Here is a 72,089-nt window from a genome sequence, read left to right as displayed (position 1 = left end):
CCATTAAAATGATAGAAAAAAATGCAAAATTAAAAATAAATCAATAGTAACACTGGAACATGGACAAGAACCATTAGCAGAACAAAAATTTGAGGCATTTATGGAAGATTTAACTCAAATGGAATGTAAAACCCGAAAAAGCTAAGAAATGTGCAATCTGTAGAGGTTAAAGAGGTCAGTACTTAAGACCTACAAAAATGTTTTAAAATTGCCAAAAAAACTGGATTAAAATGCAAAAAGTGCAAAGCTTTCATGGAAATACTTGCTTAAATGTCCTCTGAACTTAAAATTGTAAAAATTGTCTTAATTATTATACACAGCATATATAAAAATTCTATTTGCTAATGGAGTTAGATATTCTTACTTGGCAAGAATTTCTAAATATGATGATGATCACTGAGAAACCAGAGCCAATCCTATTGTGTTAGTTACATTAGGCCAAATAATTTTTTTTTAACTAATGCGTTCATGTTTTTGCATTGCAAAGTATGTACATTATTGTTGATGTGGGAACATTTCGATGTGTTTGATATTTGGGTTGATACCTCCAACAAAAGATTTGAGAATAGTGAATTATCTCGGTGGAGCTTCAGGATAGCCCCGATAGCTCAGGTAGCAGGGTTGGAAGTAAAGCCAGCCCCTAGGTTTGATAGGTGGACAACCGGATTAAGGAGCTGATTAGCTGAAAGGGTCCAGCCAGACTAAATCTTTAACTACAGCTTGCTAAACAAAGTGGGCAGTCCCACAGGAGACTCACAAAGCAGGTGAGAGTGCTGGCAGAGGACGCTTGGTGGATGCCTTAGGAAGCATCTGTATCCATGCTCATAGAAGAGACTCATTTTCAGAACACAAGTGTTCATAGTCCTAGAAAAGTAAGCCAACCCTGGACCTAAGTTTCCCAGCAGCCTTATCTAATTAATTATACAGATTTTCAAGAATGCTGAGTTAAGACTGTCCATCAACAGTTTTGGTCAATCAAGATCCTCATTTACATGTATAAATGAACTGCCCACGTGTTTGAGAAAAAGCATTGGCAGGAAAGACTGTAAACACAAAAAGCAACCCCAAGAAACAGATCTAAGCGAGAAATGAGAAGAAATCACTAAGAAAAATAAATGAATAATTTATTTCTTCAGTGGATTTCAAGATGCCATCATACAGCTAATTCTAAAAGGTCCTGTTATTTAAAACACAGAACCCAAAAAGCCCCCAAATTTTTGGAAATTAAAAACATGGTTTCTAAAAATTTTTTAAAAGGGAAAAAAGAACGAAAGAAAAGGAAATTCAACAGAAGTAGAAAATTGCCCAATGGCAAAAGATCGAATCAGTGTATTCAAGGCACAGGAAGGGATTCTTCCCGCTCACAGGATACAGAGCACTAATATACCCTCGCTCCCCCACACTCATAGACAGTGTGAAATCTTCAAAAACCAAAACCCTACAAGCCGCCAAAAGGAAGAAAGAAGATACATATGAAGAAGCAGGAACAAAAATCATTTGTAACAAGAAATCCTAATCAAACAAAAACGCAAACTACCAGTACAACCCTATGTAAAAAGTGCTAAGGTAAGAATATTTTGAACCCAAAATCTATGCCCACCTCTCCTCAAAATATACGAAACAGAAATTTCTATGTGTATAAATATGGTGCTCAGAAAAATTATCACCCATGGAATTTTAAGAAAGAAATATAATATGAGCAAGCAAATTAAAAAATGAATTAAAGAAAAATGAAGACAATATATAAGATATAAAAATGAGCAGGCAAAACTGCTAAGGATAGTGATAATTTATTTGCTAATAATATAATTTTCATGTAAATATTCATAAACAAAAATGCATAATGCCATAAAAATAGATAATAAAAATGACTGACAAAAAGCAGTTCTTTGGAAACTAACTTCATGCAAAATGTTTAAAAAGACTAAAAGTAAAGATTGTTTAGAAATGAATCTGGAAACTGATTACAGTGTAAAGTGGCTCTTATGGAGATTTAGGGAGTGGATTGGAGGCAGAGGAGTGGATTGGAGGCAGAAAAGAAAATTCCCATTCTTTACATATGTCTTTATTGTTTGAATTGTTCACAATACGCATATACTACTATATCATTCCGTTTATAAAATTAAATACAGCTGTAGCCATAGGATGGGTCTCCCACATTTATTATTTACCTAACCAAATAATTTATAGAATAAGATACTAGATAATTATTTCCTTGCCAATTACAGGATTCAACTTAAAGCAAATAGGTTTAGTGTCAAGCATTAAACATGGTTCCAACTGATACATTTTATAGTAGCACTTTATCAATTTATTATATCATGAATTAGCATATAAATATTGATAATGGCTAAACAGATTACAAATGTGCATATTGCACTATGAATTTTATTTGTCTGTGCTTCATAATGCATCATACAATGATATAACCCTTTCATATCATTAACAGCTAAGGCAACTGGAAGGAAACTATCTAGGCTTTTCACGTGTTACCCTTATCTTCTTCTCCACCCTCTTGGGCAGCCCTGCAGCTCACTGCCATTCATTTTCAATCTCGTGGTTCATCAGCTTAGCACTTGGTGACTCTCAGTCCCGTTTTTGTCATTTCATCTAGTCTGGCACCCTTGTACCTGCATCTCTTGGTTTAGAAATTTCAGCTGTGAACACTCAACTTTGAATGAACACAAATAGCATTTCTTGTTTGTTTCCAGCAACAATGGCTTTATTACAGAAACCATCTGGCTCCTGGTCTCTGTTTTTACTATTGCAGTACACTCTTTCAGCATTACCTCTTGTAACTGCCCCCATCTCCTGGCTTCCCTATGAAAATTGGCTTGGAATTATTCTCATGCTTTTGATGCCTGAACCACCATGCCAAAGTTCTGGAGAAGTATCCCAAGGCCGCAACTGCTGGCTGGCATCTTGACTCTTGTGTCCACATTCCTGTCAAAAAGGCACCTTTTTCTGTGGAACATTCTATGGGAACATATGATTGTCATCCTTTTGGGGGTAAAGGGTAAGGGAGAGTTTCTCATATTATTAAGAAGGGCTTTATGAGGTTAACTGGTGGATCAATATAAATTTGGGAATACACTTCTTCTTATTTTCAGCACTTGCTACTTATCTAGAAGTACTAGGCTAGTACTTCTAGATTTACAATTTATTTTATAAAATAATTCTTCTAATTTTTCTAGACAAGTGTTTCTCAGCCAGGAGCAAGTTTTCCACCAGGAGACATCTGGCAATGTCTGGAGATATTTTTTGTTGTCACAGCTGGGAGATGCCACTGGCAGTGCATGGGTAGAAGCCAGGAATGTCTCTAAACATTTTGCCATGCATAGGATAACCACCCCCAACCCCCACAGCAAAGACTTATCTAGCTCAAAATAGCATTAGGGCTGAAGTCGATAAACTGTGCTCCCGACTATATACTTAGCAGGTAGTTCCATGATGACAGGAAAATTGTGCTTATTCTTAGCTTTAGTTACATTCTAATACTACGTACACTGGGTTATGGAAGTGTCTCTACAAAAACATTTGACCTTTACTTTTAAAGAGTGATTCCATTATTTTACAAAACTTTGTGGAGTTTTGTTGCTAATTTTTGAGTTTGGATGCCCAATACACAGGCTATACAAATTTGGGCTCTAATTTTGGGTAGTGCACAGGTTTGGAAGTGTCATTTCCACACACACCCCTTCTCTACCCACATACATGTCAGGTGCTGAGAGTTTCTTGTCACTCCTTGTCACAAGCACTGAGAGTTCCTTGTCACTTCCCAGTTTCATGGATAGAGTTATTTAACTACCTTTTCTATGAAGGGGGCTATCCCCATATGGTCCTGGCTTCATTCAGGAGCCTCTATTTCTATCGATTGCTTTCTACACATTGGTGGGTAACAAACCCAGGCCCTAGAGTGTAGGATCTGTATCTAATCTGAAATCCTCAAGTTATTTGCCCTGTGTTTCTGGAATGTGAGAATCTCTTTAAGCTCAAATATGTACTCTTCTTAAATTATTGTTGCACTTTCCTATATTTTTTATCTCTATAAACACATATGAAAAAGTTTACTTTAACTCATTCAGTTAGGTTTCATGACAGGGCATCAATTATATCAAGGATACTTTTAATGTCAAAATATATGTCTAAACCTCTCATATGGTAATTGCTAAACATCTAACATTTATGAGTTCAGTAAATATACTAATTGAAGTTGTATTTTATTAATTATATCTACATATATGAAAAATGTAAGCATGTATACATATGACAAATGATGACCAGCCTCATTCTAAAAGAAAACCTTTTATTTATGCATGGATTCCTAAATTCATTACAATAACCAAAAATGTCTTGGGTTAATGTATGAACACGTTAGGCACCAGGAGGCTGTATATCCCCCAAAGTCCTGCTTAACCATTTTGGAGACGCCAAGTTTATGGTCAGATGTATGCCATCTATGCAGGTCCAGTGACACGAGCCTATGCTGTGAGTACTGAAGAGAAACTAAAAATGTGGAGCACTTATTTGAAAATTATTAAGAATTTCAACCAAATGGTAGAACATTAAATCAATCACAGGCCCTTCTGAGCATGGGTCCCTATGTGACTGAACAAGTCACATGCCCATGAAGCAGGCTTTGCTTCTATGTACAAACCTTCTAAGATTCAGTAAACCTAATTAAATCATTTATGTCATTTTTAAATTAATTTTCTATATCCCAAATACTGTGATAGAAAATGAACAATAAAAGATAAAATCGTGTAATGAAATTACTGCATGTTTTGTTTTGCTAATTAAAGTTATCGACTCTGTTGATTTTAAAAACAAAATTCATAAAATTTAAAAATCGCAATACAAATATTGAGTTTCTCTAAGAATTTTCCATTAATGGAAACTTAGAAAATTCTGGATGCTATTGTTACAATTCTATGACTTGTCCTGCAATATAGAATAAGGAATTTTTAAAGTAGTATGGGGTTACTGAGTTATGATGGGCGAACGAACATAAGAAGAGTGAAAGCCAGCAAGGTGTCTCCTGAAAGGACGCAGAGGAAGCAGGAGCAATGCCGCATAAATAGATTTCAAATATGTTGGTAGAAGCTCTTTTTTTCTTTTTCTATTATTTTTAACATTTTTTCAGTTGAACCATAAGGTAAAATATTCTCTGTGCTCCAGCAGTTTTATCAGCAAGGACAAAATATAGATAAGGTTCTAAACACAGCAGTTAGCATGATTAAGACTCTCAACATGGGAAACAGCCAGTGTTATGCTAAATGTTGATGCTCCAGACCTCAAAGCTTGTGGAGTCAGGGTCAGCAAACAGAACTGTCAGAAACCTACAGTACAAATAGGCTCCCAAGCATTGTAAGGATATCAATAAGGAAAGTGACTATAAAATAAGAGTCAATCAGCGTTATTATCAGAGTCACAACATCTTGGGTTCAGAGTCAAGCTGACTTAAGTTTTGAATGCTAGCTGCACCATTAACTATACCTATGACTGAGTAAATTGCTTTAATTTGCTCAGCTTCAGTTTTCTTATACACTTTTGTGAGGACTGAGTGAGAAAACATAGATAAAGTGCTTAGTTCAATGCCAAGTACACAGCAAGTATTCAACATAAGCTGAAGCAGAAAGATTGTTTTGGGAATCCCCAGCCAATTAGAGGTATTTAAAATAATGAAAATTGGCTTAGAAATGAGGAGAGTTTGATTCTTTCCAAGCATTTTCTCTTACTCAGTGTTTCCCAAACTTGTCTGCACACTGGAATTTTTGGGGGGACTTCAGGAATTATTGATGTCTTGTCCCACTCCCTGGAATAATGATTTAATTAGTCTAAGGTATAGACTGTGTTTCGAATATTTAGAATAATCCCTAGTTAGTTCTAATGTGTAGACAAGTTTCAGAACAACTGCTCTCCCTTATTCTGTAAGACAGTAAAACTCATGCACTGTCTGGGGGATGGACATGCGTGAAGCTCTGACTTGGGTGGGGCAAAGGCAATATATGTAACCTAAACGTTTGGACCCACATAATATGCTGAAATTAAAAAAAAAAAAAAACACAACTCATGAAATCTCGCTGAACCTTAGTTTCCCCATCTATAGCATATGCCAGGGTGAGAAGGACATAGAATAAAGATTGTGTATTTGGTTAATAGAGGTGTATTTGAAGCCAGAACTAATCGGGTGTAAGATTTTAGTCAATGACTAGCTCTGAACTTTGAGCAACTTCATTTCTCTGTGCTTCAGTTTTCTTATCTGTAAATACATCACCTAGAATTATAAATCTCAGAGGGTTATTATTAAAAGCAAATGAGATAATCCATGAAAAATACACAAAATTCAGTAACTGGCACATGAAAGCTTCTAAAGAATGTTAGTTATTATATTAGTATTATTATTTTTAATTCATAAGCATTTCACATGCTAATTATTGAACTGATATATTGCACTCACATTTCCAGACTTATTTCTTGACTTAAGCATTGATTTTTCAAATCAAAATTCAAAATGTTAACCTGTTCTTTCAACTTGGGGAACTGTCTACTCCTCAAAATTGCAGAGATATGACTATTAGTGGTATATTAAAAAAATTTTTTTTCAGAGAAAACTAGCATCAAGGAATAACACACTACTGTATAATTCAAGTTCAACTCTTTTTACCTAAAACAAATACATTACAAAGGAAAGCAATAAAAAATAAATAATGCATCATAAATTCCTGAGATTGGCAAATAAACAGTGTGCACATTGTGAAGGCATATTCTAGATCCTATTAGAAATCTATAGTTCTAGAAATAATATTTGTCTTAAGCAAACTCAACATGCTTTACATTAGGTAGTTATGTTTTAAAGGAATGTAAAAGAAATAAAAAATAATAATTGAGAAAGAAAAAAATTCAAGAACATTTAAAATTTGAAAAAACAATTATGTGCAGACAAAGCACCTATTCTTTCAAATAGCATATGCAAAATAGTTACCAGGAGGACAAAGTGATTTTTTTCTTTTTAAGAATTAAGGCCACTAAATTCATTTAGCATGGAAAACAGTTATGGATCACACCATGGCCATCAGGGAAGAGGAAAAGGCCTGAAAATAAAAACAGGAGATCTGGAGAAGGCAAATAAAGAGAACATAAAACTACACCATTCTCTGTACCTTAAAAATAGCATGTTACTCCAGTCTGCTTTTTACAAGTGTTTTCCCCACACACACACTCTGAGGTCTTTTCTTATTTTTATCTTCCCTACCCATGCCTCGTTGAGGGCACAGAATCACAAATCTTCCAATTAATATGGTTGAATTGAAGTAATGATTGCAGAATGAGTAGGGGAAGGAGATTGCAAGGGATAAAACAAAAGTGAGAAGAGGAAGTGGAGTGGCAATTGAGCCTGGGCAGGAACCACCTCAACTCTCATTTACGCTTAGTGCCACCAATTAGCTCAGTCTATTTAGAGTCCATATGCTTTAAACTCAAAGACTGGGACTGAGTAAACATGCTCATAATGTTATTATCATGCACATATCACTTTTACATTAACATTTGAAAGCCCAGCGGCATAGAACACTAAAAGGGATCACACTGAGAAACTAAATCTGATTTCTTCTTTCAAATTAAAGTTTTACATCAAAACTCATCTTCACTGAGAATAAAATGGAGTCATTTTGACAATGTTTCTTCCCTCTGCACATTTAGATAAATTACAAAGCTGATTCGGGCTGAGGGCAAAGAGAGAGAATTTGATCAAAACAAACAAAAAGACATTTTAAATATGGTTTAGCAGCAAAGCAATGCATTTTGTATCAAACTGATGATTCAGTGACTCTCAATAGAAATTAGTTTATTCTATTACAGATTCTAATATACTGCAGGTCAAGTCATGTGAATCCTATATTGTAAAATGTGCAATTTAATAATATTATAGGCAAAGGTTGAAAGTAATAACTTGGAAGAGTGCCCTGTACCTGGCATTGTGCTGTAGAATGAGGCCATGATGTTAGGTTCATTAAGGGACTCTTAGTTTGCAGGGTTCTAAGCACTGTTTGGAATTGATAACAGAGGTGCCTTTCTTAGTTCTAGATGCCTAGATTTTAACAGAGATCTCCTTCTTACAGAGATGCTCTGGCTGTGTTGCCTCTGGTCTGCCATCTTGCTCCTAGTCAGTCCTCCCCGTATTAAAGGGAAGTTTTATTTGTTTGAGTTTCATTGCTGCTTTTTTTCTGAGTTGTAGACTATCCACTAAGAACAAAGCAGTCTCAGGACAACAGGACTTTCAGGGAAAGATAAAAGAAAAATACATGGACCAACAGTTTTGACTGTTGGATAAGAGTAGTCTGGCAGCTGCAGCACAAAGTCACAAAACACTAACTATGGCTGTGATGATTAGTTACCTGCTTGAGCTTGTATACACAGCTGCTCCACAATAATGCTGTCATCATCATCTGCACTTCCCCCAATTTTCCTTCCCCAGATGGCCCATTGCTCAAGATAATTATTAGAACAGACCATGCTGACCAACACATAGCCAACCCCCATGCCTAACTTTCCCCAGGCTCTTTTTCCCCTTTAAAAACTCTCCTATCAGCCAGAAAATTGGAGATGATCTTTAAGACCTTAGTCCACCATCTCCCGTGGCTGCAGACTCTTGAATAAAAACTGCTTGCCTTCCACCATGTCTCCTCTGTCAACTTTGGTGATGGACAGCTAAACCTGGATTCAGTTACAACCATGCTACCACCTTGATTTCAGATTTCTAGTCTCCAAAACTGCGAGAAATAAATTTATATTGTTTATAAGCCCCCCACTCTCTCATACTTTGCTATAGCAGCTCAAACTGACCCCTATACACTGTCATAATTATTGTGAATTGGATCTCAATAAAGGGAATTTACATGGTTAAAAATTATTGACAGAAAATAATTTAAAATGAGGAAGATATAAAGAACTCAATTTGAATTGTAAACATATATATCATGGATTTAAAACATTGTGCAGGCCGGGCGCGGTGGCTCATGCCTGTAATCCTAGCTCTGGGAGGCCGAGGCGGGTGGATCGCTCGAGGTCAGGAGTTCGAGACCAGCCTGAGCAAGAGTGAGACCCCGTCTCTACTAAAAAATAGAAAGAAATTATCTGGCCAACTAAAAATATATATACAAAAAAAATTAGCCGGGCATGGTGGCTCATGCCTGTAGTCCCAGCTACTAGGGAGGCTGAGGCAGTAGGATCGCTTAAGCCCAGGAGTCTGAGGTTGCTGTGAGCTAGGCTGATGCCACGGCACTCACTCTAGCCCGGGCAACAAAGTGACACTCTGTCTCAAAAAAAAAAAAAAAAAAAAAAAACATTGTGCAACAAGAAGAAATAGATGTTGGAGCTATCAAATGATCTCCTAAGTGGCTACATAGGACACAAACGCATACCAATTTTCCTACAAGCACACTGTTTTCAAGAATAATTTTCACAAGTGTTTTAATTCAAGAATAACTCAATAAATATTTAAAAAATAGGTAGCATTAGACATGATAAAAAGCAATAATCAGAGAAACAAAACATCGTACATTTCAAATCTGTCTTTGATATTCTAGGTGAAAGAAATTACATGATAATTGAATAAAAAATATCTAAAAGTCAGCCCAGATATATGTTGAATTTATCCTACAATATAATAGTATTTCAAGATTTAGATGTCAAATACTTTTAAACATATATTTGACAGGAAAATTTACAAAATGGTACCATTTTTTCTTTTTTATATTGTTTTTCATTTACCCAAATGATTTGCACATAAAGTCAGCATTGCAGGTTTATATACTGTTGTCTGAGCAATAAAATCACTGAACATTGAATAGTCTGCTGTTATCCTACATCTGGATATCAGTGAACTGTAAAGTGAACCTAAAATGTTCTGGATGAAGTGTGTTAAATCACTTAGATCATTTAGTTTGATGTCTATTAAGAAAACAATCAGTTTTAATACAACTGGTGTACTAAGGAGAAACAAAACTTTGCAACCTTGTCTCATATGTCTACATAATGCCATTTTAATTATTAGAAGCAGAGCTGGACAGCCTTGTTCAAAAGACATTTTGAATGTTAAGCAAAATGCTGTACTAACCTCAAGCATAATTCCCTTTTCATTAAAGACAGAAATCCAATACTTATCAGTTAAGCCTGAAGCATGACAGAACACACACCAAAAAAAGGTAGCATCTTGAAAACATTTTACAATTAGTTTTAAAAATATATTGTTTGTTCCTAAATACTGTGACATAAGCTCTAAGTGTTTGCTTCAGTGATTGTCTTTGATAAATTGTGGTAACAATAAATACGTAGCAGACATAGAGGAGAGAAGATAAGTGGCCAGAACAGCCTAAATGTAGCATTCTCTCGAACCTCCACCTAATCAAGGAAACCCCTAGAAAACAAGCAATGGGCCACTGATATCTCCAAGGGGAGTTTCTAGAAGGAACAAGTGGTTGTGGTTCATTCTAAGATGCGTAATATAGATTCCAAAGGTATGACTGGTCTGTAAAAAAATGAAGAGGATTCCAGCATCCAAAATGCTATGGATCCTGTTATGAGTTCCAGGAAGCAAAGACATGCAGTTTGCCGGTGGCTTGCAGATAAATGATTGGGGACACAGATGGTACTTTAATCTTTTTGTCCAAGGGAAAAGACATAGTTTAAAAGAGAAAAGCAGAAATGCAAGTGAAGAGTCAAAGAAAGATGTATTTGTTTTGTTGGGCCTTGATGTTTGGGATTAACGTATGTTGCTACCAAGTGGTAGCGAAAGTACCTTCCACAAAGACAAGACATCTTGTCAGGAGTTTTACCTCCACCATGATCATTTAAAACAACATGCATGAAATTCAATGATGTTCAGGAGTTACAGAAAACGATGCAGATAAAATAGCAGAAACTAAATCAATTGAGGACCACAGGTGAAAGGGACAGGATTCATGGGGGAGAAGGCACTCAATTGTTTTCAGGAGTAAACAATAAAGAAGAATATGGGTGATAATCACATTTCCCCATAGCAAAGTTCAGTTAATCAAAGAAATAACTATATTTTACTATTAACTATGATAGCACAGATATCACCAACTTTTGTTCCAATGTGAGTAATCATGGGGATATGTTTTCTATCTATGAAATGAAGTCAATGAGTTGACTGAAATTATCAAACATTCAGGAAAGACAAATTGTGGTAGTAATGGGCTCCCTAAATCACCTGGGGAGACTTTCTAAATTAAGACTAAAATCATGATCTCTGGACCCAAATGGCCTACTTTTGGAATACTCGTTTTGTCACTTACTATCTGCAAGTCCTTGGACTTGTTACCTTGCTTTTATTGGCCTGAGTTGCTTCACCAGTAAAACAAGGAAAATAGTAGCACCTGTTTCACAGAGTTGTTCAAGGCAATTAAATGTTATATCCACATACAACAGTTAGAATGGAGCCTGGAGCAAGGTTAACATTGGCAAATGTTATGATATTGTTGTTGTTATCATTATAGTTATAATCTACAGACTGAAGTAAATTTTATTCTACTAAAAGCAGAGTTCTAAATACATTCTTCATTTGCTTTTCTAACAGCCTACTCAAAAGTCTGGGGAAATTAGCATAATTTGGGGGTTTAAGTCAAATTCTTTTGGATCTAAACAATAAAAATAATTAATATATTGGTATCAAGAATTTCAGATCTTGATAATGAATGATAAAAATTATAGATTTTATGTGCGCTAAGGAGAGAAATATATACCCAAGTTTCTGTAGTTAAGCACATTTTAAAAATGTACACTGCAGTGATGAATATGCTCATTATTGTGTCTGTCACATGAAAAACAGTTATAATAGATATAATCAAGCCTGACCCTATGAATAAAGACTCTAAATTATAATGAAATGATTTTATCTTTCATTTTAACAATGACTTATAATTTATGTAGTGGTCTAGAGAGGTTATGGGCTCTCACAATGCAATGTTAACAAAATAATTGTAAAAGATCCCTATGTAGAACATGTAAAAGACCTGGAAGTGAGAGCATATAGCAAAGCAATAGCAAAAAAGTAGCAAAAAAACCTCTAAGAATGTCCATTTGACTGATGTAAATGATGAATGGAATCTTCTAAAAATACTAATAAAAATAAACATTTTTTTTGGTTATGATCCAAGCAAAAGAAAGAATATGTATAAGCAGTTTCATTCTTAGGGGCAGATGGCATGCTATTCCTAGAAAATGTCAGTTTCCTAAAATCAGGCCTGATAGAATCACACCCCAGTTTTATCATCTCCAGTGGCCTCTTAACTAGTGCATGATAAATTTAGAACTTCTTAGCATGGCATCCAATGCCATTATCTGTCTATCTCCAGCCTATCATTCCAGACAAATTTTTCATCATTCTCTCTTTATTCAAAGTGTAACCTAAATCCTGGTCCCATCAGACTAGAGGGAATTCAAGTCTATTACTTTGAACTATATAAAAGTGTAGGCATTAAGCTATTTTTGACCTACAAAAGGACAATTTCATGTGGTTCAACCCCATACATAATAGGAAAAAGGAGAACCCACAGTTTCATGTTAAATTCACTGCAGATTCAGGCAAATTACACCCCAGGATTCATAGAAAACCTGAATATAGTAATTATTATTGGTTTTAAAAAATAATTTTTATTAGAGGATATTATTTTAGGAACTGAACTTTTGCTGGATATCTTCCATTTGCTTTTGTACCACTCTTCATCCTTCTCCACCCTTTTCTGAGATTGGGAAGCTAATCTACATTGGTGCCTACTATAATGGGCTGGGATCCCTTGTCCTCTGGCCTTTAATTGGATTTATTATTGATTCCCTAGAAGGATATCAGAGGGAGGGAGGAACACAAATGTGGGTATTTGTTCTCCTGCTTCCTCCTTGCAGGTTTGCCTGAGACTGGACATGTGCCACTACAAATGACCATTGCTCTCCTCAAGGTTTCAGTGTGTACCTGACTTTCCCCTTCAGAGCTCCTGAAGTTGCTCTCTCCTGTCATTGCCTAGGCCTGGGGTGAAATCAACTCCACTATTACCTTCATGATTTCCCTACATGCTGCCTACACCTTTGTAAATGTTCCCTTCATTAAACCCTTGGCAAATTACCCTAATTTAAGTGTGTCATCTGTTGTCTGCTGGAATCCTAACTAACACAAGGCTACATTCTTTACATTTGTCATTCACATTTAATTCTCACACCACTTTTTAAGGAAGGTTTGATTATTTAATAGATAAGAGAACTGAAACTCATAGAGTCTAATTAACTTGCCCAAGGTCAAACAAATAATGTTCTGGATATCTAGGGTTGTGATTCCACCAATCTAACTCCAGAGGCTGTGGTCTCGATGGAGGATGGGAAATTGCAATCTCTATTTTCTAAAATGGAGAAAAATTAAATTCCAGAAACCACATGCTGATAAAAAGGAATATTTCTGATCACAACTTTCCAGGATGGATTTTTAAATGTGTAGATCATCTCATATGGTATGTGTCTTGGACATGGTAAAGAATTATGGGAACAAGGTCTTAATTAGATTTTAGGAGACTTGCCATTCAGTATTCCAGACTTTTGTCAACAACTGAAGGAAACACAAAAAAAATAGACATTAAATTTGCTGATGATGCAAAGCTAGGATAGAAGACTAATAGAAGCAGAATTTCAAAAATATTGACAGACTAGAGAAACTAGACAAGGCAAAGGAAATGAAATTGAAAGCTATATATATCACATCATGCTATGTTTTTAATAGTGAAGTTTCTTGCTTTCTAGAGGCAGGAATCCAACTCAAATAGGCTTATGCAGAGGATAGCACTTACTGGTTCAAGTAACTATAGAATCTAAGGGTAGACATTACATGTAAATACATGAAGATGCTCAAATGGTGTCATTAGGTGAGTTTTCCCTCTCTGTAGCTCTCTTCTCTATTTTTCTCTATGTTGGGTTCCTGTCACCATGAGGGCTGATACTTTACCTCTCAGGTTCAGGTCCAATAGAAGAGAAACCCTCTCTAAAAAATCTCTAGAAATGACCCACAGTTGCATATAATTGGCTCTGAAATGGACCAACTTCTCACACTGGACTGTGGCCAGAAATCTGTAGTACTCTGATTGGCCAGGCATAAATCCCATGCCCACCCCAGAGAGGAAGTAAGCACCACACGACCGCAAGGATTACAGGTTAGAGAAATGAAGTAATACAAGGAAAACCAGGCAAAAGTCATTAAAACAAGAATTACGGTTATATCAGGCAAAACCATAGTAAAAACACATATTGACAACAAAACTTAAACCAACAATTTAAAAAATACAGAATGTGGAAAACATAGCTTAACTATAGTATTATTGATATTAAAAAGGCCTTGGAGATTTTTAGATACCATCAAGCTCAATATAAACTCAATATAAATTCAAATATTTATTTGGATACTAAAACAGACTCAGACTGAACTGATGGATATATATTGTTCACAGCAATACAAGCAATATCTATATTGATCTACACTCATCAGATTATACATGGAATATTATTTTAGGTGCTAACCACCACATTTTAAGAGAGATATTGAAGAGCTGGTGTTTACAAAATTGAGACTTATGAATATGCTTAGAAGACAGAAAATTTGAGGAATGGTTGAAGGAACAAGTAGGGATGTTCAGGTGGGAGAACAGACAATTAAATTAGGTTATAATATCTATGTTCCAATTTGACAAATGTTCATGTGGAAAACAGAGTAGATTCCTACAAAGCCATCCTTGGTGACTGAATTAAAACCAGTAAGTACAAACTGTTGCCTGTATTTTAATGCTTTATAGAAGTCAAAAGTGTGTTTAAATAGGAGAAACATGGACATGAACAGCCCTCCCCTCCACCTCTGTTGGTGTTAATTAGAGGTTAGAAACCACTTCTTAGATACACTATCAAAAGGATTATCAGATTGAGTTAAAATGTTGGACTAGAATTGGCTTTAGGTATTTCCAGCTTGAGCATTCTGTAAGGAATCCTACTGCCTGCATCCAAATTCTTCTCCCACTGATGAACAGTTATGAAACTATGGGCAATTAACCTCTAAAACCTCATTTTTCCATCTGTAAAATGAAGATAATATTATATCCCTTTCAGAGCTGCCGTATTAAATTATTAATGCCAACAGAGAACTTAGATAAATATATAGCACGTACTAAGTGCTTAGTGTTAGCCATTCATATTACTATATAGTTGATCATGGATATTATTGTCTATACAGGTGGGTTTCTATATCTAGTTGTGATAAGAGTTTCTTTTTTAAAGGAAGTTTTCTCTTGTGTCACAAAACATATAGTAAGTTGAGGGTCTTAAGTTATTGTTCTGCAGCAAAAGAGACTGTAAGGTGTTCATGTAATCCTTTTACAACAAGCTATTTCCTAGAGTTCATAGTCACTCAGGCCCAATTTTGAACAAGCTATGAAGCCCTGGTGATGTATTTCTCTGCTGGGAAAGCCCCCCAAAATCCAATAGCTTATCTTCCAATATTTCACTACTTTAAAGAATCAAAAGTCTGAATCTTCTCACTAAACACAGAGATTGGCCAGAAGTCAATAAATACTTCCTCAGAAGTTGTTGTGAAGGCCTAACTTAAACAAGAACATCTAGATTTTTATATACCTTCATAGTCAAACAAACTCTCATGTCTGAGTCTTGACTTGTCTGGTTATCTTTGGAAGATCACAAGAATGTGATATTTGTTTCATTCTGTATTACACATGAAGTGCGAACTTTTCAATCACCAAATCAAGGAAATAACCTAAAATTCTAATTTTCACAACTAGAATTAGTTGTAATCCTCTAAATTTTTGAATGTCGTTACCAAAGTCAATGTTGCAATGTCCCTGAGCTGAAACAGTCTCCAAAAACAGATGTCCACTGTAGCTAACTTTGCCACGCAACCATCTCCTTGACATTTTTGCCACTCAAAGAACAAAGCCACAATCATTTGGTTTGTAGGGAACAAGGCAAAAAGACCTTTGGATTATTTATCCCCAATGTTAAGAAAATAACAGCACTAAACTTATCAATGATGTAATTATGGTCAGAGTTTTCAAGCCTTAAAAAGTAAATGTGATAAATTGGAAGCAATGAAAACAATGTACAATATAAACATTTTCAAAGATTAACAGAGTAAATTGTTATTTTTCTTATAGTTGAGGTATGTGGTCCCATTTCTAAACTATTATTTTTGAACATACTAGAACAATGCATGCTACAAAGATTGACATAGGTGCAAATTTGAGTTGTACCTTAAACATGATTCTATTTTATGAAGAAAGAAAATATAATGACAATAATTATTTATCTAAATATATTTACTTTTGTCTTGGTCAAAAACAGCAAGAGTAAGTAACTATTGAGTAACTGCCATGTCCTATGCATTGTTCTAAAGGCTAAGAATGTTCAGTATGGTGAACAAGACACCACAGTCCCTGTCCTCTCCTCTAGTGGAGGAGAGAGTGTAGTAGGATGCTTCTGAGATGCCCCACAATGACCCTTGCCTCCTGGTATTCAAGGCCTTATAGCTCACCTGCTTGTGTGTGGTTGGATCTAGTGATTTGCTTCTAACAAATATAATATAGCAAAAATGACAGGATGTCATTACTTCCAACATTAGGCTATAAAAGGCTGTGACTAAAATATTGCTTGTACCTTCTCTCTCCTTGGCTCTGCTCACATGCACGCTTGCTTTGACAAAGCTAGCTGCTTTAAGAAGAGGCCCATGTAGCAAGGAAGTGAGGGAGGCCTCCAGCCAGAAGCTGGCAAGGAACAGAAGCCCTTGGTCCAACAATACTTGAGGAATTGAATCCTGCCACAACCATGTGAGTGAGCTTGAGCTTGGAAGCAGATCCTCTTCCCCTTGATCTAACCTTTGGTTGAGACTTTCAGCCCAGCCAACATCAAGATTACAGCCTGTTGGAAAATCTGAAGCACAGGACCCAGGAATCCATGCTAGTGTCCTAGACCACAGAAATTGTGAGTTAATAAATTTGTTTAAGTGACCAAGTGTTAAGGTAATTGTTTTGCAGCAACAGATAACCAGTGCAGACAGACAAGTAAATAAGATAGTTGGAGAAAGCAATAGATGCTACAAAGGAAATAAACAAGTAAAATGGGAACAAGAGGAGGTAGGAGGGGCCTGTAAGGGTAACCACCTTTTAATGGAATTGATATTTAGGTTCAAGATAACAGGTTAGAAACATCTATATGTAAAAACAAGTGGAGAAAGAGAATTCCATAAACAAGGGAAATGCAGAGATGATGAGGGGTATAAGTGCTTGGCATATTAGAAGAAAAAAAAGAAGGGAAAAATAAAAAGGCTGCATGCAACACAGTGAAGGAATCCAAAGAATGGTAAGGGATCAGGTTGGACAACAAGGTAATAATGAGATCCTACAGTTATGGAATTTACATTTTATTTTTAAAACAATGATAATTATTTTAGGGTTTTAAACAAAGCCACGATAACATCCAATTTACTAATATATATTAGTATATAGGCATATGTGTGTGTGTATGTGTGTGTGTATTTCTTACTGTTTCACAAGAAATTTCACCTAGGAAGACAGAGAAAGGATCAGAAAGACCAGAGTTGCAGCAATCAGGTGAGAGCTGATAGCAGGATGAACAAGTGGTTGACAATAGAGTTAGAAAGAGTAGACAAGTATCAAATGTGGTTTGTGATTAAACTTTATGGGGCTTGTTGGTATGTTCATTGAGAGAGTGGGAGAACTCATGATGACCTAGGTTTTGACTTGAACAACTGGTGGCTTAAGCCAAAATTGAGATTGATAGCACTTGCAGAAGTATAATTTGGAAGGAGGGAGTGGTTAACAATTCTGTTAAATTTGAAGATGCTTACTAGACATCCAAACAGAGAGGTCAAAATGACAACTGGATATGCAGTCCCCCACTAGAGATTAAAGTATGAGATTGAGGCTAGAAGTGCAAATTTAGTTTGGGTATCATGATTTTTCAACAGGGGACCTTCTTGTCATTTAGAGTGTGATCATTCTCTGTTTTATGAGTTTTTCTGCTCATCAAGGACATTTAGCCTCCTAGGACACTCCCTTTTTATGAAAGTTGAAGTCTCCAGTTATTGTGATAGCCAACTTGCCCACATATTTACATATGACTCCTAGGGAAACAATTCTGTTGAGAATTATGGATAAGTAAATTTAACACTCTGCTACTAGGATTACATATAAGAATGAGAAAGAATTAAAAAGTGAGCCTCAAGACAAATAAAAATGATAAGGAAAGGCCAGAGGTAGGAGAAAAACCAGAAGAGTACGTGGTCCTGCAAGTCAATTAAGATGGGATCTATTTTGTCAAAGGCTGTTGAGAAGTTAAGGATTTCTTATACTGTAATGTAAAGACTACAGACTTGACCATTGAATTTGGCAACATGGAAGTGACTGACATGGACGTGACCTTGACAGGAGCAGTTTCAGTGAAATTGAAAGCCAGGTTGGAAAATTAGGTAATGGTGACAGTGAATATTCTCAAATCTTCAAGGGAAGTTTTGTCATAAAGAGGAACAAAGAAATACGAGGATCACATAGGACATGAGATCCAGGAAGAGCAGTTCTTTAATAAAAGTAGAGCATATTACAATGTAGCCTTATGTTTTGGGGAAAGAATGAAATTTATTACGTGGGGAGATGATGAATCTGGGAGCAAAGGTTTTTAGCAGGGGATAAAATGGAATACAGTGCACACATTCATCCTTTGCTAAAAGCCACTTAACCTGCCATAATGAGAAGGAGGTGGAGAACATGGATACCCATGCGGGCAGGCTGGTAGTGAGAAGCTTTTCTCCCAAGATCTCCAAATTTCTCATAAAACAAAAAAAACAAGGACTTCAGCTGAATATGAGGAATCAGAGGAGGTGGGAAACTGATACTCTTGGTGAGGAAAAGAGATGATGAGTGTGAAAAGCTGCTTGTGATGATTTGCTGTAAATCGGATCAGAAGTATGGTATAGAACAGGCAGAGGTGCAACACAGGACTTTTTGCTTAGTGTGATAATATAATATAATATAATGTATAAATATAAATATAGAGACTTTACAATAGAGGAAAAGAGATAGCTAAAGGAGAGGGCTCTTGAGAAATGAAAAAGGGAGATGCAATCCAGAACACAAGAAGAGGGTTTGGTCTTCCACAATATTCAAAACACTTCTTCCATTGTGAAGCTGAGAAGGGAGTCCTGTAGGCTCCTACCTCTCTTTCAATTTCTACTTCATTTCCCGTTACTAGCATGATATTTAGAAATTCAGATATGAGTTCATCGTGTGCCATTTTTCATTCTAATACCACCCCCACAGTGTAGAAACTTTTTTACAGGTTTCGTTACCATTTCTAGTGCTGAGGTAAAGAGATATTTTAAATAATTTTATATCTAATATACTGTAATCACTTTTGAATATTATCCTGAATATCTTGCTTTTGTGTTTTTTTCTATTTCAGATTCCTGATCATTCCCTCAAACCAATAAAGCTTAGAGACACCAAGGTCATGACCAGGCCATCTATATGTGGCTACTTGGGATGCTAGCTGCTCTTGAGAAATGAGACTCAAATCTCTTTGTCATTAATCAGAGATAGAATTATAACTGACATCTCAACAAATTTCTTTATCTCCAAGCCCCAGGTGAAAAGCTAGAGACTATTCATATCAATTGCCTCCAGGGAAGAAAAATAATGAGGGAGGGAATCTGAATGACTAAACATTACTGAACAAGCACTTGTTAGTGTAATAATTGTCAGCCTTGGCAGATTCAACTGGGAGGAAAATTGATGATAGCGGCTCAGCACAACTGTTCCAACCAAAATGACAGCGGAGTGGGCAGCAGGGGATCTGCTAAGAGGAATAAACAAATGGCCACTAAGAGGAAAAAGTCAAAGGAAAATATTCACGTAGGGTTTCAATTCAAAGCACCAATACACATTTTCGCAGACTAGATAAACTTATCTTTTCTAAAACTGCTCGTTTTTGCTGCAATTTCATTTACCATATATTTTCAGGCCTCCTATTTCTCACAGTCTCTATCACTGTTCCATAACACTCAACAGAGTCTTTCTCTAAAAAAGACAATGCCTTCACAGCCCAATATACCATACGTTTATGTAGAAAAGACATTGCATCTTTACTAAAATTCCCTTTAGTTTGTGGACATTTAGTCTGAATGGACAATCCACTAGCCATTTTTTCCCATTTCCACTTGAATATTTAACGAACTATTGAAGGAAAGCCATTTCCTTCTCTTCTTCCACTGATATTAAGGAAATATCTTTTTTAAAAAAATCTTCATTCACATAAACAATTGCAAATGTATTGAGATTTACTGAATGATTTACCTTTAATTCCTATGAAATTTAACATCTCTTCATTAATTCACTGAAGAAAAGTTAGATTCCAGCCATGCTGGGTAGAGTTGAGTATGATCTTGTCCTTAGTTATTTTATTTGAAGCAAATATTGTAAAAGGGTCAATAACAGGCACTTTTCCAAATCAAATTGTGTTTGGAGAAGAAATTTATGTTATAAAATAAGTGTGGAATTTATTTTATAAAATATAGAACAAAGGAAAAGTTGAAATAAAAAACATATATATTATACTACATAAAATTCAACAAATAACTGGAAAATATATGTTCAGGTTAGATTACATCTAATTTGAATAAACAAAGATATTAATTTTTATTAATTTTCAAATGACCAACACTGAAGAATTTAGATGATAAATTACACCAAGTACGGACTAGAAGTTAAAAGTTTACCTGACTACCTGACTTCTTTATGTCAATAGTGAAGGCTTCTTTCTTTTTAATTTCCAAATAAAAATTGTACATATTTATGATGTACAAGATGTTTTTATATGTGTATATCATATGCATATCTATACAGTACAATTAAGCTAATTTACATATGCATTAACTCACATACTCATCATTTTTCTTGGTGATGAGAACACTTAAAATCTACCTTACCAATCTACTCTTAGCAATTTTCAACTATATATTGTTATTAACTATAGTCACCATGATATACAATAGATACCTTGAAATTCTTCCTGTTTAACTGAAATTTTATATTCTTTTAACAACCTCTCCCCAACCCCACACAAATCAGCCTCTGGAAAGCACTATTGTATTTTCTGCTACTATTTAGTTCAACTTTTTGAAATTTCACATATGAGTGAGATCATGTGGTATTTGTCTTTCTGTGCCTGCCTTATTTCACTTAACATAGTGTTCTCAGGTTAATCAATGCTGTTGCAAATAACAGGATTTCCTTCTTTTATAAGGTTGAATAGTATTCCATTGTGTGTGTACACATACACACATTTTCTTTATTTATTTATCTGTTGATGGACACTTAGGTTGATTCCATATCTTAGCTATTGTGAACAATTCTGCAGTGAATATGGAAGCACAGCTATCTATTTGACACACTGATTTAATATTCTTTAGATGTGTACCCAGCAGTGTGCTTGCTAAATCATATGATAGTTCTATTTTTAATTTTTTGAGGAATGTCTAAACTATTTTTCACAATGGCTTTACTAATTTACATTCCCCAACAGTGCTCAAGGGTTCCCTTTAGCCCTCCACATTCTCACCAATGTTTATCTTTAATATATTTTTATAATAGACATTCTAAGAAGAGTAAGGTGATAGCTCAATGTGGTTTTAATTTGCCTTTCCCTGGTGATTAGTGAGGCTGAGCATTTTTTTTTCATATTTGTTTTCCATTTATATGCCTTCTTTTGAGAACTATCTATCCAGGTATTTTGCAAATTTTTTTCAGATTATTTTTTATTTGCCATTGAGTTGTTTGAGTTCCTCACGTATATTTTGGATACTAATTCTTCATCTGATGTATGGTCTGTGAATATTTTCTCCTATTCTATAATTTTTTTCTTTACTTTGTTGATTGTTTCCTGTGCCATGCAGAAACTTTTTATTTTGGTGTAATCCCATTTGCTTTTTGAAAAAAAGTCTATTTTTGCTTTTGTCATCTAAGCCTTTGGGGTTATATCCAAAAAAATCATTGCCCAATCTAATATCATGAAGCTTTCCCCCTATGTTTTCTTTAGCAGTTTAACAGATTCAGGCCTTAAATTTAAGTTTTTGATCCATTTTGATTTGGCTTTTGTGTGTTGTGTGAGATGAGGGTCTAATTTCATTCTTCTGCATGTGGATATCCAGTTTTTCCAGCACCATTTGTTGAACAGGCTGTCATTTTCCCATTATATGTTCTAGACATCTTTGTTGAAAATCAATTGATTCATAAATTTATTTCTGGGCTATGTATTATGTTCCATTGGTGTATGTGTCTATTTTTATGCCAGTACCGTATTATTAGATTACTATAACTTTGTAGTAGATTTTGAAATCAGGTAACATAACACCTGTGGCTTTGTTCTTTTTTTTTGCTCAAGATTGCTTTGGCTATTCTGAGTCTTTTGTGATATCATATGAATTTCTGAATTGTTTTCTATTTCAGCCAAAAATATCTTTGAAATTTCTATAAAGATTGCATTGAATCTGTAGATGATTTGGATAGTTTGGACATTTCAACAGTATTATTTCAATCAATGAACATGGGATATCTTTCCCTTTATTTGTATCATCCTCAAGTTCTTTCATCAGTGTTTTACAGTTATCAGTTTACTGTTCTTTCCTCTCCTTGTTTACATTTATTCCTGAGTATTTTTTTCTTTTGTAGCTATTATAAATGGGATTGTTTTCTTGATTTATTTTTTGATAGTCCGTTGTTAGTGTATAGAAATGCTGTTAATTTTTGTATTTTGATTTTGTATCCTGCAACTTTACTGTATTTGTTTCTTAGTTCTAATAGTTTTTTGGTGTATTCTTTAGGGTTTTCTATGTATAAGATAATTTCATCTGCAAATAGAAACAATTTAACTTATTCATTTCCTATGCAGGTGCCTTTTATGTCTTTCTCTTTCCTAATGACTCTGGTTAGGACTTCTAGCTCTATGTTAAATGGAAGTGGCAATAGTGGGTATCCTTGTTTTGTTACTAATCTAGAAGCAAAACATTCATAGTTAAGTAAGATGTTACCTGTGGGTTTATCATATATGGCTTTTATTATGTTTAAGTGTATTCTTTCTATATGCAATTTGTTGAGGATTTTTATCATGAAAGGATGTTGAGTTTTGTCAAAGACTTTTTCTCCATGTATTGAAATGACCATATGGTTTTTATTCTTCATTCTGTTAATATGTGTATCCCATTTGTTCCTTTGTGTGCACTGAAACATTTTTGCATCCCAAGGATAAATCCCACTTGATCATGGTGAATGACCCTTTTAATAGTCTATTGAATACCAGTTTCCAGTATTTCTAGTATTTCGAATTTTGCATCTATGTTCATTAGGGATATTGGCCTGTAGTTTTATTTTCCTGTAGTGTTCTCATCTGGCTTTGGTATCATGGTAATGCTGGTCACATGAAATGAGTACTAATTATTGCCTTGTCTTCAATTTTTTGGAAGAGTTTGAGAAGGATTGGTATTAGTTCTTTAAATGTTAGATAGAATTCAGCTGTGAAGCCATCGGCTTCCAGACTTTTGTTTAATGGTAGACTTTTCATTACTGATTCAATCTAGTTACTCATTGGTCTGTTCATATTTTCTATTTTTTCCTGATTCAGTCTTGGTAGATTGTATATTTCTAAGAATTCATACATTTTTCTAGGTTATCCAACTCATTATCTTACTTGATTAAATCATTAAATTGATACAAAGCTGCATGCATTTTTCCACATAAGCTCGGCAGTTTTTAATAAGCTAATTTCTCTGATTTTACCTAATTCTAAAATTCTATTAATCCATTATATAATATTATATATGTACCTAAAATTATACTTTTATATCAAATAAACTCAAAACAACCAAAAATAATGAATATTTCTTCCTGACTTTCACACTTTATACAGAGTTTTGATCCATAATAATTCAATATGTACACAGATACCTAAGTGAGTAAATTTAAAACAAGAAGGAGATAAAATAAACCGTGTATAAATTTAGAGGCCGTCTATTACAGACTATGGCAAAGATCACAAGCTAAAATTCCTTCAAGGACCAGTTAGTTGGGTGGGAATGTAACCAGGTAAAAGGTACCTTAGATAAAATTGTAAATAGCTTTAGGGATTATGGCATACTGCAGGGTGCATGCCCTCCTAAAGCCATTCAAATTAAACAGAAAAGAAAGTTTAAAATGGTTCTGGCCAGAAAACCGCATGAAGCAACAAAACAAACCAAAAAGCAGCCTACAGGTCAAATTCAGTCACTGCAGTTTGACAGTTTTAAATCAAATTCTTGCTCTTTAGTATGTATCAGCTATTGCTATAATAATACCACAGAAATACTAACTTGATTAAAATAACTGCCAATTACTCTTAAGCTTACAGGTGTGAGGACAGATTGGAATCAGCTGTTCTGAGCTGATTAGGCTGGACTTGGCTACAGGCTGTAGGTTCAAGTCCAATAAGCTCTATGTGTTGCATTATAGAGCCCAGGGTATATGGGTAATAGCCGCTCAGAACAGGAAAGTTTCTGTGCAACCACAAAAGGTTCAACTCATTTCATTTTCACCAAAATTGCATTGGCCAAATCAAGTCACATGGCTAAGTCTGAAGTGAACAGGTTGGGATATATACTCCATCTTCCATGAAGTTGTGGCAGGGGTGTGAAGTGAAACAGAGAAATGAAATATTGAAACCAATAATTTAACCTATTACCTCTGATCATTTTCTGTGTTATCCTATGCAAGATATTGTGGTTAAAACTCAGGCTCTAGAGACACAGGATCTGATGTGAATTCTAGCTAAGCCATTCAACTAGTTGTGTGACCTTGGGCAAGTTAATTAAATTCTCCCAACCTCAGTTTATTTGCTTATAAAATATAAATAAGAATAATAATACCTACCTCATAGGTTCTAATGATTAAGTCACATAATCATTTTAAAGTGACTAGTACTGATTATGAAACACAGTAAATATTAAAAATTAATATTAGCTAATATCATTAACTGTTTTAGAAAAGGACTTGAAGTAAAAAAAAATATGTAGTGTGTTTTTATTATATTAACTGATATTGCAATCCTGTCACTTAAAAGCAGATGCAAATTACTACAAAGCATTTTCTTAAACCCAATTAACTTTACCTAGCCTCCATACCCTGGGTACATTAAATAGACAAATAGATAAGTTGGAATAAAGACTGAGGGACAAAATCATTACAATTCTTGGTTTCACTTTGCTAAGCGTGGCATTTAGGCCATATTCTCATTTATCCCAATCAATCAATATAATGGCAAATAACTGAATTAATGAGTGAGTGAATGAATGAATGAAGACCAAACCAAAATAATCCCAGTTGGCCATGCACACCCCTCTAGGCGATGTGACACAGGCTGACAGAGGGCAGAAAGGAGCTTCATGCTGGTGAAAAGAGAGATGGCTTCTTAAAATACCTGTAATTCAAGTGTTGATAATTGAAGTTTATAGCATCATATTTGATTTCTTGTCATACAAAACAAACTGTATTAGAAAACTTTTTGCTCCAAATGAGAGAGACTCAACTCACTGTTGCTTAATTGAAATACAAATAATTAAAGAAGGGAATTTGCCAACAAGTTGCCCCCATTATCAATAGCTGGCTCAGTCCCAAGCTTCCAGGATTCAAGCCAGGATAGCAGCCCAGTGAACTCCACAGTTTAAGAGGACTTGATAAAATGGGTTTGCTCATTTCAGCTCTCCTCACTATTCACACGATTATAGGCTCTTTAGACAATCGGACAATGGGTCTGCCACAAAGTGAGGCTACAGTTCCAACACCTCACTGGTCAAGGGGCATGAGAGACAGAAGAGTTGTTGGTAGAGTCAGGCAAATGAGCGCCTCCAAAGAAAATTTCAGGATTATCAACAAATTTGAGAGTTTTGATATTTAAATAATTTAAATATTTAAATGAAAAATAGGACATTATCATGTGTTTTCTTTATATTTTTAAATATTTAAATCAATATATTTTAAAATATTTTTATTGCAAATCTGTGCCATTTCAAATTTATGATGTGCTAAGCTTTTGGAAGCCAGTCTTATGTTTTAACTTTAACTTATAATTTCCTTTGTATATCTGGTTAAAGCCCTGTGAGCTGCCTGTATCAGAAATGACTGGTGTTTAGGGGGACCACTGCCCACTTTCAAAACAAACAAGTTTTTTATCTTCCCTTAACCCAAGTCTTTCCTTCTTCACCTCATCTTCCATAATGCTTATTAGCCAAGAGTGTAATTGAATTCACAAGGGCTTGATTTTAATCACCTCAAACTTCCTACTAGCTCTGATTTAAGAAGGAAAAGGACACTGGTATGATGCATTGTTTTGGGGACAGCCAAGCAGAGGCAATCATTAGACTCCTGGAGCTGGAGCTGACTTGGCACAGGAACTATCTATCAGGAGCTATGTCTTTAAAGACAGCACTGTGTAAGCATTGCAGATGCCTTCCCCTTTGGTCAGCACTGAACATTCATTTAAAAAACCTCATTTAGTAACGTATGCATGTGTATGCATGTGTATGCATGTGTATGCGTGTGTGTGTGTGTGTGTGTGTGTCTGTGTGTGTTAAAGACAGGAAGAGGGGAAGCAAAGGAAAGGGAGAGGAAGACAGCCACAGGGACTGTGTGGGAGGAGGAGGGAGGATTCAGCCTGGGTATTGACATTTCTAAAGTTCCCCAGGTGATTCCCATGTACAACCAGTAGCAAGAACCAGAGGATTAGGGTCCTTCACTTTCTTAACCTTCAACATCAACCTTGTGGTTGGCTCTAGGAAGAGTTTCTTCCATGAAACAATGCATCAAAATAAGGTAAAATAAGAGATGGGTGACAGACCTACATTTCTCTTGCAAAGGTGGCAGAGAATGTTATTTGTGATAGGGTTGGTGCTAGTGATGGGGGTGGGAATCATTTGCCGGGGGCTTCCTCAGGTAGATCCATTTTAAGAAAGAGTATGCGTAGTTGTGAATCTGGAAATGTATTCCTGTAAGCCCCATTCCTTTAAAACTGTTCATCAGCTTCTTGTAATGTATTCGGGTTCTCCAAAGGGTATGTGGACCCCATTTTGAATATCACATATAAGTTCCAAAGGGCAGGGATTTTGTTAGTTTCGCTCACTGCTATATCCCCAGGGCCTAAGCACCCATCATAGGTGCTTAGGATGATTAATTTTATAGGTTGACTTGACTGAGCAAAGGGAGGCTCAGATAGCTGAAAAAACATTTCTGGGTATGTCTGTGAGGGTGTTTCTGGAACAGATTAGCATTTGAATCAGTAGACTGAGTAAAGAATAGCTACCTTCACCAAAGTAGGTAGGCATCATCTAATTATTTGAAGACCCAGATGAAACCTGGATAAAAGTGGAGAAAGGTGAATTCTTCTCTCATCTGGAATGGAGACATCCACTTTCTCCAGCCACTAGACATCAGGAGCTCCTGACTCTCAAACTTTCAGACTCCAGGATTTGCACCAGCTGCTCCTGCCCAGTTTCAGGCCTTTGGTCTCAGGCTAGCAGTTGCATCTTCCACTCTCCTGGCTCTCAGCCCTTTCGATTTGGACTGAATTATACCACTGGGTTTTCTTGAGTCTCCAGCTTACAGATGGCAAATTATGGGAATTCTGAGCCTTCAGAACTGAGTGAGCCAATTCCCATAATAAATCTATTACACTTTATATCTCTACATATTCCCATTGGTTCTGTTTCTCTGAAGAAGCCTAATACAGTAATCAATAAGTATTTATTGAAAAATTAATGATTGTGACTAAATTAAAATTGAATTTTAATCAATACATACTCTACCATAATTAAGGGGCCTAGAGAAATATTAATTAATGAAGGGATAGGAATAGAGCAGCCAAATCTTTTTCCAAAGGGGAAATTAAACCATTTCTTTGTCAATAAGTTTTAATTTTGTATATTTTATTTCATTTTTGGAAATTGAAAATGCACAAAATGCACTAAATACTCTAGAAAATTCAGAGACATTTTCCTGTTAAATTTTGTTAATATTTCTAAAATTTATTTCAACAATCAGTTCATTTTAGGTTTCATTTAAAATATGTTAACAGGTTAGGGCATGAGGAAATAAAGTTTTGGATTATTAAAATTAAAGACAGATATATAACATTATAGATTATTATTGGATTAGCACTGTTCAACCAAGAAAATAAGAGAGAATATAATGAGAAAAGCATCCACACAAGAGTTTTTTACAAAACAGTGATTATTAATTTAAAAAAGAGAGTTTTGAGCTTTAGGTCTAATTGCTTCATTATTCAATTACCAGATGGAGAATATTTTGGCCCTTAAGGTGAAGTAGAAAAAATGTTATCAAAATAAATTATAAATTGATAATAAAGCTAATTTCATATCAAATTAAAATTAAGTAATGACATTTTTACTAAGAAACTTAAATATATAAAAAGTGATAATCATGGATATTTAACAGCTTTATTGATTTTCTCATTCTCTGAGGGCAATATTAATGTGACTATAGCTTGGGTAATAGGGAGAATGTTAATTTAATCACTTAATAGTGCTAAAGAATTATTTTCTCAAACTAAGTTTGTTTTCTGAAATTTCTTCTATGGGCAAAACAAAGTCTGAAAGTGTTTCAGCAGTGAGCATAAAGTATGCAGAAAAACAGTCATTTATATATTAACTGAATAGGGTCCTAAGGCCAAAACCATTGGGTTACCACTTACTCCCATATTTCTCTCCTGTCCAAATGTATCTGAGTCCAACTATCCCTTTCCCTTTTTCCTGCTCCCACTTATTCTAAGCCATTGTCATCTCTAGACTACTGCAGTCACATGCCAGCTGGATGTCCTGCTTGAACTTTTACCTCACTAGCCATGATTCCCCAAAGAGCAGCTAGAAACTTGCTTTTTCATGTACATCTGATCATGTCACTCTCTTATTCTTAAGCCTCCCATGGCTTCCATAACACTTAAAGTAAAACCCAAAGTCTTTAATTCCTATAGTCTCCAAGACACTTGGGATCTGGTTTCTAGTTCCATTTCCAATCCCGTTTCTTATCACTCTCTTCCAACATTTTATTCATATAGTTAGTGTTGATCCTAGAACATATCAACTGTTATTTCATGAGAGAGGCCTTCTGTGACCATCATATCAAAAATACGCCCTTCCTTCCTCTCCCCCTGCCCACTGCCCACATACCCTTCACATACACTTCACTGGCTATTCCCTTATCCTGACTCAAAGCTCTTTATCACAATCTGGAATACCTTTCTTTGCCCATCTGGTTATTTATAGTTTGTCTCTGCCACTAAAGTATAAGACGTGTGCAAGATATATGTAAGATGTATTTAATATGTATATTGTGATCTATGTCTTATTTGTTGCTTTATCTCCAGAGCCTAAAACAGTATTGGTGAATAGTGTGCACTTAGTCAATATTCACTGACTAAATAAATAAATGAAATCATTTTAAACATGGAAGTATTTATTGTTACATTTTAAAACAACCTTTCTTCTAAGTGAGGGAGTTAATATTCATTCCACTTCTTAACACTTTATATGAGCAATTCTATATTCATAACTAAGAAAATATTGCCATATAAAGATCTGCTTCTTGTGGCAATCAAGAAAGTTGTTTCAATTAATAATGGACCTACCTTATGATCAAAATTTTAAAAAAGCATACATGTTACTTTAAAATATTTAACATCATGGTAGTTTTCAGATATGTCCACAAATTATTAGATTATTCACTCCTTCCTTCTCAGTCCCAAAGATTCACTCTATCTCTACTCCCCAAAAGTATGGACAAGACATAGAGTAGAATGTGGCAGAACTGACAAAGTGTGACTTGTGAGACTAGGTCATAAAAGACACTGCAGCTTTCTCCCTGCTCTATCTGTGGGATGTCAGTTGCCATGTGGTGAGGACATGTCCATGTGCTAAGTAACTGAGGCCTCCTACCAACAGCCACATGAGTGAGACTTCATGGAAGTAGATCCTACAGCCCTAGTCAAGCCTTCAAATGATTGCAGCCTCAGGACATCTCGACTATAACCAGGTGAGGAAGAAACTCTGAGCCAGAACCACCCAACTAAGACACCCCCAGTCTCTTGACTCACAGAAACTACATAAGATTAGAAATGTTTATTATTTAACAGACTAATTTGGGGGGTAATTTTTATGCCAATGCATAACTAATATAGGCATATAATGTACCTTTCTCACTAAAAGAAGAAATTCCTGAATCAGCCACTTACTATTCAATTTTAATTAATTTATTTAACTTCTCTGAACCTAAGTTTCTTTATCTGAATAATGGGAATGCTATCTATTGCTCTGGTTTACTATAAAGATTAAACAATTTATTTTATGTGAACAATGCCTCGAACATTGTCTATTTCATTTTGGTTTAATTACTCTTTCATCAATGAATAGTCAACAAACATATATCATTTTGTTTACTTTTCTCTTAAAAGATTGATTAAAATGGATTAATGCCTCAGAGTTATAAAGAGCCAAATTTCAAATGCATCATGATACAAAATTAAGTATATAAGCTATTAATTAGCAATATGCAATAGATTTTTCTCATACAAACTTGTACGTAAAATGAGTATAACACTTGGGAAGCCCATTAAATTCTATTAAGTCCCTCAAAATAGTTAAATTAGAAATAAATTGAAAATAACAATAACAATACGGTTAGGTATTTGTAGAAGATGCTGTGCTCACATCCCCTTTTGGGACTGACGGATTTATGCCAGGCATGCTCTGTGCCGATGGCCCTCGGCTCTCTGCCCTCTCCAGGAATTAAACTGAGCTGAAGACAGCTGCGTTCTCCAAAGTCTCATGCTCCTCCCCTGGGCAGCCTGTGCCCATCAACATGAAGGGCTATGTGTCCAGCTCCCTTGTTCCAACTCAGTACAACTCTTGAAGAGCCATGCTAGCTCCAGAGCTCCTCCTGCGGCTGGTGGAGGCCTTTCTTGTGACTGCAGGACAGCCTGACTTCTTCCTCTGCCCACCCTTTCTTCCTTTCCTTTAACCCACAGTTAACCCTGAGAGCATGCTCCAATAAACTTCCTGCAAACAAGTCTCCATCTCAGAATGTGCTTCCGGAGGAACGCAAATTGTGACATTTTGGACTATAGTGCACTGCATGGGTCACATTTTGTACCTTACCCTTTGGGGCCTGCTAGGACTTGAGTCTAGTCATAGGACAAGACATAAGAGGCATGGTCCTGAGGCAACTCGGAGTAGCTGTCATGCACAGCAATTGGCTCAGGGGAGGCCATTACAGTTTCCTTAGGTAATGCAGGGGTAATCCCCTCAGACAAGCGTAGAAAGAGATCCTCTAAGATATAATAAATACTATTGTTTAAGGAATAGCAAATTTAATTAGGAGAGCACAGAGGAGCAGAGATTCTTGTAATAATTTGCATGATGGTTTCAGGAAAATTTCAAGAACTATTAGAAAGTAGAGCATTTGTTGCTTACATGTTTTTCTTTAAAAAAATTTATCCCACTTCTGACTATATATCCAAAGGGATTGGAATCAATATGCTGAAGAGATATATGCACTACTATGTTTATTGCAGCATTATTCACAATAGCTAAGGTATGGAAATAGCCTAGGTGTTCATGGACAGATGAATGGCTCAAGAAAATGAGGTATATGCACACAATGGAAGACTATTCAGCCATATAAAAGAAAGAAATTCTGTCATTTGCAACAGCACGGATGAACCCAGAGGATGTTATGCTAAGTGAAATAAGCCAGGCACAGAAAGACAAATACTGCATGATTTCGCTTATATGTGAAAGCTAAAAAAGTGGAATTTATAAGTAGAGTGGAATGGTGGTTACCAGAGGCTGGGGGAGGTGGGTGGATGGGAAAAAAGGAAGACGAGAAAAAAAGTAGATGTCAATCAAAGGGTACAAAATATCAGACGGGAGGAATAAGCTTTAGTAATCTATTGCACAGCATGATGACTATAATAAATACTACTGCACTGTATATTTCAAAAAGAAAATTTATTTCCTTAATGCTAGTGTATCAGTAGCACTATTCGTTTGGGTATGTGCAAATTATATTATGCCACTATAGTGTTGTAATTAAGATGTACTTTAAAATTTTAGAAATAAGAATTCAAATCCTAGTTATGTCATTTACTAGCTGTAAATCCTTAAATAAATTAGTTAACCTTTCCCAACTTTGACTTTTACATTCACATAAGGGAGAATATATATACCCCTTAAAATCAGTGTAATCACTAAATGGCATAATACATGTAAAGCATTTAATGGTGTGTCAAACATATCTTAAATCCTCAATACTTGGTGATTATTTTTGCTTTTATTACAAATACTTAAAGTAAAAACATAGAAAGACATTTGTCTGATGTTTGCACTGGGTCATCTTAAAAGACAAGGCAAAGAAGAAATATAATGCTGAATGATGGGACCTTTCTCCATGTCTCAGAAATTTGGCTGAAGCCTCCAAACATGAGAATAATAGATATAAGCACCTCCACACCTAGATACTCTTGCGCAAGTTTTTCTGAGAAGTGACGAAACTGGCCCTTCTGCCCTGTCCTTTATTCTGTAAATATACTCAAAATGTAATTCTAAACATAAATACTGTAAAATAAATATAAATATAGAATTATAAGTATAATAGAAACATAAATGTAAATAGAAATATAAACACTAGCTTAAATTTGGAAGATGAACTTATTAAGAGACTTTTGTAGTTAGTAAGACTTAGACTCAAAGAGGGAATTGTTTTCTATTCTCTTGCCCTCCTCACAGGACTGGGAGAGATGTGCCAAGAAAAGCACTAATCAAGGAGGACCTTTAAGAAAGAAAGATGGATTTCCACTCCCCAACTAGACAGATGCCTGCCCAGCTGCAAAAGTGTCAAATCTTCACCAGAACTCAGGTGTCCACAGAGAGTGCTTAGGACTTTTCTGTGAAGACTGGTGCCCACTTTTCTAGAAAATATGGAAGGTAGGAGGCCACTGGAACATTCCACAATGGCAGGTAGGGGCAACAAAAATTTGTGGTCTGCACTTCCATGTTGGTGTGGCAGAGATTGGTGAATTTCCCTTAGGCCAGGGGGAAGGGGTATACAATAGCATCCATATGTGACCCAACTTGATGGGACCCCAGCCCAAGAGGGTGGCTTGTTCTGGGTGGTGAAAAGATCAATTTGTTGAGGAAAGGACTCAGTCTGTGGCACTCACAAGTGATAAGCTGGAACACAGAGCACACATTGCTCCAATTAGGCAAATACGCAAGACCATAAGTCTGGGGGTGTATGTGTGTGTGTTGGGGATGGCATCCACAAAGATAATAAACACTACATAAGCAAACCAGTGAATAAATGCCTATAATGACTTGAGGGCACCATAGCCACACGTTGCACAAATCATAAAAGATGCTTTGTCCTTTTTCTTCCAATATCTTCTCTCCCCATGTTGAATGAAAAAGGGATAGAAAGAATGAAAGGACAGATTATAGCCTCATCTAAATTGGCCAAGTGGAGTGGAGGAAACAATAGTATATGAGGCTCAATTTTGAAATTGGATCACCTAAGGTTTGTTTATTTCTGAAAGTGAAAATTACCAAAAATATAAGACAGTTCTTACAATTGAAAATGACAAAAGAGCTGCTGTATCTTGCAGGGATGTTTCAGTGAGCAGGGAAAGGAGAGCCAACTGGGCTCGAAGGGTCGAAAGGAGTGATGAGACAAAAATATTTTTTTCCTGTGGCACATTATGTTTGGCTCATTCAATAAATTGATGTAGAGTTAAAAGTTATGCTCACTAGCAGTGTATGAGTGTTTCTATCTCCCCATCCACACCAACATTTGTTGTTTTGCGACTTTTTGATAAAAGCCATTCTCACTGGAGTTAAATAATATCTCATTGTGGTTTTGATTTGCATTTCCCTGCTGATTAGAGATGTTGAGCACTTTTCCATATGTTTGTCGGACATTAGACTGTCTTCTTATGAAAAATTTCTGTTCATATCCTTTGCCCACTTTTTAATGGGGCTGTTTGATTTTTTTTCTTGCTAATTTGCCTGAGTTCTTTATAGATTCTAGTTATCAGCCCTTTATTGCATGTATAGCATGCAAATATATTCTCCCATTCCATAGGTTGTCTATTCACTCTAATGATTGTTCCCTTGGCTGTGCAGAACTTTTTGATTTGATCAGGTCCCATTTATTTATTTTTGTTGTGATTACTTTTGGGGTCTTCTTCATAAATTCTTTGCCTCAGCTGATGTTTATAAGAGTCTTTCGAAGTTTTTGTACCCCCATAGTATTCTGAAATTAAAAAAGAAATATTCTTGCTTTAAAAAAAGTTATGCCCAGACAAAAGAAAAAAAGTGACATCTTATGAAACAATAAGTGTACTTTTGAAAGATCAAAGATGAAGAAAGGGGGAAAATGATGCTTCCTTGTTGGTCAGGGTAGGGGGAGTGGCACAAAGATGCTGGGTGAGATAGTTCCCTCTCTGTCCACCAGGGGGTCCCATAAGATCAGGGCAGCTTTGTTGTTGCAGGCAGTAACAAGGCAAAAACAAAATAGAGGTAGGAAGGGGCTGCGGATATGAATCCAGCTATCATATTTACATTTACTGGATGTTCCCTAGTTGGTTGCCCATGACCTGAGATGTATCTATTCCAGGTAGAGATTAAGCCACATGAAAAAGAAATTGAAAATGTGTTTCTTTGAAAACATAATCCAGATTGCTAAATAAGTTTTACCTACATTGTATGCTTCATCAAAATCAATGATGCCTGTAATCAGAAGTACCCCATTCTTGTTTAGTTTCCCTACTTTCTAATATCCATCAATTCAGCAATGGATTATGAAAGTCTAGATTTCATTCAGACACCTAATGTGACTATAAAGAAGCGATATTCTCCTCAGCGGAATTACTCTTTTAATGTTCTTGCTTTCCAATTTACATTGGTTAGAAGCTGTTAGAAGTAATGGCACAGGCATTAGAAAAATAAAGGGAATATGGAAAGGAAGATTGCTCATGTCTGTTTTATTCATCACGGTGCTTGTTGAGTTTGTATCATTGGCTTCAGATTTATCTAGTTTTTTTTTTCTTTTATGACTAGAGACATTAAGGGCAACCTGTCATCTCTGTAAAATAACATTTGTATTACTCTGAATCTTCTCAGTGTAATCTTTAATAACTGTCTTACTTTCAAGTTGACAGCAAGCAAGTAATAAAATGCCTAATACCATTTTATAGGTCACATAATACAACAGTTTATTTTAGCTCAGCAGGGCAATAACAGGTAACAGATAATGAAGTCACTATATATTTGTATAATATACTTTCTGAGTTTGCAACAGCTTTGGAAAAGCCTTAGAAATCTTTTGAGCTATGACAAGACAGAAGTGCATTTCCCATTTCCTCTTTTTCTAGTGATTTATACACTAAAGTTAACCTCCGAGATGGTAACCTTCAATGTTCACAATTTGATGTATGTTATTATGTAAACAAATAAACTTCAATGAGAGAGGGTATCTTTCTCCCAGAACTTTCAATTACTGCAGTGAAAGAAGAGATTATTCTATAACTATTTAAAAATTCAAAAATATCTAAGACCTTTTGGTCTGGTACAGCAGCCACTGGCCACCTGTGGCTATTGAAATAGAAGTAGAAATTAATTGAATTTAAATGAAATTAAAAATTCAGTAACTTTTATTATGCTTTATATCTCTTATTTTGCATATTTTATTAAATGGTTCTCTTAGACACTCTTTCAGATAGTTGTATTATTTCTAGATATTGTGGTGCTAATTCTATTTTTTGCACCTAGTAATACTACCTCTTCATAGGAATGGGTACTTTGCATCAGTTTTAGTTCCATTTCAGCACTTTGAGTTGCATTTTGGTCCCTGTCCCTTTGTGAGCGTTAAAACTCAGGATGCCATCCTTAAGGCCTATATCCAAGCGTGGCAATTAGATAGCTGAACATTAACCTTTGTCTCGCCACCGCGTACCCAGATTTCCCTTTCCCTCTGGGGATCTACTAATTCTACTACTAATCAAATAATTTGTATTATTTTCTTTGGAGGATCTACTCCAGCAGCTGGATGCGCCAGGCTTCCCACCATGCACGCATGCCCTGTCTGGTTAGTGGATTTTCTTTGATCTTCTTTTGGCTCTTCTTTTCCACATCTCCTCCCACATCTGTGAAAGGCCTCATTCTTATAACACGTTCTTTATTCTACATACTCCTAGTGGAACCCAGACTGAATGCTAATTGATACCTGTGTTTCTGCAGCCAATACGTGAAGAAGGCTGCTACAGAACTGTTAGCCTATGCACAACCTTGCAGGAAATGCATCCAGCTACACGGAACATCAAACCTGATAACAGTAGTGGGGATCAGAGTGGCACTTACTATTAACTTAACAATAAATATGGAGAAGGTATCTCAGGATTGGTGTAGATGCTTCAAGATTTCATTACATACCCAGGCTCTATCTTTACTCTCCATCACCCTCAGCTTTAATCTTGTTTTTATGCTCAGTGTTTCGCTGTCAAAAGATGGCTGCCATGTCCCCAGCAATTATACCTGTGTTCAACTCATAAGAAGATCTAAAGAGCAGGGCTAGGTACAGGTGTCCATTGTGTTATAAAATCCAATATTTTAACAAATCCTCTCAGATAACCTCTCCTTAAATATCATTGGTCAGCACTGGGTCAAACAAGTCTGAGAAAATGAGATCACGATGACTGGCTCAGGCTGATCAAGCAGAATCTCTTATGACTGGCAAAAGGGTCTACACACCCTAACAACAAAAGACCTCTTACCACTGGCCAAACAAATCAAGCTTCTTGTAGAAGTAAAGGAATATCTGAGGGGGATGCAGAATGCTTTGGGGGTAGACAATCAATAGTGTTAGCCTTGATTAGGGGAAGAAATAGAATATATTAAGGATATAGAAAGAACCCCAAGGGGTCTGGAATGGATAGTACACAGGTGATATAAAGGTAACATAAACAACAAAAATGGCATGCTAACATTTTGGACTTGACTATTGAAAACTGAAGACACTATAAGAATTTGAAGCAAAAGAATGGCATAAATGTATCAGTGTTTTAGAATGATATCTAGTAGAATTTTTTTGGCTCTAAGAAGAAATAAAGTCTACTTACAATGACTGGCTCATCTTATAATCTTCCCCAAAGGAGGAGTAATGAAGATGAAACTCTAGGACTCTGAACCCCCTTTCTAGGTGTGGAGGTGATAGGCGTGCAGCCACAGTAAGTCAGCTGGGACTCCTCCACATGGCCCTGCCATGTTTCCTCTTCTGTCTCCTGGAACAGCCAGGCCCAAGGCAGCTGCCTAGGAAACCCCCACTGTATGCGAGTACCTTCCTTCACTATCCCTGTGTCCCCTAGTGCTGACTGGTATAAGATGTATTCAAGAGTGCCAAGCTCTCAGCTGCACTTAGAAAAGCTAAGGCAAATGAGATAAAGCCTTTTGTTACTCTACTATTCTTATTACTTTATTTTTAATGTTACAAACTGGCTAAGTTCTGAATATTGATAATGGTTCTTTCCTAGAATTGAATACACATTAATTTCCTTCTTGATTTCATCATTTTCCACAAATGTTCACTTAGAACTTTAAAGATAAGCACGCTTATTTTTTAAATAAACATTATCTACACACACTTTTTCAGTTAAATCACTGATCCCATTTCTATAAAGCATAATCTAGGTCCTAGATAAAGAAATAGGTCACTTATTTTTAAACGGTGCCACCTATAATTATTTATACATACAAAAAGGACAAGCCATATACACATCAGAGAAACAGATGTCTGTGAAGTAGCCTGCTTTCCAGATTCATTATTCCTAAATTGTAAAGTTTTACATTTAATATTTCATTGGATGGCACTCCTTGATAATTGTTTCTGTCATAATTTATAAGAAGAAATTGAGCACTCTGTTCATTATCTCAAATTTACACTTAGGAAAATGAAATGGGTTTCTATGAGAGTTCTTCCCATCCTTGGACACATTATGATGAGAGAATATAAAAAGGTAAATCTGTTTTCAGATAAGTAAATTCCTAGTATAGTTATAGGAAGTCCTTGTCAAAGGCAAAGGAGATGAGAAAATGTTACATAAAGATATTGAAGAAAAAATAACTTCCAAATATTTATAATGTTGACACGTTGTTAAGGGTCAGAGGAATCTACATCTTGAGTTTTACAGTAAGTCATGAAATTCCAGAAGCATTAAAATGAATGAACAAGGTTGTTTCCAATGATATAGTTTGTAAACAGCTTACAATTTCAGCTGGATGCAATTCAATCACTTTTATTAAGCTCTCTTCTCATGTCTCTTCAGAAAGCCTTTATTTCATTGGAACATTTAAGAAATAGTTTTATTAACAGTGTAGATATTAGTCTATATTAAGAAAAAATATGTATCCAGCATTCTCCAGTCTGCCAAAATCTAAAGCTTTCCACTGTTCATTTACCAAATCTATGAAAAGAATACGAAATGTTGATGGACTGAACACTTTGAAATAGAACAGTAACATGATATCCATGAGGTAGCTCAGGCCTGGACACAGAATTGTCCTTTGCCTGACTTTGCACAGGGTAAAAAAATACATATTTTTGCACTGCAACTTACCTTCTTCTCTTACTCTTCTTAAGAACTGAATCCATCATATTTGATGGATAAATACTACTCCACAGGCTCCATCCCTTCTTCAGTATCTCCAGATCATCTTTATCAAGCTCCTATCCAATGTGGGCATCTCAGCAACATTCGTGGCAGATGGCAACCTGTCTAAATAGTGAGCAGACTAATATTTTTCTCAAAATAAGAAAGAGTAGTTTTGACAAACCTGAGAAAGAAAATGTCATCCAGCTTAATACTAGAGTCATCTGGTTGACAGAAGAGAAATTGCTGGCATTTATCTCCCAACTGTACTTCTGATGATTAAATCTACTGCAAACCTGCCTTCATTGACCCTCCTTCTGTGGAACCACCTTTGAAGTTAATTTTACTCATTCCTCTATATGTCTGTCATTTTTCCTGTAATACTGCAGAGAATAAACCTCATAATGTGTAAGCTCAACATTTCAATGTACTTAGAAAATACCCCTGATTATTTTTGAGTAAGGCCACATTCTCTTGGGTTAGTAAGTGAAGAAGCTGAAATACAGAACTTCCTTTTATCCAAGGACCCTAAAAAGGTCAGTAAAAGCCCTAAATCTAGGTTTCTCTGTTGGGACATGCAGTTAAATGCCTAACACACGTTAGTACTGTTTTTGCTCTGCCATCTGTAACTGGTGCATTTGATGAGGGCCTCATCATAGACTCTCTTGAAGTAAGCCAACATTTGTTAATGCAGTGGTCCTGTGATATCTTTCTTCAGTAACTAATTCTGTTTACCAAGTAACCTGGAGGAAACTATCAGATTTGGAAAAAAAGTATGATGCTAAATTCTTTTCTTGAGAAGGGTAATAATTTATACTTGTAATGCTCATGGTATATTAATTATAATATTATTATTTTCATTTCCATATATTAGTAACTATGATGAAATTAGGCACTGAAGAAACTGAATCATGAAATTGTAAATTAGACCCCTTTATTCCAAACTAATGTTATAGAAAGTTACCGTAGCCACACCGTGGTAAGCAGAGTCTAAAAAAGTGTAGGATTTCCTAATTGGACATGGAAAATTCCTTAAGTGGACATGGGCAAAAGCCATGTGCAATACATACTGTGACAACACTTTGGCACTATATACTCCTTGAAAGTTATTTGTGGAAGGAGAAATAAGAAGAAGTGTGACCATTTTATTAAACTACTCAATATTTTGGTCATATAAGAGGTTTCTAGTGTTCCTTCAAGCAGAATCAAGTATTCTCTAAAGAATTTCATCAAAGATCACTAGAACTAAGAATAACAGCTACTTGCTGAACAGCTGGTACTTAAAGAAGTATTATACTTACTATCTTTTCTTCTATGGATGTTGGTTATAGAGTTACAAGTTTTTTAAAAGCAAAATAATTTTTAAATCTAAGATATATAATTACATAAATTTAGCAAAATTGAACAAAAGAAATAAAAGGCAGAAAGTTAGATGGGAAAAAAGGAAGGAAGAGACAGAGGGAGGGAAGGAGAGGGAGGAAGAAGGAGAGAAGGACACTAGTAAAATCAGACGAGGAGGAAAAAAAGGATTTTTTTAAAATTTCAGAATATTATGGGGGTAAAAATGTTTGGTTACATGGATTGCTTTTGTAGTGCTTAAGTTATAATTGTACCCATTAGGTATGATTTCACCCATTCCTTCCTTCCTCCTCCCACCTGCTTGATTCCCAGAGTTTTACTTCCATCTGTGCACAAGTGTGCTGATCAGTTAGTTCCAATTTAATAGTGACTGCATCTGGTGTTCATTTTTCTATTCTCATGATACTTCACTCAGAATGGTTTCCAGTTCCATCCAGATTGTTGCACAAGGTATTAATTCATTTTTTATGGCTGAGTAGTACTCCATGGCATACATATATACCACGTTTTGTCAATCCACTCATGAATTGGTGGGCACTTGGGTTGATTCCACATTTTTTGCAATTGTGAATTCTGTTGCAATAAACATTTGAGTGCAAGTGTCTTTTTAATAAAATGACTTTTTTTCCTTTGGGTAAATGCCCAGTAGTGTGATTGCTGGATCAAATGGTAGGTCTGCTTTTAGTTCATTGAGGAATGCCATACTATTTTCCACAAAGGTTGTACTAGTTTGCAGTCGCAGCAGTGTATAAGTGTTCCTTTCTCTCCACAACCACACCAGAATCTACTGTTTTGGGACTTTTTTTTTAATTTCAGCATATTACAGGGGTACAAATGTTTAGGTTACATATATTGCCTGGGACTTTTTGATAAAAGCCATTCACACTGGGGTTAGGTGATACCTCATTGTGGTTTTGATTTGCGTTTCCCTGATAATTAGTGACATTGAGGATTTTTTCACGTTTATAGCCATTAATCTATCTTCTTTTGAAAAGCTTCTGTTTACGTATTTTGCCCAGTTTTTAATGAGGTCGTTTGATATTTTCTTACTGATTTGCTTGAGTTCTTTGTAGATTCTGGTTATTAGCCCTTTATCAGATGTATACCATGTCAAATTTTAAAGGTTGAGGGAAAGGAAGAAAAGAGTAAAGTAAAGGAGAGGAAGTAAGGAAACTAACAACAAAAAGAGAGGTCTAGATTTGATTCCTAGTGCCTTGGAACATATATTCTTCCCTGAGGCTATACTGTTTCATTTGAAATTTAGGTTCCCTGGAAGACTTAGGGGCCAGGTAAAAAGCACTTGCTCTGAGCACACAGAGAAGAGGAGTCCCCACAACTGGCTTGCCTCTCAGATGGTTTCTAGGCACTTTCAATCTTTCAGAAATTTAGACTTCTAGCTCCAAGCACCTCAAATCACCATTGAACTAGAAGACTCTTCAGAGGGACAAAAAGCAGCTTTCTTCAGGGTAGAGACAAGCAGATATAGAAAGGCTGAAGGTGTGCTCCAATGCACCTGCTTGAAACAAAGCTAGATTCTGGTCAAAATCCAGACCTTTAACTGTCTTTAAGTCCCAAATAATTAACTAAAATTATAATTTACAGATGAATCCAATAATACTTCCCTTTCAGATTCCTGCTTTTTCTTTCCCTTTTTTATTTTTCCCTATATTTTATTTTTACCAGATCTAAGTCCTAAGAACTTGCTTTTCATTTTCTAAATTATGGCTAAGTTAAAATTAGTTTTACGTAAAGAAGAGATTGGCAGTGGAAGAAGGGAAGTGAGTGTAATTTCCTCTGAAGGAGGTTGGAGGGAGTGGGTAAAATGCTATGATTTCTCCATTGTTATTGCTTTATTCCTTAGGGAAAATTAGTTTAAACTTCCAGAAACTTAGTCTTTCCTAAAATTTAATAATTGCTTTATTTTTTAAAAGTGTAAAAAAAAACATAATAACTTTTCTGAGGGAAGAAAAAAATCATTGGCAAAGAATCAAAAAACAAGGATTCTAGACCCATTTCTGCTATCAATTGTGAGACCATGTAAATAATTTAGGCTCTTTATTTTTCTTTTCCTATATAGTAGGAGTACAGCACCAGCTGCCCTACCTTACAAGTTTGTAGTAGGAATTAAAAGAACAGGGAGCTTGCACAGCAGGGATTAAGAATGGTTTGCTGAATCAGAGAATACATTTAGAAGCTCTCTGAATAGGTAAAAGCACATTATTTTTATTATTATAAAAAAGAGGTAAACTCCCAAACCCATACACGTTTCTAAGGCAATATATTTATTTATACAAAGGGAGGCATTTTCTCTTTTATAAAACAACCTTTTATGAATGAGATTGTTTCATCATTTATGAATGGTTTTGCAGCCTTTAAAATAGTATACTTTTATGTATTGAAAGGAACATCATTATTAAAAATCTATTCCCTTTTTTTTCCTGCTTGTACTAGAGTACATTGATTTAATTGTCCCTATACATGTCCAGAGATCTTAAAATTTGGCTTCTGAGTATTCTGTACCCTAAGTAACCCTTTGCAGACATTAAAGTCTTCCTAGGATATCTTTTTCTTTTGCTGTGTACCTATGAAATAAAGACATCTAGAGTAAAGATCCCAGGGGGTTTTACAGAAACAAGTGTCAACAGCTGTGCAATTTGCTTGCCTGCGCCAGCTCATTTGCTCTGAAGAGAAAAGGCAAAGACAGGCTGATCTCACAATGGTCAGATGGAGTGAAGGCATTGATTATGTCAATGCAAAAATAATTGGATACATAGTTACCATAAACAGCCTTTGAAGTACTTCAATAGCAGTAATTCCATCCACCGCCAGCATCTAGCCGTTGGCAGAAAAGCCAGCTCTCAATTTTTCTATGGATGAATCTAAGCAAAACGCATTTAGCCCGTCGCCTGATACTAGAAAATCACTAACAAATGATAGTTAAACATGGATCTTGCAAATTGGTTACTTCTGATTGTCGCAAAAGAGAATTATATAAGCAGGCTGAGTAATAAATTCCTGATTCGAACCTCAAATGGACACTGCCTAGTATTTCTACTATATTTTCATAGTTTGTTTGATGTTCACAATATCATAAAAGAACATTCTTTCTTCAAACTTTTATGTTCCCATTCTCCAACCACTGTTTGATGATCTCACTACACATGCATCATTGAGATGCTAATGATTTTTTTTCTTTTTTTTTTTTTTACCCTGCCTGCCCCCACCGAGATGCTAATGACTTTGCCTTCACAATATAATTTAACCTTATTTTTCCCATCCTCACTTTCCCTTCTCATGATAATAGAGGAACTGAGTTTCTGTCTGTCAAAGGTACATCCTTCTACTGACCTCTGGACCCCTTCCCTTTCACACTTTCTTGGGGGCTTCATTCATTCTGTTAGTTCAGTGGTTCTCAAAATGTGATCCTCAGATTAGCAACAACAGCATGGCTTAGGAAACTGAATCAGAAAGTTTTGGGCAGGGAGGGGTGTGCTTCTGGTGTACTCTAAAGTTTAAGTACCATTAAGTTAGTTCAGTGATTCTCAATACTAACTATATGTTAGAATCGTGTCAGGAATTCTTTTAAAACATACCAGCTCTGTGGCCCCACTCCCATAGATTCTGATTAACTGGTCTAGAATTGGACGGAGCACTGATTTTTTTTTTTACTTTTTTATTTTAATTCTCTCATTTTTTTCACCCTCATGATTTGCTGGCACAGCACAGATATTTTTAAAATCTTCCTCTCAGTGGGGTGGGAGGTCATGGGCAACATACATAACCTAAACTTTTGTACCTCCATAATAAGCTGAAATTAAAAAAAATCTTCCTAAATGATTCCAACGTGATTCCAAGATTGAGACCACTTATGCTAATAGCCTTTCTCTCTTCTATATTGTCAATCTCATTCTTACCACTGGATTATTCTCATCAAGATACATGTACACTCTGATCACTTAAAAATTTTTCCCATCTGGATTTCCTGAAGATTCTTCTCCAGAGACCTGAAACCATACACAATTACCTCCCCATCCCCACTCACTCTTCAATGCACTCCAACCTGAACTCTACTCTCGACACCCTGCTGAAAGTGCTCCTGCAAGAGTTGCCAATGAACTCAACGTTGCCAAATCTAAGTGATGTGTCTCTTTCCTCATCACTCCTTTCACTTTTCCTCTCTGCTTATAAATCTTTCTTGGATTTCATGAAACTCCATGCCCGTGGTTGCCTCCTCCAGAGTGACCACTATTTTCTAATATCTTTTGTAAGATAGTCCTCTGCGCAGCTGCTGGAGTTTGAAGAGCCTCAAGCTTATGTCAGTGGTATCTTTTCTTTCTTGTATTCTCTTTCCAAAGAAGTTTTGATCCATTCTGTTGGCTTTGAACATCACCTACATAAAAAAACCTCACATCTATTACAATTTTTCTGTGAGCTTCAGATTCAAATATCTAGCTGCATTTCCCATTTTTCTCTTGCAAATCTCAGAGACACTTCCATCTTCATATTCACAAATCTGAGTCCTTACCTGTAACTCTCCTTGTCTTCCCCAACTCAGCAAATACCACCATTATCTACCCAGTTCCTTGAGCTGGATGTCAATCTCTGAATGTGGTGAGAACATTTTTCCCTTCTTTAATTTTCCATGACCAAAAGACAGACAGTCCTCCAAATGCAAACTGCAACATATATCTGAAATTTATCTACCTGTTATCTCTACCATTACCAACTGAGTCTAAACCACTGTGATTTCTTACCTAGACTCTTGCCTTTTAATCTCACTTCCCACTTCCAGTTTGGCTCCCTTCCACTGTATTTTCCACTGAACTGCCAGAAAAATCATTTGGAAACCTAAATCAGATCTTATAGCTCTCCCACTAAAAACTCTTCATTAGTTTCTCATTGTATTCACAATAAAGGCACACTCCTTATCCCGTGATATTGTGACCTGATCTCTATTCATCCCTCCACCTTCCTTTCATACCCTATCCCCTATTCCCCAACCTTGCTCACTTTGGTCCAGTCTCACTGGTTTTCCTTCAGTTATCTGTTATGGACATTCCCCGACACCCTAATGGCTGGCTCCTTTTTTAATCATGTGGGTCTCAGGTTAAGACTCACATCCCCAAAGAGAGGCTTTCCATAACCAATCTACTTAAAGTTGTTCCTCTAGGGTAATGTTATATCACAGCTTCTTTCACTGTGGAATTACAAATTGCAATGTTATATCTGTTTGTGATTTTTTTTGTGTTTTCTTAGCCCCATTAGACTGTAAGTACAAAAACATGTCTGTTTTGTTTATAGTTTTATTTCTAGTATCTGTCAAAGAACGTGGTCCAATACAAGTGTCTAATACTTTTTTAATGTATGAATTTTATATTCAGGTTAGCATTAAGCACCAATGGCTCTTTCCTCTTTAATAACAAATTGCAAAACATAGTGACCTATTCTTGGGCAAAGTATTTGAAGTACAAGATCATATTCTCCATTTAGCTGCATAGGAAATTATCCATATAAAAATTCTTTGCATCCATAAAAAATTAAAGAAAAACAGACATATATAACAATAAACATAGGAGAATGAAACCACTTCTGTTTTTGAGTAACATGGTGTTACTAGTGTTAATATATAAAGAGCCACCTTCCAAGTTTTAAGGACACTTGGTTAGAGGTCCTGGTTTCAAAATATATGTGAGTTTTCTTCAGAAATAGTACAAGACCTCAATATCCATAGGAAACATATTTAAGGGCAAAATAAAATATATAAAAAATAAAAAGCATTAACAGTGTTAGTAAATAATTATGCAGCATAGTTGTTATTATAGTTTAGCATTGATGTCTGCTTTTTGTTAAGATTGTATGAATGTTTTATTTCTTTATTTCACCATCGTATAATTGCACTAAGTATAAATTCACCTGGAGAAGATTCTATTCCCATAATGAATTTTGCTTAAATTCTGTTTCTTCCATGCCTTTTTTTGCTACCCTCAAAAGAGCATCTTTTGGTGGTAGGGGCAAAATAATTTAAAAATAATCATAGACACAACAGAGAAAATAAGATTAAAATTGTGCAATATTGATAATTCACTTAATATACCATCTGTGCTGATGTAATTTGGTCCAGTTCAGCCATAACTGAAATAGGTAAGATTCTGTCAATAGATTATTCCAGAAATTGGTTTTCTTTTATCTTAGCAAAGGCCCACAGAGGGTCCTGCATCTAAGCAGACTTCCTGTTTAACACTTCCCTTGATGCAAAGAATCAGACAAACATTTTATATTTTTGGTATGCATTTGCTATTGTTTTGGTTCCCATTTAATGATCCTTTCATACAGAGAGTCATCTCAGCAGATGTTTGAGAATGTAATGCTAGACGCCTACATACTGCCTTAGGAGCTGTTTCTAACAACAACAACAACAACAAAAGAAATGAGGGGAATAGAATGTCAGTCCAAAGCATAATTTTAAGAAATAGATGTATTGGTGAATAGGCTACTATTTATTCATTTTTTTATAGGAAATGCTCATTTACTCCGCTTCTGATACCTGACACTTGGCTGTGGGGCATCTACATAGACAAGCTGACAATCTAGAAAGTCCATGACAAAAGAAAAAAAATTAGGACTGGCCAAATAAGATAATGTATTTTTATTAGATTTCAAAACAGAAGATAATCTATTTTTAATATTTCTGAAACTTATGAATATCATTTTAGTTTCTCTGGATTTCTTTTCATGAATGCCGTAATCATGGGAGACTTTCCCAGGCTCATTATCTGAAATGTCCAGCTGGATATGCAATGTTCAGAATGTTTAGCAAACCCCTTTTTAAAAAAATAATCACACCATAGACCCTTTTCAAAAGATATAAATGATTCATTTTATATGTTTTAGGAAGAATTTCTGGTTGCTTAGTGTCTATATTTTGAGAAAAGTCTTGACAAATTGAAAGCCTGAATGATTGCGTAATGTGGCAGTATAATCACGAGTGACCATCATTTGGTGACCCTAAGAGGTAATGTTGAAGAGGCTCACAAAGAGAAAATGATCCAACCATACAGTGCTACCATCAAGTGCATATGTGTCCTTCTCGTTTATTTATTACTTTTATTCCTGTCAAAAGATGAGTGGATAAGGGTATGGTATTGAGACATTTTTGTCTCAGAGTTCACAGATGAGAGGATTTTGCACTGTATAAAGAAAATCACACAAGGCACAGTGTTTAGCAAGGCAAGAAAGTTCAGCAATAAATGCAGTAATGCCTGGTCACCTTGTTGACATTATCTTCAAAACAGAAATTGCTAATAGTGACAGGTGATGGCAGTGTTTTCAAGCTACTTCCCAGGCACGGCTGTCAGGAATCTGTACCATAAGTAGTGCCAGGCTGCAGAAGTAAATGGCACAAATTTGAAGAAGGATTTAGAAAATAACTTTCCTATATACGACATGGTTTAAAAATATTAATAATATGAACATTTAAGCAAGGACAAGTTCTATAAAGCTGTTCCATAAAGACCCTTGTACCTAAGAATTTGAATACAATCATGTTATTTCTAAAAGAGTGTACTTTGTCCAAAAATGTGTATAAATCAACTCATTTTTATCTATTTCAAATATGTTAAGATTATTGATGTTTACCTTAATTTTTAAAGGACTAAAACTCCCATTTTTAGAATAACCAAATCTGAAGTGGAAGATATGGGAGACAGAGTAGAATCAAAATTAATCAAGAAATGTGAAGAAAAGTCTGGATTAAATGGGAATAAACAGAATGACCATGGGTGTCATGGGTTACGGGTAACCCAGGTTAGCCAGCCTTAAACCCGAGTGCCACAGTACACAAATAGCCACATTTCCTCCAGCACTAAAATGAATTCAGTGATAAAAAAATCATTCGCCACAAACCAAAAAGATTGATCAAACTATGTTTCTTATTTTATAAATAAGCTTTCAGAGTAAAAGGTGTTACTGCAAAAACATAATTTAAGAATCTAATAAATATATAATTAAAACACTTTGATTATTCAATTAAATTAATAGGTAACAATTTATCAAGTAAAAATTGACTAACCATGATCTTTAATGAGGAAACATTCTTTTGAAGTTCTTTTCTATATTTCTGAATGTGAAAGTTCAATGAAACCTGTACTTGGGAACTGGAATGGGGAGAGGTTTCTGAAATGAATTAATGGTAATTACCAACTAGTAGTCAAGAGCACAGTATAAAAAGTGTTCTTTCACAGTTCTGCAAGGCAGGTAAGAATTTTTTCATTACTTGGAAATGCCAGCATCTTACTATAATAGGGAGATATTGTCCTAAGGAAGATAATTTCCATTTTCATTGATAGCATAAAGTATCCAAAATTAGATTACTATATGTCTTTATTTGTATCATTCTGTCTTTGGAGGATGGTTTTGCCTTTGCTTTATAAAATTATAGGAAATAGTTTTTATTGAGAAAAGAAAGACCTAAGAATTAGGGGTATCAAAAGACGTGTGAAATGCATAGTACAGATTCTGATCTTACATACATTTAAATATAGGTCATAGAATACTTACAATAATAAGTAGCTGGCAGGGTTTGGTTCCAGCTTACTGTGGCATTCTGTGGCTACCAACACTCAGTATTCTATAATAGAATACTTAATCTTATATTCTAAAACTATAAGAATATAGTTTTATAGATTATACGAGCGTAATCATTTTAAATATATGCTCGGGGAATAATATCAAAGCTGATATACTTACCTTGCAAACTGCCTACCCACACCTGTGTTAGTGAAGGCACAAAATATTCAGGGATCATTTCATAAGACATTTTTGCCATTACAGTTTGATATGCAATTACTTAGGAAGTTATAAAATGTTCCTTGTCTACTTCTTTAATAACATGGATACTGAAAGATAACGGGTCCTGAAAAACTATTGTTTTATCTCACAAATTAGGGTATTATTGACATGGTAGAGCCCAGCACCCCAAAGTTGTGATGATCTTGTGCAGTGACCTTGGGAATCTTTGCTTAGTCAAATGATAGTCATCCCTGCAGCTGACACATTTGCTTTAAACTCACTTGCTGAGAACATTCATTCTATTTTTGTCTTTGGAGAAGCCAATGTCCGTGACCAATAAATAAAGAAATAAAGAATCTTCTTTCATCCCTTATCTTGACAAAAATTCATAAGATTAGAAGGAAATTTATCATGTGATTCAAAGCTATAATAACACATACATACTAAACATACATTATCACAGTTATCTTTGTATATTCCTACACATATACCTAGATGGCTATAATAGCTATAGATTTTTATATATGACATTTTTATATTTTATATATAAAATATATACTTATATATCAATTTTATATATAAAATACATCAGTAAGTATTGCTATGGTCTGAATGTTTGTGTCCCTCAAAATTCAAATGTTGAATGTGTAACCCCCAGGGTGACAGTGTTAGAAGGTAGGTCCTTCAGGGGGTGATTAGATTATGAGTGTAGAACCCTTATGATTGGGATTACTGACCTTATAAAAGAGACCACAGAGAGCTAGGTAGACTGTTCCACCATGAGAGGACACAGTGACAAGGTACCATCTATGAATCAGGAAACAGACCCTCACCAGACACTAAATCTGCTGGCACCTTAGACTTATTCTCTAGAACTGTGAGAATAAATGTTTGTTGTTTATAATAAATGTTTGTAGCTTATGATGTATATATATATATATATATAACATGTTGTATATGTTTGTACATACATACACACACACATATTTTTTCTATATCTCTAACTAAATTATAAATCCATGAAGGTCATAAAGCATATCTTATGCCTCTTTCTATCTCTTATATCTACCACACTACTCTATAAAATGTAATACATTCTCAATCAACGATTTTTGTTAGATGTTTGTTGTTAAGGTAGCTTTTTCTTTGGAAAAAATTGTTCCTATCTTCTCCCTATATTTCATTTATCTGTGGGTCCTAATTTCAAATACTGGGAGCAGTGTAGTACAGAACTGGTTTGGGGACATGAGGTTAAATTCTTGTTCTCCCATTTAATAGCTCTGTTCCTTTCGGCAAGTTACTTAGCCTCCATCTCCTATAAAAGATGGCATTAATATCCACATTATCTAATTCATAGTTTGTAGTGAAACACATATATTATAAGCATGTTTTTAAAACTGGGAAATATGAAAGTTAAGATATTATAATGATAATGGCTGAGGCAGAGATAAGCTAGCCATTCCCCAAAGCAATTTCCTCTTCCTCCTGAGCATACAGTGAGCCTATTCTCTTCCATAAAACTGGTGATCTAGCAGATTAAATATTCTAGAAGACTGAGTATTGGGAATCATCTGTTGCCACAGTAACCCAGATCCAAATCCTGCCAGCTACTTGTTTTTGTAAATAAATATTTATTGCAACATAGACATACCCATTCATGGATGCATTATCTATTGCCTTTGAGTTAAAATGACAAAGTTGAGTAGTTTTGACAAAAACTATAGAGCCCCTCAAACCCTAAAATATTTACTATCTGGCCTTTTACAAAAAAGTTTGCTGACCCCTACTTCAGCAAAGAAAACAAACATAAATTTATTGTATAAATTCACTGAAATCATTTGATTTGCTTGTTATAACATATAGTATTATTTTAGCTAACACAATGATCTTATTGGCTATTAAAGTGACTGATTCCTTTCCCAGTGATAGTCCTAAAAGCAGTTACTTTTTGTCATCTTTTAAAAAAATTTTTTTAATTTAAAATTAATTAATCTATTTATTTATTTATTTACTTTTAGACAGAGTCTTACTCTGTTGCCCCAGCTAGAGTGCCATGGCGTCAGCCTAGCTTACAGCAATCTCAAATTCCTGGGCTCAAGCAATCCTCCTGCCACAGCCTCCCAGGTAGCTGGGACTACAGGCACACACCACCATGCTCGTCTAATTTTTTCTATTTTTAGTAGAGATGGGGTCTCATTTTTACTCAGGCTGGTCTTGAACTCCTGATCTCAAGTAATCCTCCCATCTTGGCCACCCAGAGTGCTAGGATTATAGGTGTGAGCCACTGCACCTGGCCAAATTTAATGAAATTTTTAATCCAAGAGCCAAAATAAATGGTCTAGAACTGCAGTGTTAGGAATTTTTTTATCGGAAGTTGTTAATTAGCAGATTGTATAATTATGAGATCTTCTTTGAAACAGCATTGATTATTTGATATCACAAATTATTTCTGAAAATTATAAGTCTTATATTTCAAGTAAGACAGTAAAATTAAACGGAAAACTATTTTTTCACTGACTATGGCTACCATTTTTAAAATATGCATGTGACAGAGACTGCTAATTTTCTGCTGATACTTAATTCCTTTAAGCTCTTTATTTATTTAGATGTTTTGCTAAACATATGAACATCCAGAAGAAAAAAAAAGTATTATGTTACCCAGTCTCCTTTGCAAACAGATATGTTGTATGACTATGTTCTGGCTAAAGGAAGTCAGTGAAAATGGGGTATTTAAATTCCAAGGAGTATCATTGAATGAAAGGAAAATGCTTTCTCTGTCCTTTGCCTCTATCCGGTTTGCTGAAATGTAATGTGATAGCTAGAGCCAGAGAGTTTTTTCATGGACCTTGAGGTGGAAATTAGTTATCACAGGTGATGCTTCAACAAGATAGGAGCCTGAATCCCTGGTGGTTTTTGAGCCATTATGCCATCCCAGGACTGCCTACTTTTTCATGAGACAATAAATTCAATTTTGGGTTTTGTTTCTTGAGGCCAAACTTAATCCTACCTTATAGAATAGATGAGTGAGTTAGAAATGAATGATTTATTAATAATGAGAAAAAATATATACAACATAATGAAAGAAAAAAAGAATATAGAAGTGATTCTCCAAAAGCCTGTATAAGAGTGACAACACTTTTGAATTATATTAATGGATCTTCTCCCTCATATTTCCTTTTATCAATATTCTGATATTCTGCCAATATCATCTATTTGACTGGGAAAAGTTTGGAGTTGTTATAGCAGAAGTACAAAGAGAAAGAATGTTAGTAATCAGCTGTTGACATCCAAGATGGGATTCTGTAGCCAGTAATAAAGTAGGGCTTTGTCTAAAACAAGAGTATTTTACAAATTTAATTAACTTAATAAATCAGAACAAAGCATGGAAAAAGGACAGAAGTTATAGATTTTCTCCCAAGCAGCAGCAAGATACCCTTCTGCCTGTGGTGTTAGGCTACAAGGTATGTTAACATGGGTACGACATACAGATGCTGAAGAGAAAGTTAAAACCCCAAGTCTGCCTCTTCCACCCCAAGGGATTGTGAGAGGAAGAAGGAAGACAGAATATGAGAAAACACATGAGAAGCTCTGAATAATCTCCTTCCCATTTTGCTCTTTATAGATGTCACCTTTAGAAACATTCTGATGTCAAGGGACAGAGTAACACTGAGTCTTTGTTGCAGCCCAGGGCACCTTTCAGATCTGGCTTCAGTTTGGCACCACCCAACATGGTGCAGGAGCAAAGATGTATATGGATGGATCTGAGGCCAGACTCCTGGTTTCCTATAGTCTGGAACTGTTGCACAAGAGACATAAAAATGCACTTGTGCCCTGAGTATGGACACTATTCATGAGAGATCCTGTGGAGTGGCACAGGTTAGAGGCAGAGCAACAATTTACATATTCAGGAACCTCAGATAGAGGTGACTGTTTGGGACTGTGGCTCCAATGTTGGAAGCCATTGCTTCATCAAAAAAGATTTAAAGAACAAAACAAAAAAGAAAATTCAATATTGGACCTTAGCAGAGGAAGGACAACACCAGACAAGACTGCAGTAAGATCCAATGAGAATTCAGAAAACTGACCAATGAGAACTGAGATTCATCCTTCCCTACTGCATCTCAGTTACCCTGCCCATACACTTAGACACCATCAAGAGAACACCATAAGAAAGAAAAGCTCAAAGAGACTAAGCATTGTATTTAAAAAAAAATTTATCTAAAAGGATATTTTTTAAAGATTTCATTGAAGATTTTAAATTGTAAAATTTTTATCATGTTATTTTTTTCCTTCACTTAGAGGGTAGGGATCCTAAGAGAGATTAGATCAGCTAAAATAACCAATAAAAACGTACATTTTCTTTATACACCTAAGTGTTACATGAGTTAATTAGCTGGATCACTATATATACAATATTCAAGGAGAAGGCATGGTAGACACTGTGTTTTTTAAATTGTACCAAAGAGCTTTATAATAAAATATTATCTTAAAATATTAAAATAACGTAAGTATAGATCTCAGTATTTCTGAGATGTGGAAAAGAGTAAAACAGCTATGTTAATATGAAACATTAGAATGAGCCTGAATAAATTATTCAAAACTTCCTTCAGGTAACTTCAGAGAAAAATCTATCAACTTATTTCATGTTCAAGTGATCCATGTCTTCCTTTTATTCTTATAAATGTCTGTTAAAATGTGTTGAGCAGCCCACCAATGGATTGCACAGGCTGTTTTTCTCAAAGATTCTCTCTTCTGTTTTTTATTTTTGTTATTATTATTACTATTACCATTATATTGCTACTACATGGTTCAATATAAGTCATTTATTATCACTCATTTATCATTAGAGGAAAAAAAAAACTCTTCTACATTCTCCATAATATATTAGAACATTAGGTTTTTGCCATGGGAATGGTCCAGGAAATAGACCTGCAACAATGGGATTTGGAGAGTGTTTTGGTTGTGCCCCTGGGCTTGACTGCAGTGCTGAGCTTCTTATAACTGGAAATGGGATGCTAAGAATCCAGGGCATGCAGTGACATCATAATTAATCAAGCTATCACCTGTGGTGTATTATGATGAAGTGCCAACTGAACCAAGCGCCTTGAGAACCCAAGTGGCTGCTGCCCTTGACCATTGTGGTGTAATGATGACAAGGACTGTGTGTAGGATGGTTTTTTCTGAGTGCACTTGAGCACTTAAAGAGAAAAATGACAAGCTCACAACCTGAGAGCTACCATGAGAACCATAAAGGAATACTTAATTTATTGTAGCCACAGGGCTGATATTGCTAAAAATCTAACACAAAATTTAATTTGTGGGTTGATAAATTATAACAGCAGTTAAATTCACAGTCTTGATAGCTTTCTCATGTGAAATTTAGGATGTCAGTTGGGGAAGAATGATATCTTGACACCTGGAATGGGGACATCTGATTGAGCCAGATGAGATTGACAGCATTGAATCCCCAAGTCACTCTGAGGCTCCCTTATCATGCTGAGGAGACTAGCCTTCCTTTGCCTACAAACCCTGCAATAATCTCACTTGTGGCAGATGCCTTGCTAGAGCCCTAACCACTGTGAAACTTTAGCATGCTCAAGGGGAATAAATACATACTGTCACACAGGACAAAATACTACATGACAAAAGAATTGCCAGATATACTACTTTATAGCAGTAGAAACATGATGATGTGGATGGAGTGTGTATGGGAGTCGACTCAACAGGTGTCAGACCAAGAAGCAGAGAATATAATGCCAGATAGGGCTGAATTCATTGATATAGGCAACTTACTAGAGATATCAGATTGGATGTGTTAGCTCGTATAGCTGGAGGTGGCTCTCACAGCTTACTTGGTTATTGGACTGACATTTGGACATGAAGCTGCCTTACATCTATTTAGGTTGTGATACCAGAGCATAATCTGACTTGTATGTTGAACTGGTTTATCATGTGTGACTTAGAAACCCACACCCTAATGAAAAAGTCCCAATGACATTCCCTTCACTAAGGCATTGAGAAATCTGTTAGTGAAGGGGGGACATGCATCTTTGAACAGCTTTGTAGACCAGGTGCTATAAGGGATTCTGCCATTGAGATGGGCTCCCTGATTTCAACAGGGATAATAGAATTTGGAGTAACAAAAGCCATGAGACAGCATGTAACCACCAAAGACAAAATGAGCACATCTAATTGGCAGGTGTGTACCAGTAATCAGAACACCGTAGCCTGTAGAGATCTTGGGTAGTGGCTATTGATCACTGTGTTTCTAGGAATGAAATAGATGAGTAGCCTACTAGAGTTTATTGTTTGATCTATGCAGTAGGAAAAATGCTCTAGGATTATAGCTAAAACTTTGACATGAATTGACAAAGATTCACAGTCTCTAGCCTATTTCCTAAGTCAATTCACAGACTTTTCATTTCCATGTTTAAGAAATTTTTAAGCATATAGGGTCCTATAGGGTCATTCTAGTGGTGACAATTTCTCTCAGTGTTTGCTTATCTGGAAATGACTATTTATACTTCATTTAGGAAGCTTATTCTGGCAAGATATAAAATTATTGGCTGCCAGTTTTTTTATTTCCACTTTGAAAATGCCATCCCATTCTCTTCTGGTCTTCTCTTTCTGTTGCGAAGTCCACTGTTAGTCTGACGGTGTTTCCTTTACAGGTTACTAGATGCTTTTCTCTTGCTAATTTTGAAATTCTTTCTTTCACTTTGACTTTATACATTCTGAATAAACTATGCTGTGGTCAAGTCTTTGGGGCCATGTATTTGCCTGGGGATCACTGGACCTCATTCCTGAATGTGTGGCTCTCTTGGTAGTCTTGGGAATTTTTTATTGATTATTTCCTTAAATAGGTTTTCTAAACTTTTGATCTCTCTTCCCCCTCAGGAATATTGATAATTCATAGTTTCAGTTGTTTTATGTACTCCCAGATGTCTGCAAAACTTTGTTCATTCTTTTTTATTCTTTTTTTCCTCATTCTTATCTGATTGGATTATTTCAAAAGACTTGTCTTCAAATTCTGAGATTCTTTCTTCTGCTTGATATAGTCTATTTTTGAACCTTTTTAATAGGCTTTGTATTTCCATCAATAAATTTTTCAGCTTCAGAATTTATTTTTTTTTCCCTAGGATATCTGTCTCCTTTATATCCTGAATTGATTTCCTGATTTTTTAACATTGGTTTTCAGATTTCTCTTCTTTCTCATTGAACTTATTTAAAATCAGTACTTGAAATTGTTTATCTGGCATTACAAGAAATTCTTTTGATTGAGATCTGTTGCTGGACAATTGTTGGGGCCCTTTGGTGGTATCATATGTCCTTGCTTTTTCATGTTTCCTGTGTGCTTCCATTGATAGTCTCTGCATCTTATGCAGCAGTTGCTTATTCCAATTTTTTGAAATTGCTTTTGAAGGAGAGAAGTTTTTCCTGAAGATGTATATATGTTGCTTGTTGAGCAGGGCAATTTGGCTTTGATTTTGGCTGCCTGTAGTAGCATGATCTTAATAGGATTTCTTAGGCAGTACACAATGTCAATGGTATCTGTGATTTCCTTGGTGGCTTACGGAACAGTTATTAGTTGTGTCTGTGGCAAAGTTTTACTGGGGTCTTGAATGCCAGCCTAGCCTGTCTTTGGGCAACAGTGGTAGAAGCAATGGGCTGAGTATGCCTGTTTTTAGGCCCCAGAGGAGCTTACCCTGGCACCTTTATTAGTGTGTTCTGGTGGGGGAGGGGTCAATTCTTGGGCCTTCAGGTGGCTTGCCCAGAAGCTAGTAGTTGGAGCAGAGGACTGGGTGTGTGGGTGGGTCTCAGGTCCCTGAGCAGCTGGTGTGATGTGGAAGGTGGCAGTAGTGGTGGTGGAGTCACCCGCTAGGATCCAAGTGGTCTGTGTTACTGTTACTGGTAGCTGCAATGCATTGGGCAGGCTAGTCCCAAGTCCCACAGCTGCCTGTATTAGAGCTGTGAGTATTGTCCTACATGTACATAGGAGAGTTTGGTATCCCCTGTACCTTCCCATCTGTGTGGTGGCTGCAGCCACGTCACCTTGAACTCAGTCCAAGGGTGGGACAAAACTCACCAGTAAACTCTCAAAATGGCACTGGCTGTGGGCTTGTAATCAAAGAGGACTGGGTCCCTTTCAGGCAAGGGGTATGGGGAAGACACTAAGGGGATTTTAGTCTAATTGCATCTCAGTCTCACAGGAGCCCATAGCAGAGAGGTGGGAATTGTCCTAGGTATGTATAGGAGAGCTTGGGATCCCTGTCCCTTCTCAGCTTGGCAGGGCTACACCTGTGTCAGCCCAAACTCAGCCTGAGAGTGGGGCACTGCCCAGCCTTAAACTCCCAAAATGTTTCCTAAGGCCTGTGACCAGAGAGGGTGGGCTCCATTCCAGGCAAACAGCATGGACAAGATGATGGGTGTAGTAGTGTGCTCATGTCTTGGTCTCACAGCCCATAGCAGGGCAGTGGGAACTATCCCAGGAGTATACAGAAGAGCTTGGGCTCCTCGTCCCTCTTCAGCTGGGCAGTGCTGCAGCTGTGCCAGCCTGAACTCAGCCCAAGGGTGGGGCACTGTCTGGCTTTAAACTCCCCAAATGGCACCTTGTGACCACAGAGGGTGGGGTCCTTCTCAGGTTGTGCTGGCAGAAATCTGTGGGGAGTGTAGTTTTCTTGAGACTTGATCCCACTGCAGCCATATGTAGGATGGTGGGCACTGTCCCAGATGCATGCTGGATAGTTTTGTTTCTCTGCCCCTCTCCAGCCAAATGGGGGCTGCAGCTCTGTCACCCCAAACTCAACCTGAGAGCAGGGCATGGCCTTAGTGCTAAACTCTAAAAATGGTGCCTGTATCTGTGACCAGAAAGGCTGAGGCCCCACCAGGCAAGCACCATGGGTGAGTGTGGAAAATGCTGTTCACTCATCCCTCAGTCTCAACTACAGCTTGAAGCAGGGCAGTGGGGACCCTCCCAGTGGTGCATGGGAGTACCTGGGCTCCTCTATTCCTACGTGTAGCCATGAAGTGGCTGCCGGTGTACCTGTAGTTCCCCGGTATCTAGGTTCTCAGAATGGTGCTCAGCTTAAGCTGCTCTACGCTTGGATGCCTGTGGGATTCCACCTGGGTTTCCTTTCTGGAGCAATGTCTCTGTGCAATCTCCAAGCAGCTCCCCACGTTAGGCTCAAGACCTTTGTGAGTCAGGTTTTCCTGTAGACAAAATCGTAAAAGCTTGTCTCAGAGTGTGGAGCCCTGGGGGCTTCTCTCTTGCTGTTTCCCTGTGTCCAGGAGCTTCAACCAGCTCTTAGCCATGCCAGGCAAGTTGCCCTGAACCCTCTCCTTATGCACTTTTGGTGCTTCCTGTCACTTCCCTGTTGAATCCTAGGCATTCTGTCCTTGATGATCTGTATGAAATGTGAGTATCCGCTTACTATCTTGGTTCCTGTTCTCTCAGGAACATAGTACTTGTGTCTAGTCAGCCCTCTTGATCCTCTCTGAGGAGAAATTTCATTCTTCCTCTATTTCCTGCCAGTTGGGATTAAAGCCATTGGTGCTTTGCCTATCATAAAATTGAGAAGACATCCTTGTACCATAAAACCTCCTCTTTGTAAGGCAGTCAGATATCCCTCTCTTGGGATATTTATTCTTGGACCTCAGCTACCATGCCATGAGGAAGTCCAAGCTTCCCCAAGGAGAGGCCCCCTTTGAGAGAAAGTGACAGTCAGCAATTTGCCAGCCGCGTTAGTGTCACAAGAAATGAATCTTCTGTCTTCAGTCAAGCAATGCCAGCTGACGCTGCACAAAGCAGAGACATGCTGTCCTTGCTGAGCCCTAAGTTACAGGTTTATTGGCAACTTAAATGATTATTGTTGTTTTATATCACTATACCTTGAGGTGGTTTGTTACACAGAAAGAGATAACTGGACCAGATTTTGATACCTAGAAGTATGGTGCTTCAAAATAAAAACCTAAAATATTTGGCATTGTGTTTGGAACTGAGTGGTGGGCTGAAGCTCAAAGGGCCTTGAGCAGAGTGTCAGTGGGAGTCTAAGATCCTTAGATGGAGAAGGAGGCTGTTTATTGAGCATAAATAAAGGTAAGAAAAATGCTATTTGAAGCTGATAGAAATTGAGAGAAATGTTGATAACACTACCATTGGCAGTAATGTACAGTGGGAAATATTCCTAATGAACTCAAGATCTAGCTAAGGAGTTTTCCAGGCAAAATATTAAAGAGCCAACTGGCTTCTTCTCACTGTCTGTGATAAAATGAGAAATGAGAGAACTAGGATTTGCTTGTGTCTCCACTCTTATTCCCCGGGAAAGAAAGGCCAGTATGTGATTTCTATAGTTCCATATATGGAAAGCAATGCAGGGCAATTACTGAAAGGAAGATGTATGCTTGGAGAAGAAGAAGTAGAAGCAGGTAGACTTGATATAAATCTGTGCAATGTCCCCTGCAATAGGGAAAGAAGAGCTTTGGGAATCAGGAACAGCAACTTCATCTGGATACCCCTCAAACGTCAAGACTTTGGCAGAGTCATCATAACCCTGAAAGGAAGAGCAACGATACCTCATACCCACAGTAACACAGAAGCAGTGGAGTTGTCCTCATTTATAAGCTCATGTGGTCTTGGACAAAAAGCATACTAATGTTGACCACTGGCCACTGAAAATAAGAAAATTCTTCACACAAATTTTAAACCATTGGGAACACATAGGTTAGGGAAATCCTAGAGCATGTATGTGTGGGGGTTGTGGTAGTGATGGTGGTACATGTTGGAGAAAGAATATCCACAAAGCACAACTAAAATAAAATTTCCTCCTACCTAGTCAGGGAGTTGAGTTCAAGGTAGATTGAATCTGTTATGAGCAATAAAATAGGACATGACTTGCAATCTTGCATCATGGACAAAAATATTTATCTATAAAAACTCCCAGAAAACACTGGTTTTAGAGGAAGTGAACATTCAAGTTGGTTCAATTATACTGGGAGGAATTAGACCAACAAGTCAAACACTTTAAGAAAATGCAAGAACTTTAAGTGCATGGATTGTCATTTAAGGCACAGAGAATGTTTTTTCAAATATTTTACCAATTTATTGTTTAGGAGAAGGAAGTATTTGGCATAGGAGATTTTCCTCCAATTCTTTGGAAGAAAACATGCTGAATTTATAAGGGTAACTGAAAATTGATTTAAGTGTTGGGTGTTTAACTACCCTGAGCTGTCCCCCTGAGAATGGTCATTTTAACAATAGCAAGTAGATAATTTCAATTTTTCTATTTTTATTTAGATATTCTACATTTGAATTTCCCATGTGGGAAGCAGAGACTTGCCATGCAGTTGTGAGTGCAAATGAATGAACAGCCTATTCACAAGAGAGGAAGTGTTGCATCTTGAGTAAGCATATGAGAGATTTTTCAACCCCCTTAGTAATCAAAGAAATACACCCCAAATAAAGAAAATTATTACATATAGTGTTAGTGATAAAAGCCAAAAAATAGGAGAATACTGAGAATAGAGTTAGGCAAAAACTGCCTGGAAAAAAATCTGGCACCGTTTATCAAAAGATTTAACATTTGCATGCTATTTAAACCAGAATATTTCATTCTAATATATTATACTAATGACAAAATTAGAGTTATGCACAATTTCTACATGGATGCTTATCACAATGATATATGTAATAAGGAAAAATAGAAAGCAAAGAAAAAAAACAGTTTGCTTGTTCAACTTGGGGGACTGCTTAAATGAAGTATAGTATTCTTAAACAATAGAATACTAAGCACCCAGTACAAAAATCTATGTGACTGAGTCAGTTGATATGTGAAATTGTTCATGACAAGCTTTTAAGTGAAAAAGCAAACTACAAAATAGTATGCACAGTGTTAAGCTATTGTTATCACAGCATGTATACGTATGTGTATATGAATACATCTATATGCACATACTTTGTGAAAGTTAAGTAGGTAACTTGAACAAAGCATTAAAGGTTTGGGATAGTCGTGTGGTCCATGGGAAAGGACACAGACCAGGAAAAACTAATGTAAATAATTTCTTGATATATGTAAAGAATGAGTTAACATTAATAATCAGAATGTTGTAGTAATAGCAGTCAACCACATTAACCAATATTCTTCCTCCAGCTTGTTTCAAAGTTTTGCTATAAGAACTGAGAAATGGGGATAAGCGTATTTATCCAAAGAGATTGGGATTTGTAGGAAAAGTGTGGATGAGTGACACATGCTTAAACAGACTGACAAGTTAGTTTAAGAGATAAACCTAATTAATTGGAAATAGAAACAATCTCTCATGTATCCTCAGAAAATAAATGCTAACTTACATGTAAACAGCCATCCTGGGTTGGCAGTGGACCTTGAAGCACAAGATGGATACCAGTAGATGGATGGCGAGTTAGAAAACCTCATCCAGCAGTGGTGGGCATGTCTGAGTGGGGTCTGTGCAAAGCCAGAAGCCAAGTGTTCACGCTGGCAGAGAGTGGGAGCTACTACTGTAAGAATAAACAGATTGGGGCCTGCTCGCTGATGCTTAGGACAAAGAACAGAGATTCTGGTAAGTTCCCCTAATCAAAAATTTCCAGTATTAAATGTCAGTTCTTATGATATTTTCAGAAATGAGACTTTTATGGCTGTACTTGAGATTTTAGAAATAAATAAAATGGTAAATGTGAAGTCAGACACCATTTTATTAAATACAAATACTCAGGCCCACGAGGCAATACATGGGGCCTATTATAAATGGGCAACCCAAACAGCTTTTAATGACATGGTTTCTGAGGTACATTAGCTTGAAGTTAATGGAAAGTTAGAGAAAATGAGGTTTTGTTGAATCCTAATGCTCATAAATAATAAGTTTCTATTAGGACTAAATTTTTTTTAATAAAAGTCAATAACCTGCTCTCTTTTCTAGTAATATTCAAAATGCATCTGGGAGTTTAAAAGCATGAAACTTTCCCATGAAGTAATGAATGAAAATGCTTACTTTGTAGTAAAGGCAATATAATAAGATATACAAAGATACATAAGTAAATATAGATAGATACATAGATAGATAGAAATAGATACATATTGATATAGATAAATAAACTCCTATAATTGTATAAGATAATGGAAAAACAGCAAAGCAGTCTTAGTTCAATGACCAGGTATAGTGTGGCAATCTGTGTGCAGGGTGTCCTCAGAGAGGTGAAACAACCTGTCTACTGTCATACTGCTAGCAATCAGCAGATATAAGTTTTAAGCACTAATCTAAATGACTGAGAAATAGCATATTATTATTCCCACACTGAACCATTTCCCTATAAGTTCTATTTATATTGTGCTAAGACTTGGGGCACCAAAATAGAAACTGACACATTTACTTTTACCGACTATAGCTGCTAAAAGAACAAGAAGAACATGTCAGTTTTGCAAAGTATCATTTCAGCTACAAACTGCAGAAAGAATTCTCTAGCAAAAATAATACCAAGTCAGCAATGTTCTATAAATTGTGGACCCAAAATAAGATGAAATCAATTATCAGTTCTTAGAAATCTTGGAATGAATACAAGGCCATATTTTAAATCATCTGGTGACTATATACTTCCTTTTACAAATGAGTAATTTGAAGTCTAGAGAGGCAAAATGATTTGCTCCAAGTAACAGGATGAGTTAGTGGACAAATTTGGCTCCTATAGAGGTCAAGTTTTATGGGACTTTGTATCCTTGCTACCTTTCTATTGTACCACATCTGGTTTTTGAATAACAGGATAAAAAGTAAAAGATGGTTTCTATAGGAAAGTGTAGCCTCAATATGAAAGAAAGGCATCCGACATGGCAAGTTTCCCTTGTGAATTCAAAATATCCTGGGATTGACAACTAAGACAGAGATGAAGTGTCTGCGTTCTTTTCTCGGGATGATTCCCCTTATTCCTTGTGTGGTTGAGGGCTGGGAGTACTTCTAATATTAGTCCATATTTTTCAAGCAGTTGCTATTTGCCAGACACTGCTAATTGTTTTACATTCATGATTTCAGTTCATTCTTCTAGTTATCATATGAATTAAGTACAGTTATTTTTATTCCCATTTGAAAGGTGAAGAAACCAAAACAGAAGCAATTAGTCCAAGGTTGCTTAGATAGTAAGAGTTGAAATCTGAATCCCTGCAGTTTGATCTAAGAGTCCTTGCACGTCGTGGCTATGTTAACCAACTTCCTACCTCCCACAGTACTGAATATCAGTGTCCAGTATTTTCACTCAATATTTAATCTACAACTGCGGGGTGGGTGGGCAAGGCTAGGTCTTGAGTGTTGGGAACACCCCAGGAAAGTAAGCAGCTGGCCGAACAAGACATAGGCAGAGAGAACAGGAAATATTGACAACTGGGATAGAGAATAAAGGAAAGGAAGAAAGGCCTTATCCCATCTTTATACTTAGCGGAGTATTTTTTAAACTGATCTTCAATTCCCTACTAGCTACAAGATTAAAGTCATGTTCCTTTCTGCGTATGGCCAATCTAACTCATCATTGACTCCACAGTGCCTAGCATTTTGCCCAGAACATAGTAAGCATTCAGTAAATTTTGGGGGAAAAATTCACAAAAATGAAACCATAGGGTTACAAAGTAACATTTGCCTCTACCTCTTGCTGCCCTTGGGTACCCTAGAGATGATATTAACTATTTGACAATTTTGATACACTTGTGTTCTCAGTCTACTTCTGTTTTTTTCAAGTTGGTTATGAGGAAATTCTCTTCAATAATTAATTTTCACATGGCTTCTTTGAATTTTGCTGATCTGGAAAGCCAGTATCATGTTATAAATTATCTGAGTGATCCACAAAATGAAAACTGAATCCTGTTCTGAGACCCAGTGCCCATATTTAGGTTGGTGCTTGTGGTCACATTGGTACTATGTGAAAGTCAGGTAACAAAACTGATGAAATAGAAATCTCATGATAGTACAACCAGAGACAAGTAGTAGGAAAATTGAGTCCTTACATGACTCGTGTCAGAATAGTGCTATCTATTCCTTACAATAGTCAAGGGGAGTAGTTTTACACTGAAAGGGGTAATCTCATCTTGAGAATATACTAAATATCCACCCTATTAACAGGATTAATTGAATTGTATGGCTTTAAAGTTTTATTTGAATTTAATAGATAAATCAATTTTGACTTTAGTGCATAAAAGCTAGCAGCATCAATAATTTATCCATTTGTAATTATATATAATATATACACAGTGTGTGATATATATAATAGATAAAAATCACATTATAAAAATAATTTGCCAGCCTTGGGGAGGGAGGGAGGTCTGTGACAACATTCCCTTTTTCCCTTTAGAAGGTGTCCATGTATTCAAGTTGGAGACAAATTGGTCCAGCTCTTATAGAAAATGCATTTGTGCCAGTGCAGCTGCCATCACTTCCATGATGGATTCCAGCAGACGCATCTGTGAAAACCTTCTCTCTTCATGCATATGGCATCCTCTGTAGAGTGCCATCACTCTCTCCTTACACATGCACTAAAACTCACCAAGTGTGCCTCCTGCTATCAAAGACTGCTTGAAAAAAACGATGATGTTTTATTATTTGTTCACTATAATCTACTTTGTTGATTCTTGTCATTGTCCTGCTTTAGAGGAAGACCGATGACATTTTTCTGCAGGTAGTCTTTTGATGCTTGAACTCCATTTTTTTTTTTAGTATAGCTATTTCCTCTATTTCACTAACTGTAAATGTTTCATTCAATATTTTATAGCCCCATGAGTTTGGCAGACATTTCCTGTTGGGATGTGTACTTCTTAGTGACATTTCCATGTCTTCATTTTTTAGAATTATGAATTTCTATTGCATTCCACATAAAGCCTACAACATGAAACAGTGGCATGAAAATGAACCAAAAATTGTTAGTCTTTTCCTACCTATATTAGAGAGAAAAATGGTTTCAATCAAAAGCACTAGAAAATAAAGAATTGTTACGGGAGATAAATTGCACCAGCTAGCAAGTATGAATCATATTCTGTGCCACGAGGTATACTGCCTGAAACTATATTGTCTGAAATCAAAAAGGAGAGTCTCTGAACTTGAGTGAATTAACTAAAAGCAGATTTTCTCCAGGGAATCCAGTGACTGCTGCTGTAACTGAAGAGAGTTCTGAAGATGGTCAGTGTTTTACTAAAGCCTTTTGTTAGTTGTGACAACATCTTTACGCTGACCCAGTATTATGAGAGAATCAAAGGAGTTCAGAAGAATAAAACTGCTGACATGTTCAAAACTAAACCTTGTTTCCATGAATAAAAATACTGAAATTCCTTTATAAAGAGATTGGGAACTACGATAAGTATTCACTTTTACAGTCTATTCTTAGATACTGCTTATTTATTTATTTACATATATGTGGGAGGCCTATGGCAGGTAGGCAGAAGAAATATGATCTTGTGTATATCACAAACATGAAACAGTATCATTAAAATGACACTTTATTGAAAATACAAGTACCAAATAGTGTACATTAAACATGCCTAGGACAATTAAACTCAGTAATTATTACATACTGCCTTTTTTTTCCTTCAGAGATGACCTGTATTAGTTAGGGTTCTCCAGATGAGCAGAAGATACATTATCTCTATCTCTATCCCTATGTGTGCATATATGTATATATAGAGAGATTTATCATGAGGTATTGACCCACACAGTTATGCAGGCCAAGTCCCGTGATCTGCTGCTTGCAACTACAAGGCTCAAGAAAGCCAGTAGTGTAGTTTGAAGGCTTGAGATCCAGGGAACTGACAGTGTAGATCCCAGTCTGGGTCTGAAGGACTAAGAACCAAGAGCACCAAGAGCAGGAGATGATAAATGTCCTGGCCCAACCAGTTAGGCAGAGAATGAATTCAACCTTCCTCCATCTTTCTGTCCTATTCAGGTCCTCAGTGATGGGGTGATGCCTTCCTACATTGGGGAGGGCCACCTGCTTTACTCAGGCCACCAACTCAAATGCTAATCTCTTCCAGAAATACCCTCATAGACAAAATAATGTTTAACTAGCTATTGGGCCATCCTATGCCCCAGTTAATTTGACTCATAAAATTAACCATCAATTAGTTTAGTAGTTATTTCAATTCTAAACTTATGAATGTGTCTGATTTAATAGTATACTATTGTGTTAAGTAACCATAAATAATTTTTGTATCACTTTAGATAATCGTAAATAATGTTTTATAAATAAAGCAATGTCACTATCACATTCTTAGTCATTTTCTATGGGAAGAATCACCCTTGGGATTCTCTGAAAGCCAGAGGTCCTCAGATTTTAGCCTGAGAAACTCTGATCTGCTAGGACTAAAGAGGAACCCAGCTATTAGTAGCTACAAAAATCTTCATGGGCTATTCTCACTTGCTGCATGAATTGAAAACCACTGGCATAAATATTAGGTTATAAGGAAATTGGTCATCCAAAATAATCCAGTTTTTCCCAATAACAAATTAAACACTTAATACACATTGTCTATTACACACAACACTTGTCTGAGGTAGGGGCAGTTATTGTTCCCATTTGACAGATAAAAAAAAACTGAGACATGATCAGCCTATTAATGACTGTTATTCTAGGCCCAGCTGAAAGGACTAAAACTTGCATCTTGCATGCTCAGCCTTGTATGATACAGAGGACTCAAAGGAGCAGCATATTAGGACTTTCTGCCATAAATTTCAGGGAGTGCCTAGAAAGTGTTCTCTGTCTTCTTGCCTGGTGTCACTTTAGTTCCTGGACATCTGCTCTGATGCCACTATTAGTCAGCCTGAGTGTCTCTCTCTCACCGGTCCTTGCCTACTTAGTTCAGTACCAGTTCCTGCAAGTTGAGCTCTCAACCTGAGACTAGTTGGCTGAAGGCCTGACCTCCTGCCTAGTACTTGTTGGTCCTAACTTGCAGCTGGACCTGTCTTCCAGAATCCACTCAAGTAGCCTCACATGACTCATCTGGATGTATAACTTTCTCTGTTACCTAATACTGAAAAGTCTGGCCACTTTAGATTAGTATCAATATAGATTAGACCATGAGTCACTATGATCCCTTAACTTGTGATTTGGACACTCATTCTTCGTAGAGAAAGTCAGATAACTCTTCTTCCACTCCTGCCAGCTCTGGTTAGTTGCTGGTCTCTCTCAAGCAGCTCTCTGATTTGAGCTCCTAGCAGGCCTCCTGGATATAGCCACCTTATCTATTTATGCAAAACATTTGCCATTCCAGTTTATAAAGACAGTTTTCCACTTATCAGAAAATTATGTTAAACTTTCTAGATTTTTTTCTGAGGGTGAGGATTCCAAAATAAACTGATAAATGGAAAATAGTATGAGAAGAAAGCAGAATTTATAAATGGAAATATATTTTTTACATTAAAAAAAAAATCTAGATTTTCCTGACATAAAATAGGGTCAGTTAAAAATTAAAGACTTAATATGCAATAGAAACCTAACATGAGGTGATTTCTTCAGTGACTATAAATTATATAGTTTAAATTATAAAAACAACATAAGCTTATTGCAGGAAAATGTGTAAAAATATGCATGAAAATATTGAGTAATCCTATCAATAGATAATTGCTAATAGTTGGCATAATTCCTTCTAGTCTTTTTTTCTGTGCGTGTGCTATATGATGTCAACTATATGTGTACATTTATCTATAGGTATATTTTATATACATATGTAGTGCAATATTAGTAGTGCTGGGTTATGTAGATATTTATATGCAGAATGCTATCATTTGAATGTGTTCCCTTCAAAATCCAGGTGTTACCGTTGTGTGTAGTAATAAGTGGGCCCCCTAATAGGTGACCAGGTCATGAGGGTTCCTCCCTCACAAAATGCGATAAATGTGCTTATAACGAGGTTTCACGTAGCTTTTTGCTCTCTCCTGCCCATCCACCTTCCACTGTGCGAGGATGCACCAAGAAGACCCTCACCAGATGCTGGTGGCTTGATCTTGCATTTCTCAACCTCCATAACTATGAGAAATAAATTTCTATTCTTTATAAATTACCCAATGTCAGACATTCTGCTATAGCAGCACAAAACAAGCTCAGATACAGAATAAACTGAAATATTTGTATATTTGCATACATACACAAACTTAACATATAGAGGACACATTTTTTTAAACTTTGATTTATTTTCTGTAGCAATTTCCCTTTTGTTTTGATCCACAGTTTTGGTCAGAACAGCTGTCAAGTGTGTGATTTTCTCACAAGAGGTGTTTTTTTAAACACAGAAGCTAAACATATAATGGAGATTCTTTTGCAAGGTCTGCCAAGACATAAAATTCCCTAGGAGAGAAGAAGTAAGGGTATGCAATGAAAACGACAGCTTCCTGAGGACAGAGATGGGAAGATTCAAATGACTGGACACATTATTAATCTTGATCACCGTGAAATAATTGGCAAATGAGTACACTGCATGTGAACTAAGGGTTTTACAGTTGGATAAATGGGTTCAAATTCAAGCTTTACCCGCTCATTATCAGAGTGGCCTTAGAAAAGGTATTTAACCACTCCAAGCTCAATTCTCTCATTTGCAGGGGTGTTGGTGGTATAGTGGTGAGCATAGCTGCCTCTCAATTCTCTCTTCTGCAAGATGAACATAGTTTATAATTACTTTAGAGAGTTGTTATAAACTCTAAGATGAACACAAATAACATTTAGCAATGATGCTTGCACAGAGTAAAGATTCAACACATAGTAGTTGTTCTTTGTCTCCATCCTTAATACCACCTCTTCATTGAGGTGTGCCTATTACGGAATAAAAGTCCACGTGACTCTTTCTCCCTGAGGCTACAGATAACTAAGATCAACTCTTACTGATGGCAGGCCATTTTGGAAGGTGAATGGCTCAGCCAGAGGCCCAACCCTAATCATTCATTCATTCACCTCATTCACTCACTTACTCATTCACTCAATACTGATTTATTAATCTCCTAGTATGTGCCAGGCATTACAAGAATATGGACATATAAGGATAAATATAAAATGTTAGCATGTGTATAGACATTTGATATAAGTCCCTAATGTATCACAGCTGCCATTACAGATGCATATACACAGTAATGTTTCAGCTCTTTGAGGAAGGCAGTACATCTTCTTGCTGGGTAGTGGAGAGAAGGTGTTTTAGAGCAAATGACGTCTGAAACAAATTTTGGAAATCAATAATTATTTTCCAGATAGATGGGGCTGGAGGCAGGATAGTAGGGTTTTTCCCAGATGAAGAAGTGAAGATGAAGGGGATTTGAAAAAATGCAGAGGAAACTACAGATACAGCATGGTGTGCATGGTGTTAATTAGGAGAATATGGCAAATAAGCTTTCAAGGGAGCAGAACCCCTTTATTTCAAGGGAAATAAGCTTTCAAGACAGGAAGAAATTAGTGAGAGTCTTGTATGTAAAGACAAGAAATGTGACGTGAATTCTACAGAAGATTTTGGAAAGTAGTGTACTGAACACTTTTAAGTTGTGGTGTGTAGTTTAATCATGTTTTTTGAGAAAAGCCACTCTACCATCATTGTTAAAGGTAGGTTAAAGTGGTACAAATTCAGAAATTGGGACTAAGACTATCGTAAGTATTCAGCCTAAAATGAATATCTAAACAGTGACATATTGAGATTCCATGTTGACTTTTTTGTACTCTCAGGAGACTTTTATGCTTTAAGGATCTGGAAAAGAGTCTGCAAACTGCTTTATTTCCTTAGGAATAATTTAAGATAAGATGAAGAACATCTAGAAGGCAGAAATCTGCCCTATGAACCTGGTAAATGTAAATTTACTAAATATGTTTGAGAGTTTCAATTTAGTAAGCTCAGACAGATGCTAGCAGAGGACACATGGATTGGCCACAGCAGAAAGTGGATCCCACCACAGGGACCGACCGACTCCTGGGGAACACACATGGTGATGCGATAATCTAATGTCATTCTGTTCACACTCAGAAAAAGCTGCATTGAAGTGATAAAAAACTGTTGGATTAGGCACTGTTCAGTGCTTTTCCTAATTTACCATCTTGGCATTTTGCTCAACCAGTGCTGATTCCCTATATATTCCCTTTCACTGACTCAGTGAATTGAACTTTTTTGTTAGACTTATACTGTCTTGGTAGATGGCAGGTTTAAAGAGTAGAAGGAATCAGATCAAACTTTTATTTATTTTCTCTTTTATTTCTTTTGACCATTTTACAAATACCTTTGCTTAGGACTCCCATGAAAATCTGAACAGTGAAACAAGAAATTCCCCCAGTACTCTGTTGGTTGTATAAAGAATAGAGACATAAGCTAGGTGTACAGGAAAGAACACACTACTGAGAAGTGAAAAACTTCTACATTCAGTTTTAATACTGGCTTGTTTACTTCCATCAAATGTACCCAAATCAGTAAAAGGTAGAGACGTTGGCTGTGATAACACAGATAAATTAATCAGACATTTTACCCTGCTCTACCTTTAATCTCAAAGGGTTGTAACCAAATTTATGTCACTTGAACACTGATAAAGAGAAATCAAAATGCTGCAGCAAAAGCAAATAAATTAACATATAAATACACGCAAAGTAGCAATTTCCTGACCTTAGAAACTGTTAAGGCTATTGATTTTAATAGGGTATTATTTATTATCCCTATACCTAATTAGCTTTAGCTACAAAATTAAGTCTCTCCTTTTTGTAAAGTCATAAACAGAATTATTTCTGAATTGCAAAGTCTGGAAAATTAAAATAATAGATAATTACAAGAAATCTTTTCAGTAATTAACAATTTTAGACCACTCATGTTCTTCCAACCATTAGAAACCAGAGAAAATAGTACACAAAAATATTATATCACATAGAATTTTTAGAGGACATAAAAAGAATGATAGTGATGGGTGATAGTTTTACTAAATCATGCCAGTAATTCTAAATTTCTTGTTGGTAAACAAAATTATATTTATCAATATCACCAATTTATATAGAGCATATATTAATATAACATTTTTATAATTATCTATATCAGTTATATAAGTATTAGGACTTAACATGAATATTTTAAGATTAGCTTTATCCTTATTCTTTATAGATAAATGAAGGTTTGATATATGCAAGTGCAATTTGGAACAATGAACTTAGGTTGTGTAGGGGAGAAAGGTGTGCACAGAGGATGAAGTGTCATGAGTTTCATTCTCAGGAAAAGCTAAAAGCTTTGAATAGAGTGTCTAGAAATATAGGGTCCATTCTTGGTTAAGCCTATATTTGACTCAGAGGGTTAACTGTTACTCTTACCATGGGGAAAAAAATAAGAGAAGTAATTTTCTACTAAATTCATGTTCTCTTCAGTGAATCCAGAATGAACAAATGATAGAGTTATGTGCCTCACAAGTATAGAACTTTATTCTCCTCTTCAACTAATTAGCTGTGTGACCTTCATTAACCCCACTAATCTCTCTGGGTCTCCTGTGTGAAAATGAAGGAGTACATTGGACCCAAAGTAACAAATCATTTTCACATCATCTGCCAACATTGGTGGGTTGGAAGAAGCTACTTGGAGCTCTATGTTAAAACAGGATGTGAGTTTGTGTTATGGCTCAAATAGGAAGAATGGGGGTGGAGGTGCAGTGGCTTATGCCTGTGGTCCCAGCACTTTGGGAGGCTGGAGTGGGAGGATCACTCGAGCCTAGGAGTTGGAGGCCACAGTGAGCTTTGATGATGCCACTGCGCTCCATCATGGGCAACAGAGCGAGACCCTGTCTCTAGGAAAAAAAGAAAAAAAGAAGAAGAATTGGAGTGGGTAGATATTTTAGTAGTTCAAGTGTTTTCTTGTTTGCTAAACTGGTTTATCCCTGAGTTATTTTTCATTGTAAATCTCTCAGACTCTATAATTTAACATAAAAATAATAGGTAATGCTGAAACACATAAAGAAAGCAGGCTTTAGGAAAGATCCTAGTACTTAAAAATATCACTTTCAATTTCACCGTATTATACAGTGTTTAAACCTCTCTAGTTGTTCATTCTTTCAGGTAAGACAATGAAGGCAGCTATTATCAGACTGGCAGCTATTATCAGCTATTACTAATCATTAATACC

At 36.1% G+C, this 72,089-nt stretch overlaps 1 long non-coding RNA gene across 1 annotated transcript; it reads left to right on the top strand.

The window, feature by feature from the left end:
- Positions 1-33,111: 33,111 nt before the first annotated feature.
- LOC123641251 lies at positions 33,112-38,900 on the top strand. The gene is made up of 3 exons (XR_006736257.1): positions 33,112-33,142; positions 36,242-36,299; positions 38,889-38,900. It is a non-coding gene; the product is annotated as an uncharacterized LOC123641251 (long non-coding RNA).
- Positions 38,901-72,089: the final 33,189 nt, after the last annotated feature.

The sequence above is a fragment of the Lemur catta genome, chromosome 1 (assembly GCF_020740605.2).
Source record: "Lemur catta isolate mLemCat1 chromosome 1, mLemCat1.pri, whole genome shotgun sequence".
Lineage (NCBI taxonomy): Eukaryota > Metazoa > Chordata > Mammalia > Primates > Lemuridae > Lemur > Lemur catta.
This window is presented reverse-complemented; position numbering and strand designations above follow the sequence as displayed.